We start from the raw sequence: 72,089 nt of genomic DNA on the forward strand, positions 1-72,089 counted from the left end.
TTCAATGCAATCCCCATCAAAATTTCAAATCAATTCTTCAGAGAATTGAGTAGAAAATTTCCTGAACAGAAACCCAATAGCTAATGCTATAAGATCAAGTATCGACAAATGGGACCCCATAACATTGCAAAGGTTCTTCTATAAGGCAAAGGACACTGTCAATAGGACAAAACAGTAACCAACAGATTGGAAAAAGATCTTTAGCAATTCTACATCTGATAGAGGCCTAATATCAAAAATATACAAAGAACTCAGGAAGTTAGACTTCAGAGAAATAAATAACACTACTAAAAATGCGGTATAGAGCTAAATAAAGAATTCTCAACTGAGAAACACTGAGATGCACCTGAAGAAATGTTCAACATCCTTAGTCATCAGGGAAATGCAAATCAAAACAACTCTGAGATTCCACCTCACACCAGTCAGAATGGCTAAGATCAAATATTCAGGTGCCAACAGATGCTGCAAGGATGTGGACAAAGGAACACTCCTCCATTCCTGGTGGGATTGCAAGCTGGTACAACCACTCTGGAAATCATTTTGGCAGTTTCTCAGAAAACTGGACATAGTACTGCCTGAGGACCCAGCTATAGCACTCCTGGGCATATACCCAGAAGATGGTACAACATGTAATAAGGACACATGCTGCACTATGTTTCTAGCAGCCTTATTTATAATAGCCAGAAGCTGGAAGGAACCCAGAAGTCCCTCAATAGAGGAATGAATACAGAAAATGTGGTTCATTTACACAATAGAGTACTACTCAGCTATTAAATACAATGAATTCATGAAGTTCTTAGGCAAATGCATGGAACTAAAAAATATCACCCTGAGTGAGGTAACCCAGTCACAAAAGAATACACATGGTATACACTCATTGATGAATGGATATTAGCCCAGAAGTTTGGTATACCCAAGATACAATTCACAGACCACATGAAGCTTAAGAAGAAGGAAGACCATAGAGTGGATATTTCTGTCCTTCTTAGAAGGGGGATGAACATACCCATGGGAGAAGATACAGATACAAAATGTGGAGCAGAAACTGAATAAAAGGCCATCCACTGACTATCCCTCCTGGGGATCCTTCCCATACACAGTTACCAAACCCAGACACTATGTTGGATGCCAACAAGTGCTCGCTGACAGGAGCCTAATATAGCTGTCTTCTGAGAGACTCTGTCCTTGCCTGACAAATACAGAAGTGGATGCTCACAGCCATCCATTAGACTGAGCACAAGTTTCCCAATGGAGGAGTTAGAGAAAGGACTCAATGAGCTGAAGGGATCTCAGCCCCATAGGAGGAACAACAATATGAACTAACCAATACCCCCAGAGCTCTTAGTGACTAAACCACCAACTAAAGAGTACACAATGTGGGACTCAAGGCTTCAGCTGCATATGTAGCAGAGTATAGCCTTGTCAGACATCAATGAGAGGATAGGCCCTTGGTCATGTGAAAACTTGATATCCCAATGTAGGGGAATGCCAGGACAAGGAAATGGGAGTGTGTGTATTAGTGAAGGGGGGAGTTGGATATGGGGGTTTTCGGAGGGGAAATGAGGAAAGGGGATAATATTTGAAATGTAAATTAAGAAAATACCTAATAAAAATTAAAATATAAAAAGAAGTTGATACCAGGATGCTTTTATCAATAGTTTCTGTGCCCTATGCTTAGAGACAGCTTCTCTTTTTTTCTTTTTCCAACTTTTTATTAGGTATTTTCTTTATTTACATTTGAAATGCTATCCTGAAAGTCCCCTATACTCTCCCCCTGCCCTTTTTCCCCTATCCACCCACTCCTATTTCTTGGCCCTGGTGTTCCCCTGTACTGGGGCATATAAAGTTTGCAAGACAGAGGGGCCTCTCTTCCCAATGACGGCCAACTAGGCCATCTTCTGCTACATATGCAGCTAGAGACATGAGCTCTAGGGGTACTGGTTAGTTCATATTGTTGTTCCACCTATAGCGTTGCAGACCCCTTCAGCTCTTTGGGTACTTTCTCTAACTCCTCCTTTGGGGGGCCCTGTGTTCCATCCAATAGCTGACTGTGAGCATCAACTGAGACAAAAGGATGGACCATCCAGAGACTGCCCCACCCGGGAATCCATCCTATAATCAGCCACCAAACGCAGACACTATTGCATACACCAGCAAGATTTTGCTGAAAGGACCCTGAGACAATGTCTCTTACAGAATGTCATCTCAGCTGGAGAGTCAAGTCTGTTTTCCATACATCAGTGCTGTGATATAAGGATATGCTGCCACATCTTTTTCTCAAAACATATCAAATGCAACTTATTTTATTAAGTGCAAGTCAAGAAGCAGGCAATAAATAGATTGCTCTGGTGCAGGTCCACAGATATTGCTAGCATCCTCCCCAATACATGTTAAGGTAGTTAAATTGTCATATATATCTATAAAGTGTTTTTTTTTTATTTTCTTAAACTTTTTATAGATTCTTTGTGAGTTTTATATCATGAATCCCAGTCCTGTTCATCTCCCCATCCTCTCATATCTGCCCATTCCCCTTACAATCTCCTCCCAAAATAGAAAGACAAACAAACAAACAAACAAACAACAAAGCATAAAAAACATCTCATCATGGAAGCTGTAGAAAGTCAGTGTGCCCCAGAGTACATCCCTGTGTTTACACATCATCACAAGAGAATTGCATTGAGTCACCTGTCTGGTTCAAGTTCTCTGGCTTCTGTCCCACCATAAATATTGGATTCTTACTGGAAGTCCTGCCAGTTTTCCTGTTGTTTCCCTCTGTCATAGACATCATGCAGCTTTGGAACAGCAGCACTGACCCTTCTGCACATCCCAGCCATTTGTATATGATATAGACTTTGAGGTGGGCCATCTCAGACACCAGGACCTGGGCCTCGGTGATAGCAGAGCTGGTCAGCCCACCAGCTCTACCTTATCCACACCACCAAGATGAGCTATCAAACTCTGCTTCTGTTCTTCCATAAGAGTCCCCAGGCTCCATTCACTGTTTGGCTGTGGGTATCTGTATCCCTCTGAGACAGCTGCTGGGTGGAGCCTCTGAGAAAACAGCCATGCTAGACTTCTGTCTGCAAACATAACAGAGTATCATTAATCGTGTCAGGGATTGATGTTTGCCCATGGGATGAGTTTCAGGTTGGGCAAATTATTGCTTGACCATTCCCTCAGTCTCTGATTCATCCCCTGTCTCTGTATTTCTTGTAGACAGGATACGTTTTGGCTTGAAAGTACTATGGGTAGGTTGGTGTCCCTACTGCTTCACTGTGGTCCCTGTCTGGATATAAGAGGTAGCCTCTTCAGGTTACATATCCCCAATCCTCTCAGTAACAGCTATAGTAATGACCCCTGATTCTGGGGTGCCTCCCCTATCCCAGGTCTCTGGCACATCCTCAAGATGCCCCCACCTGATCCTGAATGCCCCTGCAACCCCCTTTCCCATCTTCTTTCCTACCCAGGTCCCTCCATACATCTGCCTCATATGACTACTGTATTTCCACTTCTAAGTGAGATTCAAATACCTCACTTGGGCCTTCCTGTTTAATTTAGTTTCTTTGGATCTATCTACTAAATACATACCATAATGTACTTTTGGAGCCAGGTTACCTCACTTAGGATGATATTGCCAAGGTCCATCCCTTTTCCTGAAAATTTATGACGTCTTTGTTTTAAATAGCTGAATAGTATTCCACTGTGCAGATGTACCACAGTTCCTTTCTTTGACATTTTGAAATTTATTTTTATTTATATCTGTTTTTATTGGCTTGATTTTTATTTTTTATTGGTTATTTTATTTTATTTACATTTCAAATGTTATTCCCCTTTCTCATTTCCCCTGCAAACCTGTCTATCCCATCCCCCCTCTCCCTGCTTCTATGAGGGAGCTCCCTCACCCACCTACCCACTCCCACCTCACTGCCCTAGCATTCCCCTATGTTGGTACATCAAGTCTTCACTGGACCAAGGGCCTCCCCTCCCATTGATCTCAGATAAGGCAATCCTCTGCTACCTAAGCACCAGGAGCCATGGCTTCCTCCATGTGTACTTTTTGGTTGGTGATTTAGTCCCTAGGGGAGGGGGGGTCTGGTTGGTTGATGTTGTTGTTCCTATGGGGTTGCAAACCCCTTCAGCTCCTTCAGTCCATTCCCTAACTCCTCCATTGCTGTCCCCATGCTCAGTCTGATGGTTATCTTTGAGCATCCACATCTGTATTGTTCAGACTCTGGCTGGGCCTCTCAGGGGCCAGTCATACCAGGCTCCTGTCAGGAAGCATTTCTTGACATCAGCAATAGTGTCTGGGTTTGGTGTCTACAGATGGGATGAATCCCCAGGTGGAGCAGTCTCTGGATGGCCTTTCCTTCAGTCTCTGTTCTACTCTTTGACCCTGTATTTCCTTTAGACAGGAACAATTCTGGATTAATATTTTTGAGATAGGTGAGTGGTGCCATCCCTTAACCAGGAGCCATGCCTAACCTCTCCCTGTGGTCTCTGCAGGTTCTATCTTCCCTTTGTCAGGTATTTCAGCTAATGCCATCCCCACTGGATCATGGGAGCCTCCTGCTTTCCTGCAACCTGGGATTTTCTAGTGGCTATTCCCAGTTCCCTTTCTACTGCTACTCACCTTTTTTCAGTTTCCTGACCCTCTGTACTTCTCCCCCATCTCCTCCCACACCTGATCCTGCCCCCTTTGACCTTCCCTCTATCACCCAGGTCCCTCCCTCCCGCTCCCTCCCATGATTATTTTGTTTCCCCTTCTAAGAACTGAAGCATCCACACTATGGTTTTCCTTGTTCTTAAGTTTCATATGGTCTGTGAGTTGTATCAAGGTTATTCCAAGCTTTTTGCCTAATATCCACTTATTAGTGAGTATATACTATGTGTGTTCTTTTGTGACTGGGGTTACCTTACTCACCATGATTATTTTCTAGTTCCATTCATTTGTCTGTGAATTTCATAAAGTCATTGTTTTTATTAGCTGAGTAATACTCCATTGTGTAAATGTACCACATTTTCTGTATCCATTCCTCTGTTGAGGCACATCTGGGTTGTTTCCAGCTTATGGCTATTATAAATAGGGTTGCTATGAACATAGTGGAGCATGTTGGCTGTAAGTATTTCCATCTGTCTCAGTCAGCTACTGGAAGAGCCTTTCAGAGTACAGCCATGCTAGGCTACTGTCTGCAAGCAAAACATTGCATCAGTAGTAGTGTCAGGGTTTGGTGCCTGTCCATGGGTTAAATTCCAAATTGGGTCAGGTATTGGATGGGCTTTCCTTCAATCTTTACTCAATTTTTATCCCTATATTTCTTTTTGTCAGGAACAATTCTGGGTCAAAAATTTTGAAGGTAGGTTGGTGAGCCCATCCCTCCACTGGGGCCCTGCCTATCTACTGCAGATGGTCTGTTCAGGTTAGGGTTAGGGTTAGGGTTAGGGTTAGGGTTAGGGTTAGGGTTAGGGTTAGGGTTAGGGTTAGGGTTAGGGTTAGACTTAGGTCCTGACTGTTAGGCATTTCAGCTAAGGTCATTTGAGTCCTGGGAGCCTCTGATGGGGCAGGGGGAACCTCTGGAATGTACCCCATTTTTTATTTGGTTACTTGGGCTGTTGATGTATAACTTTTTGAGTTCTTTATAAATTTTGGATATTAGTCCTCTCTCAGATGTAGGATTGTTGAAGATACTTTCTCAATCCATAGGCTGCCATTTGTCCTATTGATGGTGTCCTTTGCCTTATAGAGGCTGTTCAGTTTCATGAGGCCCCATTTATTAATTACTGATCTTAGAGCCTGAGCCATTAGTGTTCTATTGAAGAAATTGTCTCCTGTACCGAGGAGGTCAAGGCTATTCCTCACTTTCTATTCTATTAGATTTAGTGTTTTGAGTTTTACTTTGAGGTCTTTGAACTACTTGTACTTGAGTTTTGTGCAGGGTGATAGATATGGATCTATTCACACTTTTCTACATATAGACATCCAATTAGACCAACACCATTTGTTAAAGATACTTTCTTATTTTCACTGTATGGTTTTGTCTTCTTCATGAAAACCTAAGTGTCTGCTGTCTGTGGGTTGATTTCAAGGTCTTCCATTCAATTCAATTGATCAACCTGTCTATTCCTGTGCCAAATCATGCAGTTTTTATTACTATTGCACTGTACTATAGCTTGAAGTGAGGGATGGTGATACCTCCTGATGTTCTTTTATTGTTCAGTATTGTTTTTGTTCTCCTGGGTTTTTAATTTTTCCATAGGTAATTGAGAATTTATCTGTCAAGCTCTGTAAAAATTGAGTTGGAGTTTTGATGCAAATTGCATAGAATCTGTGAATTGCTTTTGATAAAATGGCCATTTTCATTATGTTAAGACTATCAACCCATGAATATGGCAGATCTTTCCATCAAAGTCTGAGGTCTTCTTCAAATTCTTTCTTCAGGGACTAGAATTTCTCATCATATATATCTTTCACTTGCTTGGTTAGAGTTACACCAAGTGATTTTCTATTACTTGTGGCTATTGTAAATGCTGTTATCCCTAGTTTCTCTCTCAGCCCATTTATCATTTATATAAAGCAGGGAAACATCTTTCTTTGAGTTAATTTTGTATCCAGACCACTTTGCAGAAGATGTTAATCAGCTGTAGGAGTTCTCTGGTAGAATTTCTGGGATTGTTTATATATAGTATCATATTATCCACAAATAGCTATACTTTGATTTCTTCCTTTCTAATTTCTAATCTCCTTTAGTTATCTTATTTCTGGATAGAACTTCAAGTACTATCTTGAACAGATAGAGGAAGAGTGAGAAGCCTTGTCTTGCCCCTGATTTTAGTGTAAGTTTCTCTCCATTTAGATTGACATTGGCTATTAGCTTGTTGTATATTACCTTTATTATGTTTAGATATGTACCCTATATCCCTCATTACTCTAATACTTTTAACATGAAGCAGTTTTAGATTTTTTTCAAAGACCTTTTCAGTATCTAATGAAATAATATGTGATTTTTTTTTCAGTTTGTTTTTATGGTGGATTATGTTGATGGATTTTTGTATGTTGAACCATCCCTGCATTCCTAGGATGAAGCCTACTTGATCATATTCAGTGATTTTTTTTTGGTGTATTTCTTGATTCAGTTTGTGAGTATTTTATAGAATAGTTTTGCATTAATGTTTGTGGGGTGAGTAGAACTGTGTCACCAGACAAAAACTGAGATAGTTGAGCAGATTCAGAAACCCTGGTACTTATCATATCTGAGAATGGTAGAAGTTTCATCTCCTCCCTATCTGGTTCCTGTCGTGAAACATGTGACCATGATACACCACATAAAGATCATCACCACTAGTCACATATCACAGAACACAGATTTCTCCATGTTAATGAGATATCTAGATGGGCTGGCCTCAAGAATTTAGCCAATAAGATTCTCTTACTAGACATTCCTACTTGCAAAAGGTCCACCCTGAGTAAACTTGTATGTACCCATTTTTCATGATAAACAATGAATAAACAGTTTGAACAAGCAAGGACTGTCTCTTTCATCAGGAACCACTATGGAGGAAGTCTTTGTCATACAGAGATGCACCACCTAAGTCTCCTGCATTTCTGCCCTCTGGACATGGACACTCACCCCTGAGCTAAACCAGAAGCCCCCTAACTTCACCACCTCATTTTCAACTCCACACAGTTCCCAGTGGCAACTAGATACCTGGGAGTATGGAAACCCTTGCCTCATCAACCTCAGCCTGCCTTGTTTCTCACCCAGGCTTGAGCCCCTATCTCAGGCTATATTTGTAGCCTAATGCCTTCCATTTCATCTGCCCAAGCAGCATTCACACACCACAGTGTTGAGACAGAAAGAGAAACCACATATTTTTCATAACAGAAACTGGTTTGAAATTTTCTTTCTTTGTTGTGTATTTGTGTGGTTTAAGTACCAGGGTGACTGTGGCTTCATAGAATGAGTTTTATAGTGTTCTTTCTGTTCATATTTCATGGAATAGTTTAAGGAGTTTTGCTATTAGCACTTCTTTGAAAGTCTGGTAGAGGTGCTGGAGAGATGGCTCAGCGGTTAAGAGCACTGAATGCTCTTCAGAAGTTCAAATACCAGCAACCACATGATGGCTCACAACCATCTGTACAGCTATAGTGTACTCATATACATAAAATAAATACATATTTTTTTAAAATGAAAGTCTGCTAGAATTTTGCTCTAAAACCATATGGCCCTGAATGTTTTTGATTGGGAGACTTTTGATGTTTGCTTCTATTTCCTTAGGGGTTATAGGGTTATTTAAGTAGTTTACCTGATTTTAATTTATTTTTGGTGAGTATTATCTGTCTAGAAAATCATCCACTTCATCAATATTTTCCAATTTTGCAGAGGACAGACATTATAAGTAAGACTTAGTGATTTTTTAAAATTAAAAACAGTGATTCGTCACTCTCTCTTATTATGTCTCTGTTTCTGATTTAGTTAATTTGAGTACTGTCTCTCTGTCTTTTGGTTAGTTACACTTAGAGTCTGTCTATTTGTTGATTCGCTCAAAGAATGAGCTTGCGGTTTCACTGATTCTTAGTATTGTTTTCTTTGTAACTAACTGATTTATTTCAGCCATAATTTTCATTATTTCTTTCCTTCTACTCCTCTACAATGTGCTTGCTTCTCTCTTTTTTTTTCTAGAGTTTTCAAGTGTATTTTTAATTGTTGGCATAAGAACTTTCTAATTTCTTTAGGAATGCACTTAATGCTCTGAACTTTCCTATTAGCACTGCTTTCATGTGTCCCATATGTTTGGGTTTGTTGTGTCTTTATTTTCATAAAAGTCTTTAAATTCTTTCCTTTTCTCTTCCCTTTTCTATAGGTCACTGAGTACAGAGTTGTTTGGTTTCCATGAGTTTGTAGGCTTTCTGGTGTTTCTGGTATTGTTGAAGTACAGCTTTAATCTATGGTGGTCTAATAAGATACAAGGCATTATTTAAATTTCATTATTTTGTTGAGACTTGCTTTGTGATCAACTATATGGTCAATTTTGTTCTAGTTTGATTAGTGTCCTATAAAGTTCTTGTACATGCATGTTTCTTTTTTAGATTGAAAACATTTTCTTCTATGATTTTGTTGAAAATATTTTCTGGGCCTTGGAGCTGGGACTCTTCACCTTCTATTCCTATTTTAAATGTTTTTTTCTCTATTAGTCACAGAGATGGTTCGTAGTCACAATGTAAAGGGTTTTGTAGGAAGCTAACACTAACCCAAGATTGTTAGTTTATGGACCAGCAGCATTTCAACCTCTCATATTACTGTAGTTTCAGTCAATCAGCCTTTTTTACACATGGGTGCTTTCTAAGAATTCTTGTTTATATTCACAAAATTTCCTTTTGACACACACTTCTTTTGACTTTAATATTCTAATTTACATTGATCATTTTTGTGGGTTCAGATATTCCTTCTGAAGACACATTTGGGATATTCCGCTTGCCATTAATTCTTGTTTAAACAAGTTTATTTATGTTCTTGAGGATTTTAACAATCCCTCAAACCTATCTTGAAATTGAACATTACACCCTCCCTCAAACAAAGCAATAGTTCTACCCTTCTTCCATCCTTTATTATATCCCAATGGTAGAAAGCTGGCTTTATTTTCCAGTGATCAAATCATCAGGCCCTATCTGTTTTGTTTTGTCTTTGTAAACTCCGTTGTATTTTCTACTCTCTTCCCACTAATATAATCCTACTTCAAATCTTATCACATCCACAGAAAAGTATTATTCCCACAGGCTTTCAGCTGATCCCTGTTTCTAGTCTTTCAGACTAGAAATGAATTATTCTCTAATACACACTGGCTTCATGCAGCATCACTTCTTCATGTGGTATCTCTAATAACTTCACTTTAATGCTGCTACAATTCTGTTCCCACTCTTAAATAAACTGTAGAGGCCTTATTGAATTGATAAAGACCTAGTCCTAACTTTATAAGCACTCATTCATTCAACACCTCAGTTCTAGGCTCTTCTGTAGATGTTTGATATTAATCTTATGACATGTCAAATGAAGAAAAGTCAACAAAACATATGCATTGGACATGCATGCTCTATCCATACTACTCAAAACCCATTTTTAATTTTGTTATCAGATTTAGGGTGTCATAGAAATAGTGTCAGGTTTCAGTTTCCTTAGCTAACACCAGCACTTCTCCTCCAACTCTTAATATTTGAAATCCTTGGTATACTTCCTTCCTTTCCTTAATACCTTTCCTTATCACCTCCTAGATGATTTTATTAAATTGCACATGTTTAAATGACATTTCTAGTCTTATGAGCCCCACACCCTACTCTTTTGCAATGCTTTGTTAGACATATTGACTTTAATAGTAGTAAGTGGGTATCTCAAAACTTTATCATAAATTAAGCCTTTACTCTCACCCCTTCAGACTATTTTCTCCAAGCCACCTTCTCTATTTCTATTAATGAGTGAAATATCTTTGCTCAGGTCCTTGAGTCTTTTCTTTATCTCCCTGTCTTATATATCCACTCCAAACTGTTGGAACACCTGGCAATTTACACTGTCACACTGTGTTCAAACTGACTAATGCTCACTACCCTGTCTGCTAGATGCAAGCTCCAAATCAACCCTGTTAAAGCTTTAAATAAAGAATTATCATAAACCCTAATAAAGCATTAAAGCTTTATTCTTTAATGCTATTTTTTCTGTTTTTTTTTTTTAATAATCAGATTATCCATCATCCTAACATGTTGTATAACTTACTTCAAGGGATTTTAACTTCCTCTCTTCCCACAAGGAACTGAAGTTTTGTCAGAATATTTGCCTTTTACAGGTCAGTGTCAGGTGTAATGCATACTCATTCATGGGTTGAGCATTATACCAATGTCCTCCAACAGTTCCCTAAATGAGCTTTCTTTGTTTCCTAGAACTCCCACATCCTATTAACAAGTCTCCAAAGAAATATTCCTACACTGACCATCAGGGTTAGAAAGATCATTGGCCTTCCCTCTCTCCCTGAATAAAAGTCAACCTATCAGATACCTGAAAAGTCCCCCATCTTTTCATAAGCACCCTCTAATTAACATTTCTCTCATCTGTTGCTCTCCCTACCACATTGCTCCAGTGTACTGGCCTCTGTGCCCCTCATCTAACATATCAGGCATTTTTCGGCACAAGAACTTTTGTTTTGGCCATTTATTTCTGTTGAACATGATTTTCGGCAGAACTTAAAAATGAATAGCAAACTTATCTCCTTCAAGTCTGCCTTCAAAGTCTGCTTCACTGTATTCTTTAATTCACTACTCTTCATTCTCTTTCTGTGAAAAATTAGACCATACAACATATGAAATGAATGTATTATTGTAATTTAGTTGGATGAACTTTAACCAAGTATTTTTCTTAAGAAACTTAGATTTCATCAGGAATTTTGTCTTTTACACCAGTGTCGTGTACAATACAATAGATGTGCCATAAATAATTTATTAAATGGATGAGCATGAAGCCAGCATAAATAAATACATTTTGAATTATGTGTTTGTTTTTAAGGAAGACACTTACTATGCATCCTAACACTTGCTTTGTAAATTAGGCTTACTTCCCAAGTGTTTAGATTTAAGTCATGTGCTTCTCATCTGGCTTAAAATTCTATGTTTTGATCAGTGCTTTGGGGAAACATAAAGCATTGAGAAAAAACATGACTATTAGACATGCTGTAAATGAGTATTTTAGAGAATGTCCATCTTTAGAGAAGACATATAAGACAATATCAAAATATGGTTTCTAGAAATTCAAGGTGATAGAGACATAAATCTGGCAGTGGAAATCTTCATTTTTTTTCTAAAACCAGGGGAATATAGCTGGGCTAGAAAATAGCATGATGGTAAGAGACCAGCGTGAAATTCACCCAGAATAGGCAAAGCACAAGGCATTTACATCTCATTAAATGATAAAATCTTTAAAAAAATCTTAAGAATGACCAATTCAATTTTTATTTGTAAAGGTTACTCTGACTAATTCAGATAGAACAGATTATAAGGTAGTAGAAAGACAAATAAAAGACCAGTGGAGGATGTGAGTACTTTATACACAATTACTTTAAAAGACTTCATGAACTCCAAGTGAAAATTTTGTCATGTACCACATTGTGGTTTTCAAAAGACTTTTACATTATTATTTTAATTGAAGGAACAGAGCCTGTAGAACTGTTTGATTCTGACCCTTGTTCTTTATACTCTCTAAAGAGAACAATACTTTTGTCAGGGGACATGTTCAAACAATTAGATCGAAAGCAAATAGTAGCTAGGCCTTTTATCTAAACCATTCTCAACAGTACTGAGGAGGAATGTAGAACCTAAGCATAAAAGTCTTAATCTTTATCTGGTTTAAACAATGATGCTATATAGGGGGTAAGAATAATTCCTCAGAACAGAAGTGATGACAACGACATCAATTCTAAACAGGATAAAAGTACTTGCTAGCATCTGTAGACTTATAAGGTGCAATTGGAATCAATGGTATTGATAAGTTCAACTACAAAATATCTCTATTAATCTGCCTTTCTCATTTGTCACTTCCAGTAGACAGCATTGGTATTATATCACCTGTCCCTAAACAAAAGCAGTATCTGTTAGTAAGGTTAGTAAAAACTTATGCATGTAAGTGTCTACTAAAATGACTCTAAACTGAAATATTCTAAGAGGAAATGAAGGAATTTAGCACTGTGACTGACTTGGTGGCACCAGGCATTTTGAAGTGGTAGGGAATTTTCCAAAATGTCATTCAAAATGCCCATGGTATGTAGGTCTTGTGCACAATCACCCAACATACATAGGTCAGAGAGAAGTATCAAACCCCTGTCCTAGAACTTCTTATGCATTCCTCCTGACTTTCTGATACTCCATAGCATGGAGTATCAACTCTCCAAAGATGACTGTTCTGATTGCAACGGATCATCTAAGACCTTAGGGAGTGACTGACCTTTGATCCTATCTCAGTAGAATAAATGAATGCTACAAGTTAATAGAAAAGTCAAACCCACCTGCTAGAACCAGCTCCTCAACTCAATAGTCAGGTGTCTGGACTTCATAAAGAAGGAATTAGGTTAAAGGATATTTATGAATAGTTTGCCTTAGATCTCCATAGTAAAGAGTTACTCAAAATGATAAAGTAAGTCAGAAATGATTATAAATTTTAAGTGGCTTAAGACCACCAATATTACCAGATACAGAAAAAATAATTTTTCTAATTATATCTGTTCACTATGTTTGATACATCTTTGTTTATATAACCTTTGATATGTCTTTTATTTGAAAACATAACATTTGATATTTTCTACATGTGAAAAAGATAATCCACTCTCAACTCTGAAAAGGCTTTGTATAGTTCTAATAAGCAAGTTTCACTGTGTATTATAAATAAGATATATTTTAACATGTTATTCAATTTAGGAAATATATCAAGATTTTTTTATATATGAATAAATTTTTTTAAGATTTATTTATTATATGTAAGTACACTGTAGCTGTCTTCAGACACTCCAGAAGAGGGAGTCAGATCTTGTTACGGATGGTTGTGAGCCACCATGTGGTTGCTGGGATTTGAACTCTGGACCTTCGGAAGAGCAGTCGGGTGCTCTTACCCACTGAGCCATCTCACCAGCCCATGAATAAATTTTAAAGTTTCATGTCAATTCATGTGTTTAAAGTTCATGTGCATGCGTGTATGTATATGCAATACTCAAGTATATCTAATTATGTGAGTAAACCATTGTTTTTCAACATTTGCTTAAGTCAAAAGCATACTTATTCAGTAACCCAACAAAATTCTTTCAATGCTTTTGATGTGACCAGAAACAGAAAATAATTCTTTACTATTAATCTTTAGATACTTAAATACTTTTATTACTTTTACAATTTATCTGAATTTTCATTCATGAGTAAATCGAGTTAAAACTTACAAGCATATATCTTAAACCCAGGAGTCTTCCAAAGAGTCATTGACCTTTTCAGTAACAATATTCCTTTGGCAACTTTTGAGTAGTTCTGAACCATTTTTCCACCCAAGTTCCTCACTAATTCTCTGAATTTTTATTTTAAATAAACGCAACCATGTGTTTCCTCATGAAATAAGCTTTTAGTTGGTTTACTGTATCCTGATTCTTATTAAACTTAACATCTTTTTGTAAGGTCAAAATTATATATAAATAATAAAGGTCAAAATTTATGTATAAATAATAGCCATAAAAAGAATTCAAACAACTATTGAAAAGTACTCAGTAGTTCAATAGGTCTCAATAGATCATTCAAATACTTAGATAAGAGCTATGCTAAGAATGAGCTGAGTGTGTTATATACTCTAAACTTATACCTATGTCTGTGAAGAACTATTTGTAGTCCAAAATAGTGATATAATGCATAAAGTCTTTGTTGAAAAAGGAGATTTAAAATTTAAGAGTATGGTAGAGGCAGTCAAACCACTACAAGACCTTTTCAAGTGCTAGACATCATATAAGTCAAACATGACATGTGCCTATGAACCTGATCATGGTTGCATTCCTTCATAACAGCAGCACCATTATATAACTTGATATTCAACAACACACTCAAAGCTTCAAATCATATCTCAGTGAGAGGCAACTAAATACTTCAAGTCAACTTTCTCATAGGCAGATCCCTAAATCATTAGACATCCCAGTACTCTGTGAAACACAAGTGTTAGGAAGATGAAGCTGGAATAGAAAGAGCCAATTTCAGTTGAAATTTTGTTTGCAATACCTTACTTACATTTGCACATTTAGTTCAACTCATTATCATAGTCACACATTTGAAAGTTTCTATCAGAAACTTATGGAGGGATTTCTATAAATAAGGGACACTGAGACAAGGATTTATAAATTTATAATAGGTCTAAATAGGAGAAACACATGACTCTCTGCCATGTGCCAAGAGCCCACTAAACATATAGTTCCATTAAATATGAACTTTTCATCTCACAGTTTGAAGACACTGCTCTTTCCATATTGTTGCCTGAAAAGGGGGAGCAGTACACTATGTCTCTATTGTTCTTTAGGCACAAGAGAAGAAGATGAAGAGATCCTTTCACTATAGTTTATGATTTGAACTCAGGTTCCACACTAGATTTGGGAGCTTAATCTGATGATCAGTTGAATGGATAGCTTGGTGTTCTTGTTTAAATGTCTTTCAGTCTGTCATGTTTCTAATATTTCTTGGAATTAATAAACATTATGAAATCTACCTACTTACATTGTCATAGGACTTTTCAACATTCGGTATTCAATCTCAAAATTGGTGATAACAGTTGTGTTGATCATAAATAAGCATTGGTTTGCAAAGCTGGGATTCTGCAAAAAAATATCAATCACCAATTTTACCTACAATAACTCGACCATGTTTGGTATCATTGACATCACCTGACGGTTGGTTTTCTGTTTCTATGCCAAAATGTCTAAGACTGGGTGATTGATAATAAACAGAAGTTAGTCTTCATGGCACCACTATCTGATTAGAGCTTTCTTGGCAAAAGTATCACCTCTTAGAAGGCATGCTACCTTATGACACTGGGACTCCAATCTTCTAATCCTAATTACTACCCACCGGCTCTACCTCAATATACTAATAGCAAGTGGGTGTGCATTTTAAGTTTCTAAGGGATGAACTTTTGGAAAGAAATAAAACAGGATGAGTTGTGTCTTTACTACAGGTGTTCAACTGTAAAGAATCATATTCAGCTTTGTCTTTATCAAGTCATACTCTTCTGAAGAAAGCATCAAGAATAACTTGCTCACTTGGTTACTTGGATAATTAGCAATTGATTTGTTTTGGTAAATTAAACTCTTCCTGGAAGACTTTCAGTTATGTCTCAGTCTCCTAATTGTCTTGTGCAAGTATCTTTCTATATAATGCTAATTTAAATGATACTTTGATTTTCTTTCACTCAAACCAGTTCTCAATAAGAAGCCTTCCATTGAACCCCACTAGAGAAAACAGTAAATTATGACATATAATTAACTATCTGATGTATCTCATCATATTGCTGTGCTGAGCTAACTGCAATGGCTGTGTTGCTTTCCAAATTGCAAGTTTCTTTCTCTTTCTTTCATCATTACCCTTTGCTACCTTATTTGTTCTGGCCAATTTAACTCATTGTAGAGGCTACAACACAGCCAGCAATTTGGGACTTTTACAAGTTTCAAGTTACAGGGTTAATTGATTTCACTCTCAGCTTTATCTTTGAGAGTGAAAGTTACAACTTCTCACTCTGACTATGGCTACAAAGGAAGGAGCACTGAAAGAATTAATAAAGAATAAAAGAAGCACACAAAATTCATACTTTATAAATGTGCTGATGCCCTGATAAGGCTTTTTAAAGGAGTGCTTTTAGTTCTCATATTAAACCACCATTTCACCATAATGTTTTGAACATCTATAAGCAATGTTACTTGCCCAAGTTTATACTTGAATGATATTGGTGATGAAATTCAGTGCAAAGTGAGTGCCAGGTGAGCCTGGCTACAGCTGGCCTTACCAAATAAATCACAAGCCAGGGCTTTAGAAAATATTATATTATTTTACTATTAGTAGTTTCCTCCTCAAGATTATTCTACCTAAACCTGGCATATATGTGCATATATTATATTTAATCTTTTAACAATTCTTAATTTTACACTCCTTACCATAGCTTTTATTTAACACCAAAAATTCATTTGTTTTTTCCCTAATTTTTGCAAATAATCTTAAGATAGTCTATCGTAAAGCTAACAACTTTAACATGCCTACACTTTTATAGTAGAAAATAATAGTAGACAGAAATTAAAGAAACTATTAATTCTACAGATCCTTTGGAGTTCAGTATTAAATTTATCTATTCAGAAAATGCAAATGTAAGTAGTTCACAATTTGAATAACATACCTTTGCTTTTCAAAAGTTAGTATTAATTTGCACTTATGCTATCCCGCAGTATGTTTGCAATATCCCCATTATGACTTTGTCACACCATTAAACTGTAAAGTGAACACAGACTAACTCAGGCAAGTTAAAAAGAATCTGGTGCTCTTAAGTTTTAACAGGATGCCAAATACCTGATTTTTCAATAACCAGTATATCTCATAAAAGAATATATTGGCATGGTCAATAGTCACAAAAAAGAAAGTAATTTGGATCATATCTTTTTATCCCAATACCAGTTATAATACTAAACACATCCCTGTCAATGAAAGCCTTAATAGCTAAACTTCTCTAAATGGATGAAACAGACTTTGGAGAAAAGACTCACCTTTTATTTGAAATTCCAGGATCAAAAATGTTGCAAAATTTGTTTTATGTGTACTTGTGGAATTATTGTTTTTATCATCCTGGCACAGTTTTAAACACAAAGACACTATTGAATAAATCATATAAAAACATGTCACAAAGCTTACACTCTAATTGGGACTACAAAATGAAATTGTCTGCTGACATTTTAGTTTTGCATAATTAGGAAAATTATGGTTCCTGAGATTGCTTTATTCAATAATTATCCATCTAGGCATGTGTTTATTGCTCCTACTTCTATGTTTTAAATATGCATAACTAAAAAGGCATAGTTCTTCTCCTTAGAAAGTGCTCAGGCTGTTAAGAGAGCAGTCCTTACAAAAAAATGTACAAAAATGAGTGCAACAAAGTATTTCTATTGTTAATAATGAAGGTTTACAGGTACTACAGAAGAAATATGATGAAATTAAGGGAGGTTTAAGACAGGTTTGAGATAAGCCATGCAGAGTTTCCAACGAGAGATTGAAGGGGTCTTTCTCAATAAAGCAAATGTCTGATAGTGTTAAGCAGAGTCATAAGAGAACTTGATGGGCTATGACCACAAAAGTGATATAAGTCAATAGGAAAGGTACAGCCAAGCAGGCTCAAATAATGAGCTTCTATTTATAATCTGGGGTGACCCAAGGCAAATTGCTTTCCTTCTTTAAAACTCAGCTTCATCAGCTATAAAATGCAGTATTGAATTGCCTCACAGGATGACTATGATTAAATAAAATATAACAATTCCATTTCTACCCTATTAATGTGCTAAATATGGTAAATGCTCAAAGTATTTTGGGAAGGAAATCACCGAAGAAATTCTATCATAATGATATCTGACTTTAAAGTAAGAAAGTTTAGGAGAAAGCAATATTTAGGGGATAGTTTAAAGAAAATTACTATTTAATGTGGAAGTAAAGATGGAGAAGAAAGTTAAAAATACCTAAATGACAGAAGAGCAGGATGCATGGATTACTAAACTAGAAAAATAAATGTAGAGATACTGCTCAAAATTGACTGCCTACACTTTTAAATTGAAGGCACAAAGTACCTACAAGACTTAAATTGAAGTTACAAAGTACACACTGTAGGTTTATGAAACAAATATGAGATCAGTCATAGAGACATTGTTTTGAAGTACTCATAGGCCACATGTACAGCTTTAATATATATCAAAGTCCTAATAGACACTTAGATCATAATAAAAGATGTTTAAAATCATTAGGTGAAATTAAAATTCAAAGGCATGGATATTATCTTCTAGGTACAAAGAAACTCAGTGTTTCCTGTATTTCCAAATTCTCTGACCAGTGAGTTTATTAATTATACTTACAGCTAATGATGTTGCACTTACTCTGTAAACCTTGTTGGGGACATTGTAAACTGGAAGCATTTCATGAGGTGGCAATCCAGCCTGAATCTCTGCGTTTTCCCAAAACTCTTTTGAGGAAATTCTAATACACAAGGTGATTATAATAGGAAGCAATTAGATCATGCGGACAGAGTTTTTATAAAAGGAAGTTTTCTGATACTGTCTTAGTTATCTAATGACATGAGAGCTCAACAAGAAGTCAGCATCTATTAGTAAGCAAACTCTCAGCAGACACCATGTCTGCGAGTGCCTCAGTCTTCAACCCCTAGAACTATCAGACCTAAATTTCTGCCTTCTAAACAATCAGACAATTGCATTTAGTTATAGCAGCTGAAGCAAGCTGATACAGATTGGATTCTGTCTTAGTTCTGTATAGAACTCAGTTCAGTAATGAAGCTCAGTTTCCTAGTCTTACATCACTATTGGAAATACTAATGTGTCTCAGTGGGATTGAAGAACATTTCGTTATTCCATATTTTGGCAGAAAACAGAAAAGAACATTTAAGTTGGATAGCTCCCATGTCCCGAGGATGCTGGTATTACTATACCACATAGTAAGGCATAATCCCCATGGCCCCTTTTTATATCTCTTCTCCCACTCTACTCATTGACAGACAGATTGCAGAGCCCAAAGAAAAGTGTTCAGAATAAGATGGCCTAGACTGATAGCCAGACCTACTTCCTAACTCAGACCTGCCCTACCCTCATTAATTGTATCAAGATAAAAATTTCCATTTGGGCACATACTGAAATTGGGCCAAATAGGATATTTTTACTGACTTTCATCTGATACTGAAACTTAAGCCTTAGCTGCCACCAAACTCTTTCTTGGTGGTGGCACACAATAACAATAGTACCTTTTTTGAATTACTTCTTCCCTTATAGAAAAGGAAGAATTGAAAAGAGAATTGAAAGATTCCTAGGGTTATAGCCAGCAGCACCCCTTTTCCCTGGTTGAATTATGAGTTTTCTGAACATGAAAGCAGTCCAAGTGAACCATTCAGATCTTCACATGTAAAATATTAGTGGCTACTGCTTCCTCTTTATAAACATAAGAGATATATACAGAAAGGCATTATGACATCATTCTCCAGATGGAATTAGTTTAAGGGAAATCCGCAATTGCAAGTTCTATAATCAAATTGCTACTTTGGACTATGTCAATTACAGAAGCGTTTTCAGGTTCATGTCACAAATCATTATCCTCATCAAACTAGACCTGACAGAAACACAAGTCCATTTGTGTATATTCTTAGTTCTTTTAACACCAACCCTAGGATTGTAAATGGGAATATACATCAATATTCAAAATTTGAAAACACACTTTGGTCTCAATAACTAACACTTAGAGGTAATTGAGGGTGATATATGGTAAACAATTCAATGCCTACCTGTTTTCTAGAGTTAACAAAAAACCTAAAGTTACATATCAAATTACTCCATCTATATCTCAATTAGACAACAAATTCTTCATTGTTTTTAGTCAAACAAGCTTAGTCAAAGTTTACTCCTACTCTATTATCTTTTATTTAACTAATTTAATCAAATAACTGAAAAAAATCACAGGTGCCACAGTTTTACTCTAGTCATATAATGAACAAACACAATTTTCAAGTTCAGATGCAAGAAAAAAAAAGTATATCTATATGGAGATAGGTAATTAACTCAATCTTAGGATTTTGTTCTTATTTCCAATATAATAAATCAACCTATATCTAAGAGTCTGCTAGCAGGTGACAATAAGGAACAGACACATACATATATACATACATACAGACATAAAGACATACATTATATACATACAGAGAGAGACAGAGACAGAGACAGAAAAAGGATACCACTTAGTCTTACAAAGGGGAAAATTCTAACAATTGTTACACCATGGGTATAGTATAGAAGGAATTTTGATCCTGGTTTAAATTTAATTTCCCATTACCTATCACACAAAATGAGTGAAAAATAACAGTCAGAGCTAATTGTTAATATTTTTAATGCCAGCATATATTAACCAGTGGTTTGCATGCCTTAATTGAGTTATCATAACTATGGGCTATGGTTAAGACTATCTCCGTTCAACAAAGCAGAAACTTGATATATAAGGATGTTAAGAAAATACTTAAAACTAGATTATTATTATCAATTGTATATTATAAAATATCACAGAATTCATCTAGTTTTATCTTATTAAAAATTCTCATTGTTTATTTTAAGGATAATTAGTAGGACAACTTTCATAAGTTTAAATAGTGATCAAAATTTGGGAAGCAAAAATAATAGGGAATAATTTATCCTGTGGAATCTAACAATTCCAGCTGCAAAACACGTTGCAATAGCCTGCATCAAAGGCTTTTTTAACATTTTGGTCAGGATTTTTTATAACTAAAAAAAAATAAATAAATCAAGATTCTAAAATGTACTTAATCCTTTAGGTTATATTCATAGCTTAGTAACACATTCACTATTAAAATTAAAATGTTTGAGGCCAGCCTGGCCTATAGAGTTCCAGGACAGCCAGGGCTACACAAAGAAACCCTGTCTCAAAAACAACAACAACAACAAAAATACATTAAAACACAAAATACACAAGCATAAATCTCGTTAGCTGTCAGAACTATTATATGATCATGGATCATACAGCTCTGGAAAATTCCCCTGTAGACACACAAAAGAGAAAAAAGAGAAAAGGAATAACAAAATTTGAGGATTCTGATGAAGACAGCTCACAATAAATACTCTTTGAGGATGGCAGGTGGGAAAGTTATGGCTACCCCATGACCATAGAACACTTTTAACTCACAGAGGTTGGAGGAAGGTGGCAAGGGATATCCCAAAAGATTCATCAGAAGTGACCAACTAAAGTTGACCTTGTTACTTTTTAAGAATAATTTGTATTTAACCTTTCAGAATTCCACACATGAGTGCAATTAATTTTGCTTATGTCCATGATTCATCTCCTATTCCTTCCAAAATATCCCTAACTACATTTCCCTCCCAACTCCATGTCATCTAATTAAAAAATATTTTAATAATTCTTTGAGAATTTTATATAATATACTTTGATCATATTTACCATTCCACAAACTCATCCCAAGTCCATACCAACATCTATATCTCCTCCTAAATGAGTATCATTTTTTAAGTCCACAGAGAACAAATTTTGTTGCTCAAATATTTTGGGGACATGGGGCCAAACCCAAGTGGATGGTAGACATATTGTTTCAATTTCTTCTTTTTAAAATATTTATTTTTATTTTAGATGTATGAGTGGTTTACCTGAATGTAAACCATATGCATGAAGTTCCTCTTGGAGACCAGAAAAGAATGTTTGATCACCTGGAGCTGAATTTATAGGTAGTTACTAGCTGCCATGTGGGTGCTAAGAAATTAACCCAACCTTTTGCAAAAGTGAAAAGTGCTCTTGACCCCACTCTTTTTTTTTAATTAAACTAATAAAATTTATTTCAAAATATACAACTCAGAATTGACATTTTTAAGTCATCAAAATAATTTATAATGGATAAATGCCTCTTAAATATACATGATATCTTCTGAATCTAAATGTAATATGTACTCAACTAGTTTTTAAGATCTTTTTGGAACATTAAACATGATAGAAGTAGAAAAGAATCTCTTATGAATTCCTCTATGAAAGGAAATTGTGAGAAGTTCCTTATTAGACAGAAACCGTTCCATTCCAAGGGAGAATATGCAGTGTAACTGTGGCTTCATAGAGTGAATTGGGTAGTGTTCCTTCTGTTTCTATTTTGTGGAGTAGTTTGAAGAATTTTGGTATTAGGTCTTCTTTGAAGGTCTGATAGAATTCTGTACTAAATCCCTCTGGTCCTGGGCTTTTTTTTGGTTGGGAGACTTTCAATGACTGCTTCTATTCCTTTAGGAGTCATGGGAGAATTTAGACAGTTTATCTGATCCTGATTTAACTTTGGTATTTGGTATCTGTCTAGAAAATTGTCCATTTCACCCACATTTTCCAGTTTTGTTAAATATAGACTTTGTAGTAGGATGAGATGATTTTTTTAAATTTCTGTTTCTGTTGTTGTCTCCCTTTTCATTTCTGATTTTGTTAATTTGGATACTGTCTCTGTGCTCTCTGATTAATCTGGCTATCTTGTTGATTTTCTTAAAGAACCAGCTACTGTACTGGTTTTGTTGATTTGTGTGTGTGTATGTGTGTGTGTGTGTGTGTGTGTGTGTGTGTGTGTGTGTGTGGTTTTTCAAGACGGGGTCTCTCTGTATAGCCCTGGCTGTCCTGGAACTCACTTTGTAGACCAGGCTGGCCTTGAACTCAGAAATCTGCCTGCCTCTGCCTACTGAGTGCTGGGATTAAAGGCATGCGCCACCAAGCCCAGCTGATTCTTTGTATAGTTCTTTTCGTTTCTACTCGGTTGATTTCAGCCCTGAGTTTGATTTTTTCCTGCTTTCTACTCCTCTTGGGTGTATTTGCTTCTTTTTGTTCTAGAGTTTTCAGGTGTGCTGTCAAGCTACTAGTGTATGCTCTCCTTGTTTCTTTTTGGAGGCACACACAGGTATGAGTTTTCCTCTTAGCACTACTTCCATTGTGTCCCATAAGTTTGGGTATGTTGTGGCTTTGTTTTCATTAAATTCTAAAGTCTTTAGTTTCTTTTTTTATTTCTTCCTTTTTTTATTTCTTCCTTGACCAAGTTATTGAGTTGGGCATTGTTCAGCTTCCATGTGCACGTGGGCTTTCTGTTGTTTTTGTTGCTATTGAATACCAGACTTAGTCTGGGATGATCCGAAAGGATGAATGGAATCATTTCAAAATCCTTGTATCTGTTGAGGTCTGTTTTGTGGTCAACTATATGGTCAGTTTTGGACAAGGTACAATGAAGTGCTGAGAAGAAGGTATATTCTTTTGTTTTAGGATGAAATGTTCTATAGATATCTGTTGAATCCATTTGGTCAATAACTTCTGATAGTTTTCACTATGTCTCTGTTTAGTTTGTGTTTCCATGATCTGTCCATTGATGAGAGTGAGGCGTTAAAGTCTTCCACTATTATTGTGTGAGGCGCAATGTGTGCTTTGAGCTTTAGTAGAGTGTCTTGTATAAATGTGGGTACCCTTGCATTTGGAACATAGATGTTCAGAATTGAGAGTTCTTTCCCATACATCTTTCCTTTAATGAGTATGAAATGTCTCTTCTTATCCTTTTTGATAACTTTTGGTTGAAAGTTAATTTTATTCGATATTAGAATGGCTACTCCACCTTGTTCCTTTTGGACTATTTGCTTGGTAAATGGTTTTCCAGCCCTTTGCTCTGAGTTAGTGTCTGTCTTTGACACTGTGGTGCATTTCCTGTATGCAACAAAATGTTTGGTCCTGTTTACATATCCACTCTGTTATTCTAAATCTTTTTATTGGGGGATTGAGCCCATTTATTTTAAGAGATACTAAGGAATATTGATTGTTGCTTCCTGTTATTTTTGATGTTACTTTTATGTTTGTGTGGCTATCTTCTTTTGAGTTTGTTGAAAGAAGATTACCCTCTCACTTTTTCTAGGGTGTAGTTTCCCTCCTTGTGTTGGTGTTTTCCATCTATTATCCTTTGTAGAGTTGGATTTGTGGAAAGATATTGTGTAAATTTGATTTTGTCATGGAATATCTTGTTTTCTCCACCTATGGTAATTAAGAGTTTTACTGGGTATAGTAGTCTGGGCTGGTATTTGTATTCTCTTTGGGTCTGTATAACATCTGTCCAGAATCTTCTAGCTTTTCATAGTCTCTGGTGAGAAGTCTGGTGTAATTCTGATAGGGTTGCCTTTATATGTTACTTGACCCTTTTCCCTTACTGCTTTCAATATTCTTTCTTGTTTTTATTGCATTAGGTATTTTGATTATTATGTGACAGGAGGAATTTCTTTTCTGGTCCAGTCTATTTGTAGTTCTGAAGACTTCCTGTATGTTTATGAGTATCTCTTATCTCTTTATTTGGATTAGTTAAATTTTCTCTATAATTTTGATGAAGATATTTACTGGCCCTTTAAGTTGGTAATCTTCACTCTCCTCTATACCTATTTTCCTTAGGTTTGGTCTTCTCATTGTGATCTGGATTTACTGGATGTTCTGGGTTAGGAGCATTTTGCATTTTGCATTTTCTTTGACTGGTGTGTCAATGTTTTCTATGGTATCTTCTACACCTGAGATTCTCTCATCTATCTCTTGTATTCTGTTGGTGATGCATGCATCTAAGACTCCTGACCTGAATTCTTCCCTAGGTTTTCTATCTCCAGGGTTGTCTCCATTTCTGATTTCTGTACCTTTTCTCTTTCTATTTTTAGCTCTTGGATGGTTTTGTTCAATTCCTTCACCCATTTAGTTGTGTTTTCCTGTAATAATTTAAGGGATTTTTGTGCTCCTCTTTAAGACTTCAAGGTGTTTACCTCTGTTCTCCTGTATTTCTTTAAGGGAGGTATTTATGTCCTTGTTAATGTCCTCTATCATCATTATGCAGTGTGATTTTAAATCAGAGTCTTGCTTTTCTCGTTTGCTTGGGTATTCAGGGCTCACTGTGGTAGGAGAACTGAGTTCTGATGATGCCAAGTAGCCTTGGTTTCTGTTGCTTACATTTTGCCCTTGCTTCTTGCCATCTGGTTATCTCTGGTGTTAGTTTATCTCACTGTCTCTGACAGTGGCTTGTCTCTCCTGCAAGCCTGTGTGTCAGACTCCTGGGAGATCAGTTCTCTCCTGGAGGAATTTGGTTATGGGGTGCTCTGCCACAGGGTTAGCTCTGAGGGGCAGACAGAAAGTGGGAAGTGTCCTATTCTTGGCTGTTCCTTGGTTCCTGTGTCTTGATGGATCTGGGTGGGTCCCTCTTGGGCCAGGAATTTGAGCAGAAGTGTTGTTTTTACATGTGCTCACAGATTTGTCATCACTCTTGGGATACCAGCTCTCTCTTGGCAGTAATTGTGTATGGAACACTGTAGCACAGAATCAGGTCTGGGTGCTGTGACACATGATCATCTCCAGACACAAATGGAAATCAGAAGAATCCTTTCCCAGGCTGCTCCTCGGATCCTGTGTCCTGAAGGCTCTAAAGTTGACCCGACTCTTTTTTTATTTATTTATTTATTTATTTATTTATTTATTTATTTATTTATTTATTATATGTAAGTACACTGTAGCTGTCTTCAGACACTCCAGAAGAGGGCGTCAGATCTCTTTACCGATGGTTTTGAGCCACCATGTGGTTGCTGGGATTTTGAACTCAGGACCTTTGGAAGAGCAGTCAGTGTTCTTACCCGCTGAGCCATCTCACCAGCCCTTGACCCAACTCTTAATCACGCTTCTTGTTTTATATAATCAGCCTTTAAGTCCAATTAGTAGTGCTTATATGTGAATAGGTGCCACCAACATATGTTTTTAAGATACTTTTAAGATAATAATACTTGACCCTTGCAACTAGCTCAGAATTATATTTCTTATGTTCATCACAACTTTAGTGAATACATAGACTTTTGAAAGCTTATATATATATATATATATATATATATATATATATATATAGTGCTGAGAAGATAATGTATGAAAAAAATGTAGTCTCTAAGAGCCTTTTCTGCATAAACTATTGTACTTAAATCAGGAGTTGGACTGATAAGAAACTCTTCCTAAATTCCTGCCCAGTCCCACCCACTGGAGCTTCCATTGACCATATATAGATGAGAACCAGCTGTTCTGGTAGGAGAAAGTTAACAATCTCTAATCTAAAGGAGAATATAGAAACAGCATTAGGTTCAGATGCAGAAAGTCAAGGCTTAAGTTATTCAAAATATGATTAGGAAGGCAAGTCCAAGAAAAGTTTCACAGACCTACAAGAAGCTTTCTTCCCTTTCATGTCACATGTATTTTAGTACTCTCCTCCTACCTCCCCTAAGTTCTTTTCTTCCTCTTTCATAGCTCTTCACACAGGGGTATACACCGTGTACGCTTTGCACTTATTTGTGACCTGTTATTTTTTCTGTCCTTTTGGAATGGGGATCACAATTCTATACTTATCTCACCATTTTGGGGGCTAATTATATGCTGTTGTTAGTTTATTGTTGTTGTCATTATCATCATCTTCGTCATTGTATTCATTGTCATTGTTGTTGCACTGAGACAGTCTCATAGCTGAGATTGAATTTCATTCCATTTGATTCTCCTGCCTCCACCTCCTGAGTGCTGGGATTATAAGCATTCAACATCATGCCTGGCGTTGCACTCATTTTGCAATACTTTTTTAGACTAACAGCTGCTTTTTAAATTATACAGTACTTTGTTCTGGAGAGAACCGAGCATCTGATTTCATAGGTCTACAGCCATAGGAATATTTGCCTCCAAATGAATTATACTGTGAGTCTCACTCACAGAGCACTTAGATGAGACTTTGTACTTGGGCTTAGGAGTTATTGCTGGGCTATCTAAGGTTTAAAGAGCTGATGATGATTTTGATAGGTTGTGAGAATAACTTACATTTGTGAAATAGGAGAGAATGCTATAAATTGTTTCCTCCAAATTTCAGACATTTATAATTTGATCATATCAAAAGTGAAGCCTTTAGCAGTCAGATAAAGCATTAGAACAAACCTTATGTTAATATTATTGAGCCTTTATAAAAAAAGTTTCAAATCCATGTAGCTTATTGTCCTTCTCTGTTCCACCATAGGGAGGCATGACAAGAATAAATAATCTCTCCAACCCCTGTACCAGAACCTTGAACTGTACTCCCAGTAAATAAGACCCTGCTTGCTTGTTTTATTTAGTTTGGTTTTTTTAAATTACCCAGTCTTAGGTATTACATTATAGTAGTGCAAAACTTATCAAATGAGTTGGTTTTAAAATGTTAAAAGTGAATTATTGACTCAGAGGCATGCTTAGGGTCTCATCCTCAACAACAAACAGCAACAATAACAAAACAAACATAACAGCAGCCCTAATATGAACATGCCTAACCTTGACCAAACCACCTTACTGCTTAAAATAAAATCAGCAACAAACTATACTATTTCTTCAGACCCATATATATGAAGAGTATTTTAAAACATAAAGAGCGTCCTTTCTAAATTGTATTTTCCTTTCAATTCAGAGACATTCACTCAGAAAACAATGATGACTAATATTCTAGAAATATGAGAATTTTGCACCAAAAAATCTGTAGACAAAAAAGCCAACACTTCTGAATTAAATTCCTTAATTAAAATAATTTGTTTTCTATTTCAATAAGTTGTGTGTGAGTCAGGACTGCACAAAAGAAAAATTGAGTATAAGTATTTCCCAATTATGTTCCCAGCTCTGTACATATATCCATACATCTGCCTGGAACTTTCATACTACCCTATTCTTTCACAAACATTCACCTTTCAGTGATTCTTGCTTTGCAGACAAGAATTATGTGACAGCATGACCTTTATCAAGCAGGAAAGACACTTCTGTGTTAACAATCAGTGAATTCTAAATCTGTGGCACACATGTTGATTAGATGGCTGTCATTTCCAAATGCTCCATTTGACAGTTCTGTGGAGTTGGGTGACAAATAATCAGACATATGCTATAATTTTGCACTGAAGATTTTCTGGTAACTACCCAGGAAAAGTATCGCTATAAAACCCAGTGACCAAGATGGATAACTAGAGATCTGTTCCTGAGATCCACCCCGTAAAAGGAGGATAAGGATTCTCTCAAGTTGTCCTCTGACTTCTATGACATATATACACACTCATAAATATGTGATGACATAAATATTATAAGATAATTTTTAAAATAAAAATTTTAAATTCAAGATAAAACACACCTGCTCTATTGCTAGGGGGATCTCTAAATCCTTTCCTTCTCTACCTGAGCAAATAGTGTTTTCAAGTATGTAATCATTCAACCCAGAAACTGTTATTTTGGTTTACTTCATCTGCATTCTTTTTCTATCAACAGTGTATCAGTGAATCTTAACATATCACCAATTAAGTAGTTTTCAATTTCATGTACTTCCCTTTTATGTCCATTGATCCATTGATCCAACCCAAAACAAGCCACCAACATCTCTGGACTAAACAGAAGAAGAAAAGAAGGAAAGAGAAGAAGGAGGAGAGATGAAGGAAGGAGAGACAGTGCCAATATCACTTCATATCTCAAGCCTTGCCAGACCACATATCAACCACCTTAACATAGTGGCAGTATATTTTCAGACATTTCAAAAGGAACACACCAACAACAAAAGCACAAATAAAAACTCCACTGTAAATACTATGTACTTATTACCATTGGATTGTTAAACATTTTTAACAAATCTACCACTTATATTGAAAGTTCCAACAAAATAATAAAGTAAGTTTAATGCTGTTGTTTCTAATGGTCTCTTAGAAATGTTATGTTTTAGGACAAAACAGTAGCTGGCTACTTCTAGTTCATTGTGGGATAGCTACAATGACCACTCAGCAATTCTGTTGTTGTTGTTTTCACCAAAATGACTATGGAGTGTGCCTATACTCAGTGAGATTCTGCTGGTAGCCAGAGTTGTTGGTGTAACCACTTAATTTCTCTTTATCCAGTAAAACAAACAAACAAACAAACAAACAAACAAAAAACCAACCATCCAACCAACCAACCAACCAAAAAAACAAACAAAAACCCAAACTTCTTATGTGTGCTCAAGCAAGAAACCCTAATTAAACTTATAAGACCACACAAAAAAGTTAACATCAAAGTAGGAAGCACCCTGTTGAGAAAAAGGGTCTCAGCTGAAGGGAAATGGGCATGAAAGAGTGGAATGGGGAGTGAAAACAGGTAAAATTCATTATATAAATGTGTGAAGCTGGCAGAAAATTAAAAGGTCAATTTTTTAATTAACAAGGAAATAAATTCCAGCCAGTGTCAGGACAATACACCATCTTTGTATGGATTGGAGCACGTTTTGATTTTCTAACATTCACGTAAGCACTCCTGTGTACTCAGTGAACTTTTTATTCACTACCTTGAACTCAACAAAGATTGAACTCAGACCATGGTATCGCACTAAGTGATGATGCCAAACATAAAAGGCTTAGTTTCTACCCTGAAGGCACTCAGATATACCCTTTCTTCATCTATTTAAATGCAGCAATGATTTAATGCAAAAGTTCATTCATGTTTTACTAAACCTTCTTTTGACAGCTGTTTACAAACTTTATATATGTATCTCAATTACTGGAAATATGATTTAGTTCAAGAATGTCTAATAAATAATCTTTTGAGTACCTTAGTTGTGTTGGGCAGTGCAGAAAATTTACTTAACATGTGGGAAGAGAACACAAGTATCACCAACAGACATAGACATAGAAGAGAGATCTCAAGGGAAGAAGATACAATTGGAGACATGGGCATATCATTCAAAAGAAAGGGTTGAATCTAAAAAGTTGCTGACACAAAATACGCAGGAAATCTGGGACAGTACAAAGAGACCGAAGCTAAGAATAATAATAGAAAGAGAAGGTTCCCAGCTCAAAATCCCAGAATATATTTTCAACAAAATCATAGAAGAAGATTTCCCCAACCTAAAGAAAATCATGTCTATAAACATACAAAAAGCTTACAGAATACCAAGTAGACTGCATGAGAAAAAAAATTTCTCCCACCAGATAATAATCATAATACTAAACATAAAAAACAAAGAAATAATATTAAAATATACAAGGAAAAATGGCCAAGTATCATTTAAAGGGAGTGTTATCAGAATTAAAAGTGACTTCTCACTAGAGACTCTAAAAGCTAGAAAGGCCTAGGCAGATATCTTGGAATGTCTAAAAAGTACAGATGCCAACCTAGCCTACTATACACAGCAAAACTCTCAATCATGGTAGATGGAGAAAATAGATATTTCAAGACAAATCTAAATTTAAACAATATCTATCAACAAATCCAGTTCTACAAAAGATATTAGAAGGAAAACTCCAACACAAGGAGGCTAACTACACCCAAGGAAGCATGGGAAATGAATAAAACCACATTAGAAAAAAACAATAGAAGAAAAAGAGAAACACACACACACAAACACACTAATACATTAATGTCTCTCAACATCAATGGACTCAATTCTCCAATAAAAAGACACAAGGTAACAGAATGGATGTGAAAATACGATCCATTATTCTGCTGCATAGAAGAAACACACCTCAAAATCGAAGACATATATTACTTCCGAGTAAAGGGTTGGAAAAAGATTTTCCAAGCAAATGGACCAAGAAACTAGATGCAGTAGCCATTGTAATATCTAATAAAATATACTTTCAGCCAAAAAGTAATCAAAAGAGATAGGGAAGAACAATAGGGAAAATTTGGCCAGGATGAAGTCTCAATTATAAGCATCTATGCCACAAATGCAAGGCCACCAACATTTGAAAAAAAAATTACTAAAGCTTAAATGACATATCGAACCCCAAATGTTAATGTTAGGAGACTTCAACATCCCATTCTCACATCATCAACATCTTGATGATGGAAAAATTATCAATACAAAAACTAAATAGACAATTAAACAAACAGATCTTATAAATCAAATTAGCCTGAGAGATATATACAGAACATTGGACCCAAACACAAAAGAAAATATCTTCTTCTCAGCAATTCACAGTAACTTCTCTAAAATTGACCATATGTTTGATCACAAAGCAAACCTCAACAGGTAAATTGAAATATCCCCTTGTACTTTACTAGATGACCATAGATGAAAGTTGGACTACAACAAGAGAAAGAACAGAAAGCCTAAAAATCATGGAAACTGAAAAACATTGTAATCAATGATCACTGAGGGAAGAAATAAGTAAGAAAAGACTTGCTAGAATACAATAAAAATGAAGTCACAACATACCCAAACTTATGGGACACAATGAAAGCAGTCCTAAGAGAAAGTTCATAGGATTAACTGCCTTCAGATGACAGCAGATGGAGAAAGTGGAACACCCCTCCATTGTTGGTGGGATTGTAAACTGGTACAACCAATTTGGCAGTTTCTCAGAAAATTGAGAATAGTTCTACCTCAAGATCTATACCACTCCTGGGCATATTCTCAAAAGATACTTCACCATCCTACAAGGACATGTATTCAACTATGTTCATAGCAGCTTTATTCATAATATTCAGAAATTGGAAAAAAAAAAACAGTCGGGCGTGGGTGCCTTTAATCCCAGCACATGGGAGGCAGAGGCAGCGGATTTCTGAGTTCGAGGCCAGCCTGGTCTACAGAGTGAGCTCCAGGACAGCCAGGGCTATACAGAGAAACCCTGTCTTGAAAAAACAAACAAACAAACAAAAAACAAAAAACAAACAAAAAACCCTAGATGCCCCTCTACTGAATAGATAAAAAAAAAATGCGGTTACATTTACACATTTGGAATACTATTCAGATACTAAAAAGAAGGACATCATGATATTTGCAGAAAAAAATGGATGGGTGCTTGAATTTAATTCGGAAAGGAAAATAAAATAGACACAAGAAGTAGAGAGAGGGAACTGGGTGAGAGAGGAGTGGGGAGGGGAACAGAAGTGGGGATCAGGTATTGGGAGAGCAGGGGTAGGGGAAGAAAGTGCTGAGAGAGAGAAGGGAAATCAATTGTGGGAGAGCATATGTGAGATAAGCTGGAGACCTGGGACAGTTGAGGCTCCTAAGAGGATATGGGGATGACCCTAGCTGAGACTTCCAGCAGTGGAGGGGATATGGAGCCCGAAGTGCCCACTGCCTGCAGCCAGGCAGGACTTCCAGTGGAGTCCCAAACCTTTGGCCCAAAATTTGTCCTGCCTACAAGATGTGCTGGGATAAAAATGGGGAAGAGGAATTTGAGGCAATAGTCAAACAATGACTAGTCCAACTTGAGATACACCCATGGGAGAGAGTCAACCCCTGACACTATTAATGATATTCTTTTATGTTTGCCCACAGGAGACTAGCACTTCGATCTGAGAGGCTTTATTCAACAGCTGATGAAAACAGATGCAGAGACCTATATCCAAAGATTAGGCAGAGCTCAGTGGTCTTGTGGAAGAGTAGGGAGAAGGACTGAGAGAGCCAAAGAAGTCAAGGACACCACAAAAAGGCCTACAGAGTCAATTAAATTGGGCCAATGTGTGCTCACAGAGACTATACTACCAATCAAAGAGCATACATGGACCAAACCTAGGCCCCTAGAGATTTATGGCAGACGTGAAGATTTGTCTTCATGTGGGTCCCCCAACAACTGGAATGGGGACTGTCTCTTATTGGGACTTTGGACCCCTTTCTTCTAGCTGGGGAAGCTTGGTTGGCCTCAGTGGGAAAGGAAATGCTTAGTACTGAGGATACTTGATGTGTCAGGGTAGATTGGTACCCAGGGGGTGACTGTCCCTTTCTCTAAGGAGAAAGGAAGGAGGGACTGGGAGAAGAGGATTGGGAGATGGGACTGAGAGGAGAGGAGGAAAGGGGACTGAAAATAGAATGTAAAGTGAATAAACTAATAAAAAACATCTAAAAATAGGCCTAAAAAGTGAAATCCTAAGGCCTGTGCTTTACTCTGCTTCTTTCTATGGTCTTAGACGGCTTACTTCTTTCTAGGCCTCTGCTCCTAAAGAGGAGACCAATGAAACAAAAAAATCAAAGCAAAAAGTGATCCTGATTTTAATTTATTAAGTAAAAACATACTTTTGAAAAATTGCAATTTTATTTTTAAAAAACAGATGAACAATAAAATTCTCAAGAGATAAGACAAATGTATTTCCCTTGAAATTCAACTTTGAGTGAAAAATGCGAGTGTTTCGGTAACTTTAGATTTTACTGTGAATCTAGATACAGCCCACCTAAAACCTAGGCATGGTAGCATACCTACCATCCCAGCACTCCATAGGTAAAAGACTACTGATGGATCAGAAGTTCAAGGTCAGCTTGGAGTACATGAGACTCTGCCTATCTCCCTCCAAAACTAATAGCTCATCTACACATATTATAGAATAAATATCTAAGTGGATTTCATTCTTATCTAATACCATCAGCTCCCAAGGCATAGAATGAAGTAATGGGGCAAGGCCATGGCAATGACATCACACAACTATATTCTGTTTTTATTCAAATTATTGGCAATACCCTTATCACATCAAGCTTTAAAACTAAGCCGAGTGGAGATGATGGCTACTACTAAAACATAACTGGACAAAAAGCAGATGGAAAAGAGACAAAACACAGATCGTGACAGCACATTCTTTTTAAGGGCACAATTACAAAGGCATCTGTTTGGAAAGCACAGACTTTCCTTCCACATATCTTTGTCTTACCTGATGGATGTAGAGAACAGAAGCACTTTTAATATATTCCTTATATGCAGCTGCCAATGATGTCATGAACTAGGCTGATTAATAGTATCTTATCCCAGAGGGTAATTCTACGGCCAGAAAAAAGTCATCCTGCAATGACTTGCTGCTCTATCTCTAAGGTGGAAGGGCAAGTCTGAAAACATTACCATGTCCCAGGCCTCAGGAGAATGGGGAAACTGGTGCACTGAGCACTATTTTTCTTGGGCCCTGGCATCTTTCTGCTAGTGGCAGAGTGATTTTACTGGCATGAATCAGAAAGCCTGTGAGTCATCTGTATAAGAAATGAGACAACTTTATTTCATTCAGCTTCTGTTCACTTCATTTTAGAAAGGGAAAGTAAGGAAAATTTCTGTTTTCTGACAGGTTTTCCCCAAATGATCAGTCACTGATGGCACATGTCCCCAGCAGAACCGTATGAGATGAAGAAACCACAGTTTGTATTGCCAGCAACCTAGGCAGAGACACAATTGCCAAGCACACTGGCTCCTGCAATGATTTACCACTTCCAAATGTTACATCTGACAACAAATCTAAGATGTGCTGCCTTCTCAGCTAGACTTTCCCACAGTTATCTCTTCCATGGCTGCTGCCTGACTTTGGTCTCTGAAGGAAGGACTGGCTTTCAGAAGCTCTATTCACCTAGGCCGAATCTCAGGACTGGCACTTCAGGGTGCCTAAATCTTTCCTGTTCTTCTAAAAGACCCAGCCAGTCAAAGAAAAACGTCTGATTGAATGAGTCTGTTGAGTTAGCTGGCAGCTTAATTCAGCTAGGAAGATACAGACAAGAGAAAACTAGAGAAAAACAATCAGAGAAAGGGGAGAAACATTTGTTGAATGTGAATAATACTTGGGTCTTCTTGTAGAAAATAGCATGCAACACAAGGAAAATGTCTCCAGGTTAATATCTAATGCACAGGAGGAGATAGTGTGTCACATAGCCAAAACTGTAACCAAGGCACAACTTTCATACTGAGAGGTAATACAAACTGTAAACTTGAGAGTTTAGAGATATAAATATAAACTTTAGAGTTAGAAAGGAGCTTGGCATAGTCTACTCCTTTCATTTATGCTATGCAGAAATAGACAGAGCAATGGCTTCACAGCATGAAGGCAGTCTTGTTAGAATCATTTCAAACAGTAGGAAATCATTCATAAGGCAGCCCATTCTCTGCCAACCAGTTCTGGTGGTTGAAAAGGACTTTCACAGACATTTGATTCTTTGAACCTTCCATGAATGAATTATTATTTAAGGTACTTAATAAACCTAACTGAATGCTCAACTAGGACAACTGCTTCCTGGGATTCACTGCAGTCCATTTTCTTCATGCTTGTTCAATTGATCTGATTTGATTGGGTAGTATATATATCTCACAGAAATTCAGAGCCACATCTTGTTCAGTCTATTACTTAGTTTTCCTCATCAGGGTGACAAAAACACCTGACACATAATTCACACAAGGACAGACTTAGTGTGAGTCATGGTTTCAGAAGTTTCATTCCCTAGTCCTTGGCTCTTTTGATTTAGGGCCCATGGTAAGACAGAATCTCATGATAGTTTCAGGGTATGAAGAAAGAAGCTATTCACTTCATGGTGGGCAGAAACAGAGTCACAAAAAGGCCCCAGGCAAAATATAGACACAGTGACTAACACTATATGGATTATTTTTTATGGCTAGGCTCTACCTCCTAAAGTTTAAATGGCTTTCCAAACCACATCACCATCTGTGAAACAAGAGTTCAAACTATTAATATATATGGTATGTTTCATATTTAAACATAACATTTAATATGTTAGTCTTTCTCCTTGACCAACAACTCTTATTAGAGAGTGAGTCTCCAATGTTTCTTTTCTCTTCCAGTCCATATTATGCTTGAGTCCGTTATCCTGAGACTCTTGCTTCTACCAAAGAGTTGACAACTTTTAGTCTTCTCTCCAAAGTCACAATACCCATTATTGGTTACACATCCCAATTTAATTCTGTGTACCTGTACTACCTCTATCCCACTTCCTTCTGCTTATCTTTATAGAAATTCATAGGAGACAAAATAATAATAATAATAATGATAAATAAAACCTTATCTGAGTGAATTGGTGAGCTATTAATAAACAAAGACTTAAAACCCAAGTAAGGAAACAAACTGATAAAAGCCTAAACTTGGGAAAGAGAGTAGATAATGGATCCAAAAATATGAGTCGCTAGACACTGTAGAATGAAATGACTGAATGGTGTGTAGAAGAAAATGATTATAAAATTACAAGTCAAAGCTTTACCATTCACCGAGATGGATAGTACATAAGGCATCTAGTAGAAAGTAATGCTTATTTTTTTCAATATGATTGATTTGAAGTGCCCTTGAGCCTTCCAAATTGAAATATTTGTTAAGCTATTAAACCTATGGGTCTACAATTAAGTGGCATTGCTAACTAAATTTCAAAAACATCAAACTGGAAAAAATACTGTATATCAGGATTTTCTTCAATCATACGCATTGTATTTAGAGTAAAAGATGGAGTGTTTTGGAATTAAAACTCTTAACAAAGAGCAGTCTCTGAAAAGAACCTGAAGTAAGTAGCAGAAGACAAGAAAATAAAAAATATATATTATAACGATAGAAGATAGTTTCAAGAAGAAAAGACTGTGAAGTAGGCAAGATTGCTCAGAGGGTTAGAGTATACACCACTCTAAGCCTGATGACCTGAGTTCCATTCTCAAGACCCACGTGGTAGAAATAGAGAACCAACTCACTATGGTCCTTGAGTTCCATACAGACACCATAGCATACACACACACACACATACACATACACACACAAACATGAATGCACACATATGGGCATGCAGGCACATTCACACAAGCAAACAGATAACTAAATGAAAATCGTTTTTTTAAGGTAGACAAGTATTTGGCAATAACAAATGTGTATAAGAGTATTCAGTGTCATAAAAACTTAAAGGCTTAATATTTCTGGTAATATAATGGTAACATCACCGTGGTACAGTCTCTGGAAAGTATCAGATTTCTCACATTCTCACACCTTTTTGCTGAATTTGGAAACAATCTAAAATTTAATATCATTTATAATTAATAATTGCTCCATGATTAAGCTCAGCTCATGTGGGCCAAACTGGTAAGGATAGTGGATGATTAAAGGAATCCATCTCCAATACAGCTGCTGATTTTACAATCTTGAGGTCAATCAGAAAGCCAGAACTATATCACTAGGAGGAAGTAAAGTGGAAGTACTCAAGTTTTACTGAGTGCCTACTGTGTGCTAATCTCAGAAATGGTCATACAGCAGTTTCTAACTCCTTACAGGTTACTGTAGTTTGTATTCTTCACAAGAAACGACTGAACCTCAATCCAAATCTAGACCTACTGACTTACGTCTGTCTTTGTAAAAGTGTTTAAGTTCCAACTACATTCTCTTCAGAAACTCACTGTGAATCAGTCAGTGAGTAAAACTGAGCTTAGTAATTACAAGTGCCCATCAATGCACACCATGCCATAAGAAAATGAAAAGTTTGGTGCTTTTGTTGATATACTGACAAATGATCTCAATGACAGTGAGCAAACTTTTATTTCATCTTCTTTCTCAATTCATAGATATATTAAGTCAGATTTCAGGGAGAATTGGTTGTTAATATATATTTATTATTAGTCACATCCTTACTGACCAGAAATCTCCACTGTTAACACAATGTTACTATAGAGGTGAAAGAAAAGTGGCCACTGGTATAATTCTAGCTTTCTTTTTTTATTATTTGTCACTTTATTTATTTACATTTCAAATGTCATCCCCCTACTTGGTTTCCCTTCCACAAACCCCCATCACATTACCCCCTCCCCACTGTTCCTAAAAGGAAGCTCACCCACCTATCCACCCACTTCTTCCTCACCTCCCTAGCATTCCCCTACTCTAGGATATCGAGCCTGCACAGGACCAAGGACCTCCCCTCCTATCAATGCCAGATAAGGCCATCCTCTACTACATAAGCATCTGAAACCATGGGTCCCTCTATGTGTACTCTTTGGTTGGTGCATTAGTCCCTGGGTGCTCTGGGGTGGGGGTCTGGTTGGTAATTCTAGCTTTCTATAAATGACCTTCAGAAAACCATGTACAGACATGCTTTTGTATAATATGCATACTAGTGTACATGTGAGTTTTCTTTTTTAAAAAATTCCTATTTCAGTTGAAAGAGGATGGGCTCAAAATTATTTTTCAAGATCTTAGCAGGCATTGATCACTATAAGTGTGTTTCTACAAACTAAGGCAGTAGGCCATTTTACAGTAACTTTAAATGCATTTGTATGCTGAGCATAGATTGTTTTAAAAGAAAATATATGAAGGATGTTGTAAACATCAGGCTGTCCTTAAAAATTAATTTTAATGTTTTTATGTTTCTATATTTAAAAGCACCATAACATTAAAATTCCAGAACACCATGAGTGTTAATTCTCTGAGATGGGACACACAGTTTCATAGTAGATTATAGGCAATAGAGAGCTCACATAAAGATTTCTATACCTATATATGCATACTTAAGTGGATATGGGCACTGTATTCTTTACATTTCATGCTGCCAGATTGCTCTATTCTCAAATACTCTCATCCAGATTCAATAAGTGAATTTTCTTTATTCACTAAAGAAAATTCAGAGAAAAATAAGTCAATAAGTGTTCCTTTGACAAAACAAATTTGTTCCCAAATTACAGAGCTATGGTTGTATCCAAAGAGGCCTGGGATGCAGTGCTGTCCTGCAGGGCCATGGGTATGGGGGGAAGAGGGGAGAGGGAGAGAACCTGCATCCCACCAGAGTTCCTGTGCTCTGGTTGGGCAGATGCAGGAGGACTGCTGCACACTTTCCACGCAGCCCCAGGTGGGTTCTGCCTGTGTGAAGCCACTGACGTCACTCGGTGGGTGGTGGACAAGGTGCAGCCCTAGGTAACAAGTTCCCAGCTTCCTGCATCCTACACTGGATACAGCACAGAAGCTGAGAACAGAATGGCGGCCCCAGGGGAGCTCATCAGACCCCCAGGAGCCGAAGGGAGGAGAAGGCAGGGGGACAGGGGGACACTGGATGGTTCCCACGCAGGCAAGAGTCCTTGATCAGGTCTGTGGCTGGAGCACTGGATGGCCTTCTGGCTGGAGGTTAGAAGTGGCTCATTAGGAGAAAGCCCATCCCATCATTCAAGCACAGTGGGCCTTGATGATCCGAGATAGTCTATGGTTTTAGAGCTTATTGCAGAAAGACAGGGAGAACAAGAGAAGGTAAAAGAGAGAGAGAGGCCAGCCATGGCCACGTGGAGAAGGGGTAGAGAGGAAAGAGAGAAGGAGGACTAGAGAGTAAGAAAGGTGAGGGCTTAAAGAGAGCAAGGAGGGTCCAAGCAGACCCTCTTACAGTGGGCTGGGCTATCCTGCTGTTGCCAGGTAACTCTGGGGAGGAGCATACCTGGCTATAGTCAGGTAACTGTGGGGTTGGAGTCTAGCCAGAATGCCAGAAGCTTGGGACATAGTCTGCATGACTGATAGTCACAGAATTATGGACAGGCACCTGATCTCTGGGAATGTGGCTTGCCTTTCTGTCCCTTGTGGATTTCTCTATTGGGTCACCGGAGCAAGCCCTATTCAACCAAAATAGGCTGCCTATCAGAGTCCTCCACTGTCCTTTCTCAGATGCTGACTTGATTCCTATATGTTTATGGTTTGCATGGTGATCTGCAAAAGAGTGTCTCCTTGGGCCAGCTGCAACAAGTCTTACAATCCTCACATAAACCTCCCAGTTCAAGCATAAGAATAATTCTTGATATAAATCCAGCGTCCTGTCTTCCTAAGGGAAGACAAGCATAAAGCTTTCCCATTAAATTATAAAAAAAAAAACCCTGATTAATAAAAAATGCACTTTCGCTCATTGGGAATTATAGCTTGAAGTTGTCTAATGAGCTCTATTTTGAAATAATTACACAAAAGGGTGATGTGAAAGCAAACAGATACAGGATATTAAATTAAGATTCAAGATGAAACAAGTACATGCTAGTCCCCAGTTCTGGAAAATGCACTAAGAGGCAATATGAGGAAGAATATCAAAGCATATTTTCTAACATAAAGTTGTAGCCTCATTTTATCAAAATATCTCTAAGGAATGAAATGTCATATTTTAGATCCATACTGTCCTATTACCTAATCTGGACCAGTCTAGACATTAATTATTGTGCCTTTTTTTTTCTTCCTGCTCCCCTTGGAATGCAGTTGAGATCAATAGAGCCTCATCATTACCCCAGAAGCCCTTATCTGTCACATTTCTCCAAAGATGGACACTGTTTTTCATAGTTCAATTCTCCCTGTGGGTAATTGATGAACTGTAGGTAAATGATGTTAAATTCAAGACTTCAGGATCTCTTTCTGAATGTAAGTCTTATTGAGCCACTGCTGTTAATGGCCAGCAAAAGAAAGCAGCAGGTCCCACGATGAGTGCCGTGAACTCCCTGAAGCAGCATTGTACCTAGACATGACTCAGTATTTTTCATAAATTATGGGGGATGAAAGCACTGCAAACTATATTGGCTACAGAAATGAGGAAAGGACAATGCAAGGTAGAGGAAGCTTTAGGTGGAGTCTTTAAGTGGGAATAATTATTCCTTTTGGATTACTTGAGTTTAACAGTGAAAAGTTTATATATATGAAGAACTCAGTGACCCTCATAGTCAGCTGAGATGGGAGTTAAGGTTTCAGCATAAAGAGTTTCTGTTACTTTTTTCAAATATTAAATGACAGTTAACTATTAACAGTTGAATCCTCAGTCTTCAAGGTCAGGGTAGTAGTTGTTCAGTGCTAAAGGGGGGTTGGTTTGTATAACACAGTCTCCATATCAGGAGAAAAAACAGAAGAGCAGACAGTTGTTTTGTTTTTTTAATTTTTCCTTCTATCAATTTATCTTTATGGTAAAGCTAACAACTAAAATTTTACTATGTTCATATATTAACATGTGTTGTAAATTAAAATTGCCAGGCAGAGTCAGGGAGTCAGTAAGCAACAGAGAACAGAAAGGGGAGACACTCGAGCACCTCAATTGATAAAAGTTTAGACCTGTCCATTCTAGGCATCAATGATGATTTTCACTGTTGTAAAAAGAGCCACAATCAACATGGATAAATTGGTATCACTTTAGTCAACTGAATTAGACTTCTTTGGTTATATTCCCAGGAATGACATAGCAGGACCCCATACCTAGTTTTAGTTTGAGGAACTTCTACATTGACTTCTCTTGTAGTCATGGGAGCCAGTAGCCCATAAGGATCTTTTCTCCTCTCATTCTCACTAGCATGAAGTCATTGCTGTTTTGTTGATAGTCACTCTAATGAAATGGAATCTCAGTGTTGTTTTGTATTTCCAGGGTAAATTAGAATGATGAGAAGTACATCCATACTTTTAATTCTAAAGTTCATATTATATAATCTTCACATTATGTATTCCTTATTTTCTTTTTTTTTCTATTTTTATTTTTATTAGGTATTTTCCTCATTTACATTTCCAATGCTATCCCAAAAGCCCTCCATACCCACCCCACCCCACTCCCCTATCCACCCACTCCCCCTTTTTGGCCCTGGCATTCCCGGGGCATATAAAGTTTGCATATCCAATGGGCCTCTCTTTCCAGTGATGGCCGACTAGGCCATCTTTTGATACATATGCAGCTAGAGACAAGAGATTTCATATTTGTACAATTGATTATAAATCTGTGCTAAAGACTCTTTAATCTTGCTATATGAAGTAATTCAGTATTTACAACATCTGTATTCATCACAACTAGAAACTCTGCATTTTGTATTAGTTTTTCGTTCTCTCTGTTCTATCTTCAAACATACTGAACAAAATATTGCACATCATTATTTGCTAGGAATTCTTATATCTGGTACCCTTAGGAATCTAGTTCTAACCTTTCTCATTTCTACCAAGTGACACACACTTTAGATTATATGATCATTCTCTAGGGTCTTAACATGGGAATTTTGTGATTCTGGTCCAAGTGGAGATTTTTCTTCTGACATCAAAGTATCCAAAGATAATAACAGCCAGGGGTTTCTTTAAAACAAATTCTCAAACTGAGGTTCCCCATATTACCAAGAGTTAAGATTTAGATTCCAAGCCTAAGGATTGGAGGCTTGACCAAGCAATCTCTTAAAGTAGAATTTTACTGTTTTGATTTCACTAAAGCCCAGGATAAGATCCTCAGTTTCCCTTGTCTGTAGTTGCATGTCATTTTTCTATCCACTAACTTTGTAGAACCACAAAGACCCCATTTTATGAAATTTCTTAACTCATCTTCTTCTTTCTCAGAACACAGGCCCAGTTAGGGTTCCATGACAGTCCTCCAGTCAGCCCCATTATCAACCAGCACACTGGTTTTCTGTATGCCTTTCATCTTTGCCTGTAAGCATTTTCACCCTATCTTTTTTTTGGAGGTGCTTAGTCTTAAGGATATTATTTATTATGGTTCATTTGTCAAGCCAGGATTACTTTCAAATGTATAATGTGCCATATTTATAAATCAATACATTCATATAAAATTTTAACTTACAGTAGTAATTTTCTCCATATAATGGGATTCCACATGGAACATGTATGTGTGTTTCTTGACATCAGGAAGGTTTTGGTCTTAGTTAGACAAAAAAAAGAGATTGCGCCCTGAGGTATGATTTTGCATTTCTTTAATCATGGGGAAACGAGTATTTTTACACAATTTTGTTACATTTTCTTTTTAGTAAGTGATCTATTCAAATCCTTAGTTCACTTGCTTTGGGGCTGATTTTCATGGTTTTCTGAAAGGAAATAAAATTTACTTACTATTAACTACTTGATATAGGTAAAAGTATATTAATGTACCTTTCCTATTTGATTCATATAATCTACTAGATTTTAATGCACATACATCCCCCCAAAACTGTTATAATTACTAGATAAACTCTTAGTCTGTTCCTAGAACCTTGGTAGGGAAGAAAATGGTGGGTGAGATGAGAATATTATTAACAAGTGCTAGCTGATCAGAAGAGAGCATATCCTAAGGGCCTTGCACAAAAGGCTGTTATGCTGACAACTACAAACAAAATGCTTATATAGAACATTTTGAAGGAATATATTTTGTTCACAGACAGATGGGTATGAGACTATGATTAGTCCAATTATCTGACATAAAATCTCATCTTATTTGAAGGTCACATATGTTTTGGTTGTACAAATGTGAAAAAGATAACTTATTAGTAATTATTGTGACCAGTGTTCCTCCTGTACATTTCTTGGTAGAATGCCTAACTCTAGCAGTTAACTTCTTAGTTATTTAGATATGGCTTTTCTTTAAGATTTATAATGCTCAGAATAGGAAAGAAAACAAAAAGATATTCTAAATGACAGTTTGCAAATGACAAGTTGACACATTATGCAGACTCATTACCACACTCAAAATGATGAATAGGTCCATCACTCCTAATAAGTTTGATTTCTACAAATGTTTTCTCAACTTTTATTCTAAACAATTGTCTCTTTTACTTGAAAATATTTTGATATGTTAATTATTTACCTGAGGTTTTATAGTGTACATTTTTGTGCCTTGCTCCAAAATTATTTATAAATTCACTCACAGGCAAAATTAAGAGTAATGAGCAATTAAAAGTTCACCAGTGTTCATAAGGGAGGAACCAAGCAGTGACACAGGAGAAGGCATGACATTCAGTTTCTACATTGTAACTGAAGATAATTTTGAAATAGCTTCTTTTAAGCACAAATTGGTTTTTAGTGTTCTCTCTCTCTCTCTTCCTCTCCCCCCCCCTCTGTCTCTCTCTGTCTCTTTCTTTCTTCCTTCATTTCCCTTTCAAGTGCTTAAGATGAAACTCAGAACCTCACATATTGACTCAGCAAGGACACCAAGGGATATTGAGTGGTTTCCCTAGTTCTAAATTACTTTTAAATCATGAGTATTACCTACTCTGGGTAGATAAATCATACTGGTTTTAAACAGGTAGTAGATCTAATCCTATTAATCCTATTATAATCATATTCAATCCTATTTTAGCTTAAGAAATATGTTGGCAAACTTAAACTGCTTCCTATAACCAGCCAGATCTGTGAGGTTCTGTGCTAACTGCTTTTATGTCAACTTTACAAAAGCAAGAGTAATCAGAATGGGAGGAGTCTCAATTGAGAAAATGCCTCCATAAGATCCGGTTGTAGGGCATTTTCTTAATTAGTGACCAGTGATGGAGGACCTATCCCACTGTGGGTGATGCCATCCTGGGACAGTAGTCCTAGTTTCTATAAGAAAGAAGGCTGAGCAAGCCATGTGAAGCAAGCCAGAAAACATCTCTCCTCCAAGGCCTTTGCATCAGCTCCTGCCTGCAGGTTTCTGTTTTGTGTGAGTTCCTGCCCTGACTTCCCTTGGTGATAAACAGCAATGTGAAAGTGAAAGCTGAATAAACCCTTTCCCCTACAACTTGCTTTTGGTCATGGTGTTCTGTTGCAGCACTACTAAGACAGTTTTGATCCCCACTTTTTTTCCAATGGAGAAAGCAAAGTGGTCTGGTTATGTGGAGGCACATTGTGTAGGGCTAGTGAGATGCTAGAACTTAGAGAAGGGGAAGTCTCCATACACTACAGCAGGGGAGTCTACCTACTAACCTTGTGGAAAAAATGTTTTTTTTTTCTTTCTTTCTATTTAGACAAGAAAATAAGAGAGGGGTATGGAATGGGGAGAATAGCTGTTATGACCAGATAAATAATGAAATAAAATACAAAAAAAAAAAATAAGAGGACCAATTTAAGACAATACAAAAAAGAGTTTGAATTTAGAAATTTCAAGAAGAAACAATAGTGAAAACCAATAAGAATGAGATATAAAGGGGGAAAACTGTTATAGGTATATATACAAAAGGAAACAGTGTCAAGTAGAGACCCATAAGGCAAGAAGGGTGTATGGGTGTGTGTATGGGGGGGCATCTGAGAAAGAGAGAGACAGAGACAGAGACAGAGAGACAGAGACAAAGAGGAGAGAGAGGAGAGAGAGAAAAGAAAGAAGGGGGAAGCACACTGTTTCCATTATTCAAATATCAGTTCAGGCCATGCTAATGTTGTTGGGTATTTTTTAAATCTCTGCTCATAAATAAATACAAAGAAAAGTGGTAAAGTTCATAGAGCAAACACCCAGAAGCAATAACTGCCTGTAACCTTGTTACATACTCCTCATAAGGTATCTTCTTTACTCTTTGTTTTGCTTTTGTTTTTTCGAGACAGGGTTTCTCTGTGTAGTTTTGGCTGTCCTGGAACTCATACTGTAGACCAGACTGGCCTCAAACTCATAAATCTGCCTGCCTCTGCCTCCCAAGTGCTGGGATTAAAGGAGTATGCCATCACTGCCTGTCATAAGGTATCTTCTTAAATTACACCAAATAAATAGTAGTTTCTTTTGGTCATGCTTAAACATGAAAGAATAATTTTACATTAAAAAGAATCTTTTTTGCTCATTATACCATTTGAGCATCACAAAACAAGTTCTTTATTTAAAAATATTTCAAAATTTTAATATTCATTTTAAATGATTTTACTGTTTGTCAGGTTCATACAATGAATTTTATACAATTAATTATTCTCATCTTCACCCCAGTTCCCTCTCCTACCCGACGTTCTCTTGCTGTACCTCCTCTTAGAAAGACTCCTCTACTTCCAGGTCTTCCTTTGGTATATTGCCCACTGAGTTTAATTGGAGTTTCTCATCATTTGCAAGTTTTATCCAGGGTGAGATAGAAAGGATAGGAAGATTTTGTTTTGTTTTGATTTTAAAGTTATTTTAAAAGGGCTTATTTATTTTTATGTTATGGGTATATGTGTTTCACCTGCATGTGTATATGTGTATCAAGTGAGTTTCTGGTGACCAGAGAGACCAAAAGAGACCATCAAATTTCCTGCAACCCCGTCATAAATGGTTGTCATTCACCACATGCATTTATTGGAATCAAATACTGGTTCTCTGGAAGAGCAGAGAGTGCTCTTAACCACTGAGCCAGATCCAAAATTCTTTTGTTTAATTATATGAAAATAGATGTTAAAATGATTCATTGAAAATAAGAACATTTTTATTATATTTATGGTTAAAGACTTATTCTGACTCCAGCAAGCATTTTTTGTGGAAGCAGTAATAAAAAAGTGCATGTCCCTGTTGCCACAGTACTGAGTGGGTGTGCTTCCTTAACAAAGCAGGTAGCGTAGTGATGAGCAAAAACAGGATGGGAACTAAAGTCACTAAAAATAAGCCCTGCATTCTCAACCATTTCATAAGAGAAATCAGAAATACATTCTTTTCAAGGAGGGATAAGGAATCTGTCCTCAAATTTGGGGTAGCTTACAGATAGAGGATATTTTGCCTCATCACTTGCCTTATTGAGTTTTAAGCCATATGGTCCTGGGTTTGGATCACAGAATTTACAACACTGGTGAGCACAGTGTGTCCCATTCAGATTTCATCCAGCAGCTCACTTTTACATCTTAATATAGTCATCACATTAAATCATGACTTAAGGGAAGTTTTTAAAAGCCAAGCAGAAATACCACTCTGAGCTAAGATTACAGAAATGAAAAACACTCTTCGGCTCTTGTAAATTGAATTAAAATTATAGTATCAAGAATAGAATCAACATTTGTGCATTAATGTATTTTTATCTTCCCTAGAGTTTTGAATTTGAATGTTTCCTATTCTGGATTCTGGCATCCGAATTATTTCCTCTCCCACGCACATCCTCTCGCCTTCATGTACCACTTAATTAAAAGGGAGATTACATGAACACCTAATGATGTCCTTCTGTCTGCAAGGTCCGTTGCTACCAACCCCAGGAAGATGCATATGTCCTGACAGCACCTGGCTCTGAATCTCTACCATTCATCTGCTACAGTGTGGGACATGGATAGTTGAAATTACTTCCTATTTTCCACTTATTTTCTAACACTTTTAAAGAGATAAACCTACAGATAAAGTTCATCATAACAATTTTAACTTCACACTCTCCTATATGGTCTGCTTTTCAAAGCCTCAAATTCATAACTTATACATTAAGCAAAAATCCTTTCCTTATCTAAATCTTTGTCAGACTCTTGAACCTTCTAGTCCCATCTGTGCACTTCCTTATAAAATCTACTTTTTCTAGAACATGGCTAATGCTGTTTAATAGGAACTCACCTTCTCTCCAGACATATTGTCCTGTAGACAAATTTTAATCCAGCTGCTCTCCAAGGATTTGAATCTTTTAGGTCAATGTGATAGAGCTGGAATACAGACATGCCATTAGTACACACCTTTAATCCCAAACAGTATATGTAAGGTTAATTTGTAAAAGGAAGCAGCCATGTTTAAAAGTGACTTCTAATTGAGGAGTAGACAAAGTAGTTGATCATAGGAAACAACTCAGAGACAGGATATGCTCAACTCTCTAGAGAACACTTAAGAGAAAGGAGGCTACATAAGAGAGCAATACAAGGGGGTGGGGGGAAGAGGAGGTAGTATTACTGGGACAGCTTTGCAGAGACAGGTTGATGAGAGAACAAGCTTGACACAGATGAATATAGAACAAGCCAGAGAATGAGGAGTAAGATTAGGATGACTGTCACAGTTAGTTTGAAGCAAAAACAGCAATTCAGTCAGAAGCCAAGAGAAGCCAATTTGAATCAGTCAGGATGGAGAGCATTTTAAGCCAAAACAACTGAGTTGAATCAGTCAGCCAGAGTTCTAGAAATGGTGAGCTATTTCAGCAGTAAGCCTCCAAGACAACAATTACATAAGGCCAATAAAAGTTACTTTTACATTGCTAACAATAACAGATTCAATATTCATCTTCTACCATCTTCTAGTAATATGTGATCAGAAAGAATCTTATTCAATTGGTTTAGCCATAATCACAACCCCATCCCATACCTAATGTTTCTTCTTGGTCATTTTTCACACAAAAATTTCTGCTCTGTGCTTCGATATAATTTCCCAATTGTCATAATAATATTCAAAGCTGAATGTAAACCCCTTGCAGTGTTTCTGAATAAATTGTTTTTCATTATACCTTTAAAATATGGCATCAAATAATCTTAACAAGTTTAAAGTTGGTTTTATCAGCATCCGAGACAGGGTTCAAGAAATAAGGAAGCTCAGAAATTGCAGGAAAATGCCATGCAGAATCTCAACCACGCAGAGCACTAAAATGAATTATTTATTTGAAGATGCCCTGAAGACACTACTAAAAACACATGCTTCCTGCAATCTGTGTGTTTGACTGCATTTGCACATAGCACTAATGACTACTCCTTTTTACTCATTTCAAAATTCTTTTCCTCTTTGAATTTAATATCATATTCTTTGACAATATTTATTGAAGTATACAGTCCAAGCAGCTAATGTCTATGTCTACATGCAAAAACAAAAGCACTTATGGGAAAGAAAATAGTGTTTAGTTTCTAACAATATGATATAACAAATTAAATTATTCACCCTGAGTTTAAGATCCTGTTTAGAACATCCCATGTCTAAGATGACAAGAGTTCTCTTCTCCTTGCATGTATGGGTAAACCCCACTGCTTCTCCTACATTATTATTTCCATTGATATATTCTCTCATCATTTTGCCACAACACACATTCAAGAACCATTCTAAGAAATATAGAATGGAGATAAGTTGCTGAATTTTATAGTATGTAGTATTATGCAAATATTACTTACATACTTGATAAACATTCAATGAAACACTTCTTAGATTTCTAGTTTGAAACCTTTTCCTCACTTTATGGTACTTGCTTCATGTTGTCTAACCATTTGCTTTATAAGTAAATGTGAAGTGATTCGGTCCTCTCTTACTTAGGGGTGTGGGGGAAATACAGTCACTTGGGTCCTTATATGGTATAAACTCCATTCAGTAACTTAGAAGCTGCTATTAATTTATCCCATCATTTACTCATGTTGCTCTTATACTCCTGCATAACACACTGACATTCATGTTATACTGGCCATTAAACTCATGTGTATGGCTTTTGTACTTAACAGTTTCTACATATCCACTACAACCTTATTCTATCTCTTCTCCATTCGATTTCACTGATGCTGACACACTTCTCAGTGATAAGTTTTCTTACTTTGCATCCCTTTTATTTATGGCTATATTCTTATCCTAAAATATCAGCCTATCATCTCTGTTTAGTGCACAAATTAACACCTTTTCGCACCTTAGAAACCTATCACTTCTTCCTTACCCATATTGAACACCTTTGGGATTCGTTGCTACCTTTCTGGCAAATCCCTAAAGAACATTGGAACTCTCATTGAACTTCATTATTTGTTTCAACTTAGGCTCTTCTCTTCTTTAATTTATTTTTAAATATTTTGAGAATTTGATATATGAGTACCATATATGACTCTATATGGCTCCCATCTTCTCCTCCTCCAGTACGTCCTGTGTCTCCCTTATTCTTCAAACCCATGATCACTTATTATTAAATATATGTTTAAATACAATCTGTCTATTTCATCTAGTGTTGCTATATATACATTTAGGGCTAACCTCTTAAAATTGAAATTTAACAACCTGTCAGAGGGCTTGTCCCTTGAGAAAAGAGGTTTTTCCTTTCTGGGCAAGTGTCAATATTCTGTAGTTCTGTCTTGGGCTGGGACCTTATAAGATTTCTCTAATCTATGCTGACATGGCAATTGGCAGTATCATTTTTCAGGTCTTTGAGCTTGTTTCCTGGATGTGGCTTTCCTGTCATATATAGAAAATACTATATTACAGCAGACATCTTCCCTTTCTGGATCTTAACAATCTTTCTACCTTTTTTTTCTTCCATATTCCCTGAACCTAGTTGTAGAGTGGGTTGTAGATCTATCATTTGGGGCTGTACACCCCATGGTTAGTTGTTCTCTGGATTTTGACCAGTTCTGGATTTCTGTAATGCTACACTAAATTAGGCATTACTTGAGAGAATAAAAATGCACTGCCTTGTGCAGACTTTTATATCTACCACAAAACAGTCCATGGTAAAAAAGTATATTCTATCAATGCCTTTTGAAGTAAACTCAATGATATATAAATAGCAAACAAAGGCATACTGGGTTCCATATTCATGACATTTTCTAATCAGTTTCTCTAAAATTCTTTGGCTTAAATTAAACAAGATACCCCCACCTCCTTGGTATACTCCCTCCTTAATTAAAGTTATGACTACAGAAGTACCGTTGCATTTAATTCTATTATAATTATTATTTTATTGAAAATTATGGTGCTTGAGGAATTTTTGTGTCTATACAAGACAAGGATGATATTTATTAATGGCAGGAGAAATGAGCACCATTTACTTGTTGCTGTAGATTAGGTGCAGATCAGAGCATTATGTCCAGGCAGTGGTGCCTCTAATTTAATTCCTCAAATGTTATACAGCATTCCAGGTATACTGCTTTTCTGAGACAGTCAAGAGGTTATGAATCAAATCTTCTAATATAGTTCTTTGCATGTACAGGCACGTTTGTGGCTGCAGAGTGAGAATCAGCGCAAATGAATCTATTGATCCTTTTCAAAATTCGACTACAAACCAATTTAGAATCAGATTTATTAGATGTCAAGTGGAGGAATCCTGACAATATCAATGACATAACAAGGTGACTGTCAAGGATTAGGAAGATATGATGAGGCTTTTTTCTCTTTAAATTGTTCTTGAATCACAATAATTTGGTTGTCCATAAACGTACAAGTAACATTAATATTTAAGTCTCTGGATGGCCTCTAAGTTCTTTCCATATCACACAGTCTGACAGGTGTATTATAAAAGAATCCTAATGAGGCTGTTCTTCAACCTTTTTTGTTTAGAGGTGCTCCTTACATTCTCAGCTATAACATGTCCCACTAACTTCTCTACCTTTTTGAAACAAAGCCTCATGTTAACCATTTCTTCTTAGAAAATATAAGAGCAGGAAGAAACAATTTTTTTCTACATTGTTATTTGTAAATCCAATTCCTTAAGTTGTACAAAAAACAAAGTTGGTTGTTGTCTTAGTCAGGGTTTCTATTCCTGCAAAAATATCATGACCAAGAAGCAATTGGGGAGGAGGGGAGGAAAGGGATTATTCGGCTTACACTTCCATATTGCTGTTAATCACCAAGGAAGTCAGGACTGGATTTCAAGCAGGTCAGAAAACAGGAGCTGATGCAGAGGCCATCGAGGGATGCTATTTACTGGCTTGCCTCCACTGGCTTGCTCAGCCTGCTCTCTTATAGAACCCAAGACTACTAGCCCAGAGATGGTCCCACCCACAAGGGGCCCTTCCCTCTTGATCACTAATTGAGAAAATGCCCCACAGGTGGATCTTATGGAGGCACTTCCCCATCTGAAGATCCTTTCTCTGTGATAACTGCAGCCTGTGTCAAGTTGACACACAAAACCAGCCAGTACAGTTGTTTATCTGACCTAATGCTCTGAACTGGCCTTTGTTGTGGATGTCAATCCTGTGGTCTGCTTTCTATAGAGAAACAGCAAGTCTTAATTATTTGTATCTTAATCATTTCAACACCAAATGCATTGTCCTTCCTTCGAGTTTACTAGATAAAGCTCAGAACAAGAAAGCAATGATTTTTCTTACTGTTGGTTGTTCTGTTAAAGATTTCCATGAGACACACATTCAAAACAGTGTTTTCCAGACACACACAACAGGGCAGATGCTTATAGGAACTAACAGAAACTGTGGCAGCTCACACAAATCCTACATAGGTTCAGGCCAGACAGGGTCCAAGAACTGAGAGTGAAAAGTTCTCATCACTAACCAAGAAGCCATCTGCAATTGATACCCTTTGTAAAGGAAAATTTAGTATTTTATGAAAAATCTCACTGTGTACATTAATCAAACTCCAAGGCAGGCCTCACACCCAGGAATAGCTATCTAATGAAAAATAAAATCAGTGATACTTTTGTAGACCTTTTGCCTCATACTGTTTTGTTAAGGTATGTTTGTCCTATTGGTCTTTTGCTTCTATATTTTTTTTCCATTTTACTTTGTATGTGTGTGTGTGTGCGTGTGTGTACTGTTTTATTATTTTCCTTTAGTCATATTTGTATTTATTTTAAAGAGAAAGAGAGAAAGGTGTGGTGTGGAGTGGAATGGGTGGAAACATGGAAAGGATCTGGGAGAAATTTGGCAAAGGGAAAATGTGATAAAAATATATTGGTGGCGCATGCCTTTAATCCCAGCACTCGGGAGGCAGAGGCAGGCGGATTTCTGAGTTCGAGGCCAGCCTGGGCTACAGAGTGAGTTCCAGGACAGCCATGACTACACAGAGAAACCCTGTCTCGAAAAGCCAAAAAAAAAAAAAAAAAAAAAAAATTTGTGAAAAATGTAATTAAAAATAAAGACTGATAAAAATGAATAAATGCATCTAAATAGATGAAGATGAAAGTTTAAAAAATAACTATATCTAATTACTTATTGCGAGCTTTTGTGTCCCCTGGTAAGAACACGCTCAGGGCAACCGGAATCTTCTGCGGCACAAGCTTTATTGCTTACCCCTTCAGGAGCCAATGGAGAAGAGAGCGCCAGAGAGAGAGAGATAGAGAGATCCCCTGAATGGCGAAAACCCGTCCCTTTTATGGAGGACTGTCCTCCGCCTCGGACGTGTTGCTCCCTGATTGGCTGCAGCCCATCGGCCGGAGTTGTCGTCACGGGGAAGGCAGAGCACATGGGGTGGGAAACTACCCCAGTGCATGTGCAGATGGTTTGTTTACACAGGTGCCAGTGCCATCAGCGCCATCTTGTAATGGCCAATGTGAGGGCGGCTCCTTACAATTACTATTTGAACATCTTTGTTTTCATGAAAAATCAGCCCTAAATATATCAGCTGTTCTGGGTACATTAAGTATATTTCTTTTTATCAACTTAACATCTACAATAAAAATCCTTTGGGGCTTGGATGTAGTTCACTTGGAAGAGTACCTACCTTGAATTCAAGGAGCTTGTGCTGGTAACCCCAGTACCACAGAAACCTGTGTTTGTTAACATGTAGCAGAAGTCCTAGCACTAAGGAGGTGTCAGCTAAAGCATCAGATGTTCAAGGTAATGTTCCTACAGCAACCTGATGAGTTCAAGGCTACAAGAGACCCTGTTCAAAAAAAAAAAAAAAAAAGTCACTTAATAATCCTGTCTGTATACTAGGTTTCTCCTTTCCCTTTCCAACTTCCTTTTGGTAAAGAACAGCATGTGCTTACTACTGCATGTCCTTCCTTCTCTTTTATTGCTTCCTACTCTTCCTCAACATTGCTGTGATGATAACAGCCTTTTATTTTGGCAAATGCAAAGACACTGACAGGTATACCCCTATTATATAAATGTTTTGAATGTTTTTGCCTAGGCTATACTTTGATTTCTAGGCCTGAGCTCAAAGCCCCCACTATTCATCTAGTGATCACTAATATACTATAAGGAAAAAGGATTGTGTGATGGTGTCAGGAATTTTCTTAAAGGAAGATACTGTGCTTCTATGAGATGAATTATCAACATGATATCTGGAATCCCCTGAAAATTTATTATGGTACTTGATCTATAGGTTGAGGATGGGCAATGAAAAACTAAGCAATATTTTTTATAAGAATGATGCTATGATACCAACCCTATTTTAATCATCATTTATTCTTTGATTTGAAATACTGTGGAGAGGTTCTTCCTGGCCAGGGTAAGACTGCATCTCATAACTAACTAATCCCTAGAGACACAAGCAAGTTGCCTGGTAGTCTGCCTTGTGTATACAAATGAATTAACCCTAATTCCAGCCAAGCCCCATTCCATCTACTTTTTTTAACTTTCACACACGCAGAAAATAATTTTTCTACTGATAATTGATCCAAGGCCACACTGTTAGGATTTAGCAGAGTTACCGAGTTAGCAGAGTACCTTGGTGAATTGGAGCCAAGGATTCTTTAGGAGAGATCATAACAGGCAACAGATTTCACATAAAAGATTTGAGACAGAGGAGCAAAAGGCCCTCTATGAGTGGAGACATAAGAGAGAAATAGAGACAGAGAGACAGGAAGAGACCAACAGAGATTGATTGGGGTGGGTGCTCCTTTAAAGGATACTCATGTCACTTAAGGAAAATATGAATCTCATAGAGACAGTAGAAATGTGTCACATTTGGCTGCTGTAGTTCATAATGTGGTTTTTGGAGCTGAATCTCCTAGGGTAGGCTTGGGACACTCCTGATTTCTAACACACAAACATCTATAAATAACCCTTATACCTGAAGACTCCTGGATATTGTTCAAGTATGTCAGTCTATACCAGCTTTTCCTTTCTTATAGAAAGTCCAGTATAGACTGGAATCATCACACTTCTGTCTTCTGAGCAAGCCTCTTCTTCCTTGCATATCCTTGAAGGACCCTATAGGAACTATAACCTTAAACATTCATTTCAATGGCTTTAACCTCTTCCTGACATCATTGAGTCACTTCATTATGTTCAGACCAGGACTATCAACAGTCTTGGATTCTAACTCAGCTTTATTCATATAAGGATAATATAAACTCTCGCTTGTTTAAGTAATTGGTGTTTTAGACTTCTGTTATAAATACTATAATGCATACATCTGTTTGGCATAGCTCTATAAATATAACAAATACAGAATGGTTGAATAAGATTCAACAGGCTTAGCCCAAAAACCTACTCTTTCTCTTATTATTTTTCTGATAATGTTACATAATAGTTATGATGTTTAACATGGATTGTCAGCATGACAGAATCTAGAATCACCTACGTGACAAACCACTGAATATTATGTGAGAGACTTTATCAATTGAATTATTGAAGGTGGTAAGATCATTCTAAGGGGTAACTTAGCAGGACTGTGCTATGAGCTACAGCCCTGAGCTTAAGATATTCTTTTCAGGAATTTTGTCACAGAAATGGTCAAAATAATTGATAGTGTGGAGTGCTCTCCTTAAAACATGGATTAGGCACAGATCATACCCAAACACATTTTTCCAACACGAATTTATCCTTTATTAATCAAGAAAAAGATAAAAGGTGGCAGAATATGAATTGAGCAGAAAAAAACAGCAAATATCTTTGCAGATGTAATTTTAAGAAAGAGGAAAATAATGGAGGTCTGTGTTAGAATGAGCTAGAATGGGTTGGTAAGTTCTGATTGGGCCTGTTACTTAAGATAACCAATGGGGATTTTTAAGATGATTTTGATGTTTTGGTGATTGGATCTGGTGATTAGCCTCAGCAATTAACCAAGCATAAGAAAGGGAATAAACCTTAGTGTCTAGCTTTAGGAATGTGAAAGGGCTTAAATAGAGGAATCTAATGCTTTAACAAAAAAGAGAAAAGGGATAGGATAAGGTCTGCCAGTGCCAAGGTTGTCATACATGGGCCTATTAAGAGACCTAAAACTATGAAACAAACAATGTACAAGTTCTTCAAAAAATCTACCAAGGTATTGCAAATTTAGTGTCCTGGGACTCAGGTCAAAATGTACAAAACATTGACTTCCTTACCCATCAAGAGATTGTAATTTAGTACATTTTGTTTCAACACTGGGAAAATAAGTTAAATGATTTCCCCAACAACAACAAATTTTCTAGCCCACCAAGACCCCACTTTCTATTTCTTTTGTACAGAGAAATGAAATCTGTGCTAGTTTTAGCTCTGTGTGCCAAAGCAGAGCTGGGTAATAGTTTTTATGTCTTGAGCTTTATTCATTTCTTTTCATTCTTTTCTTTGTTTTTAATTTTGATTTGATAAAGATACTTCAAAAGACCTGCCTTCAGGCTCAAAAATTCTTTCTTCTGCATGAAAGAACTTATATGAGTTTCACCTTTTGAAACTCAACTGTGTTTTTAATTTTTTTTTGAGTACTTTATTTGCAAATTTTCTGTTGAATTATTTTTGGTGATTTCTATTTATCATCTAAATCATGACTCATTTTCTAATTTTCATTGAACTTTCTCATTGGCTTTTCTCAATATCATTTTTAATTTTGATCAGGTATGTTATCAATAACCTTTTCTTTCAGCCTTGTCACTAGAGAGTTACTGTGTTAACTGCAGTGATTAAGTTACTTACTTTTTCATATTTCTTGTATCCCTATGGTTCATCTTGTGGATTAGTTGACTCTACCATTTCTATAAGGAAGTTTTCATAGTATAAGACACTCTCCTAAAGAAGTGTCTTAGGATACCAGTTTCATAAGTTGCAGTGACTTTGTTTTTTGTTGATATAGCATATGCCTTAGTTAAGGTCTCTATTGCTATATATTGCTATGAAGAGTCACCATGGCCACAGAAACTCTTATAAAGGAAAACATTTCTTGGGGCTAAAATCAAATAACTTTAAAATACACACACACACACACACATATGGTGTGTGTGTATATATATATATATATATATATATATATATATATATATATATATACACCATGATTTTAAATCTGTATAACTTGTCATACAAGAGGAAGAGGAAGTAGGGATTGACTTGTTGAGTTTAGTTTTCTCATAATATATAATTGATCTATGTTGTTTTTAGATTATATAACTGCTAATCAGTGAAAGTGATACATGTTCATGTACAGAGCAATGATACAGGGATATTGCATAATGAAATAGCTTTTCTTCAGTCTCTACCAAAACTGAGGCCATCATAATCCACATAACAACCTGTGTAAAAGTATCAGACATTTATCCATAAATAATACACATTTCTCCTGTCATAAAAATATAATAGCTGAACTGAAAACAATACATGCATCTCTTATGACAATTTTTAATGGTGTTTATACACCTGAATATGTATAAAGAGTGTTGACGTGACTCAGGACTGATGCTAACATCCTCCCTCCAAAAGAAACCCATGAAGTTGCCTTAGTGCCTACACAGAAATAGTATGTCCAATATAGCACTACATACAGGTGTCATTTGTCAGCTTTATTATCCACAGAGTGTGGCATTGTCAGAAGAAAACAAATCTCTAAGGAACCAACTCACCAAAATTTGTGTTAACTAGAGCTGGGGAAATTGAAAAGGTCAATAGACAAATTATAGTTTTTCCAATAGGGTTTTAACATGCTTTACTTGAAAAGGAATTAAGGGAAGGGAAGAAAAGCAAAAGGGGGGGGGATTACTAGCTTCAGAAAAGATACTGGCAAGAAAGGGAAGATATTTAATCTTGCCATTCCTCCATTCTTACTGTCTTAGTTCTGTTTCATATCATGCTTTCTACAGATCATGGTATTACTTTCATTTCACATGTCCTTCATGTATGAAATATCAGATTTTAGAAGAGAATAGAGTGAAAGGGAGGCTTTGCATAGTCATTAATTCAGTGTCTGAGAAGAATTAAGTGAAGGATTCCCTCCAGATATCAAAGTCTACAAATACTCCAATTCCTTATATAGTGTAGTATTTGTCTGTAAACTGTACTTCACATTGTCTCCAGATGACTTATTTTACCCAATATATGATGCAAATATTGCCTAAAGTGTTATTATACTTTTTTAAAGAATACTCAAAAGTCTTCTACATATTCAATGTAGTCATGTCTTTTCTGAGTATGTATAATTTATTGTTGGTGATATCTATGGATACAGAACTCAGAGATATGGATAATTGCCTATATTTTGCATTGGTTTTAGTACTCAGATAAGATATTATAAAATAATCTGTGTCTAACCTTCCCAGATACCATTTTATTTAAATCCCTTCTGCATCATTACTATCAGCAGTAAACCTTTATTTATTTTTGTTTTGTGGAATGAGGATTGAACCTGAGACCTCATACAAGGCAGACTAGTGAGATTCGACTATATTTCCAACCTTCTACCTTTCCTTTTAGGACAAAATCTTACTGGCCAGTAACTCTATAAATGATCCTTGAACTTGCAAGCACCTTTCATTAGCCTCTTGTTTGTCAGATTACAGACTTCACTCACTTCCCAATCCCTGCAAATGGTAAATACCTACTCAAATGTCAAACATCAAATTTATCTTGGTTCCATGCCATTCCTAGGTAATGACAGGAAGAACTCTACATATTGGGCAAATAAGACCTCAAACATTGCCAAGTCCAACCATAAAGCCAAGGTTACATGATTTGAGTTCTGCACAAAACATTTAATGACTACTTGTCAGAGATAACATGCAAATAAAATGTGAACATCTGATTAGAAAATGAAAAATATATTCAGTATCACGATGTATCAAGGAGATAAAGTATCATTTCACATTCACCCACATGTCTAGAAGAAAGAGAACTGATCGCACTGGGCTGTATGAATGAGAAGAAAAGACACCAATCATAAGGATAAAAACTGGTAAAACAGTAGGAAAAATGGTTCATTTGTCTTCTGTGGAGGGGAGAGATTTTGTACTTTATTCAGACATTTCACTCTTGGATCTTTGCCCAAAGAAAAGGGAAACATGTTTAAAATTAATAATAATAATAATAATAATCCAATAAAATGTTCACCAGCATTAAATTTGAGGGGGAAGTGGTGTATTTATAAAAGGAATACTAATAATCCCAGCACCAGAAAGCTGAAGCAGGATAATTGTAAATTCAAATCTATCTTTGACTATACTGTAAGACTCTGCCTCAAAACAAAATAATACAACTAAGCAATAAAGTGCAGCCAACACTGGTACACATCGAAACATTATCTAGTGAGAGATACCACATGCAAAACAGTACATAGTAATATTCCATTTACAAGCAAGTTTAAGTGGGATGATCTAAAGTATAGTATCAGAAATACATTAGCACGTCACAAAGGTACAAGATCTGAGGGAATCCCTAGAGTATAATGAAAAATATGAGTGGATAGGTAATAGGAATATTTTTCTTGGTGGAGTTTTTAGTAAGTATATATAGTTGTCAAGATTACATCAAAACTATGTGTTTATCTTACGTAGAATCATACATCATGCTTTGAGAAATTACCATTTCTAGAACTATTATATATGTGTGTGTGTGTGTGTGTGAACTATATGAATGTTTTAGCTATTTCTTGTCATTTCTGTGCACTTACTGTAAGTAGTTCACATCCATATAACTCTAATAAGATACAGCTATATAGGGGATAATATTGCTATCTTCCCAAAGGTAAGAAAATGAGCTCAGAAAAGCTAAACAATATATTAGCCTAAAAAGACACAGCCAGCATATAACCATACTTCAATTAAACTGGGTTCCCTGAGGACCATCCTTTCACATTCTTAGGCCACAGCTTAGCCAGGAGCTACAACACTATAGTCCTTTCTTTTTTGTATTGCTGTTGTATAAGAGATGGTCTAACAGCTCTTAGATATGATTCCCTTTAAAGTCAAATAAATTAGTTCAATTTTACTCTTTGACTTTGTTTTCCCATTTCTATTATTCCTATTATTATTCTGTATATCAAATAGTTTTAACTAACAAAGTTGTGATGAAGAGTGACACTCAATTTTCTGTCAACCCAAAGAAAATTCCTTTTGATTTTGTCCCACTTTAATTACCTATGCTTTCTAAATAATATTCCTTTTCCTTAAAATAACCTTCTATGCGTTTTCTAAGTTTTCTTCTAGTCATTGAGCAATACACACTCTCAGGCTCATAATATTGAGTATGTTCTAGAAATTGTAAAAGAGGCAAAAGCAGACTCCATGAGGAAAAAAAAATACATAATAGCTCCTAATAAGATCCAGAGTGAAGAGTTTAATCAGAAACCTTTGCATATCTTAATAATCTTCCTATTCATTTAAAATTGTGAACCCAAAACCAAAAGTTTTTCCTACTAGAGGGAAATATTTGTGGTATATTAGCTACTGTCAAATAAATCAATAACTGCAAAAGAAAGCAAACCACCATGAACATATTACCGAAAATGGTTAAAGCCTATCAACCACAGCCTCAGAAGACATTATCATCATAGGTGACATCCCCTTGCAAATCACTGTCCCTGACAAACCCAGTGGGACAAGATGTAAAAGTGGGGCAAGAGATAGAAGAATATTGTCATAGTTTGAATCTTCCATATCTCCAGGTCTGTGTGCTAAGGGCTTCTTTCCTAAGGTAGAACAATAGGGAGGTCAATGTCACCAGGAGGTGAAGCCTGTAGCAGGTCCTTCATCCATCCGTGATCTGCTATTGAAGAGAATTATGGTGCCCCAGACTCAGCCCCTTCCTCTTTCCTTTTGGCTTTCTGGCCCTGAGACAAGCAGTTTGCTAGGCTATATGCTCTCGACAATATTGATAAATCATGCTCACTAAATTGCAAAGCAGTGGATTAACTGATCTTAAACTGGAACCTTGAAAACGTGAGCTGAAAACAGACCTTTTCTATCTTTATATTATCTGAAGTATTTTGGTAGTTACAGAATGATCTCATAATAGTAATCTCATGGAGACTTAAGCTAATGGATGTGTTTGTAGCTTGTTTTTTAACAACAACAACAACAAAAAAAAGCAAGTAAAAACTAAATCTGATTATTTGTAGAAATGGATCAGTGGGTTGGAGTACTTCCAAAGTGGGCAAAAAAACAAAACAAAACAAAACAAAACAAAAACCTGAGTTATAATTTCTATCATAAGTCTAAAAGGCAGGCATAGATAAATTCTTGCATCTTTCTGGAAAGTCAGTCAGGCAAAATAGCAAATTTCAGGTTCATTGAGAAATTTTGTCTTATTAAAATTGCATGGAAAGCAATAGAGGAAAATGCCTGGCAGGTACTTCTGACCTGGACATGTTTGTACATATGAGCACACACATTTTCATATATATATATATATATATATATATATATATATATAAATAAAGATATAACAGCCACAAATTCTAGATTTGAAATTCTAATAGAGAAAAATTTATATACTAAGAATATTGAGGGAAAATTATCTGTATATTTAAAAAATGTGTTTCTTTTTTAAAACTAAGTCTTACAAAGGGTCAAAAGAATGATAAGTTTATAAAGCAAAATATTAGGGAAACTATGCTTAAGTTTAATGTTTGGTGTAGCCTGTGTTGTGTTGCTGGAGTCTACAGTATCAGGCAGTCATGTGATAGGCTTGGTTGAGACTCACAGATTCATACCCACCCAGACAATTCTACAAGCTCCATGTAGTAAATGCCCACCACAAATGACTTGCATATCCCTTTTGTATTCTGTTTGACTATATATACTCTCTGTGGAGACAAATGACAAAATGTTATAATTTCCTGCCATGTTCAATGCAGTAATCATAGTCATGTTTTTCCCTCCCTCCTCTGCATGTTTCTGCTTACTATGTCCAGACTACTCCTGGGAAAAAAAAACACTTTAAAATATATATGCCTAAACAGTGTCCCTAGCAAATATGTTCATAATATTATCTGCTGATAGGTGTTGTGTGATTTTTTTTCTCTTTTGAGTATGATAAACAAAATCACTTCTGATGTAGTTGTTTAGTAATGTTCACACATGAGAAATCCATTCATATCCATGGCCTTACACCAGCAATGTCCCATGATTCTGAAGGCAGCTGATAGTAAATGTATTTGAGGATGGCTGTATCATAAGCAAGGAGTCCTAGGAGGGAGCAAGAAAGTACAAAACTGCGTAATGCAGAAAGCTACTCAGAATGAGAAAAGGCTGGATATGTGTACATGTTCTGCATGATTGATCCCAAATTTTTTCAGTATATTGAGAAAGCCTCGGGTGAATTAAATTTTAGCCTCTTTGCTATTTATATAATCTAATTATAAATATATTCAACTAGCTCTTGTGTCCTCTGCTTGTAGAACTAGTACCTTTTACACAGTCCATAATTATCCCTAAATATTGACTATTTTAAGAAGTTTAGTCATACTAATAGCTAGCTTCCAAAGTTAATGGTTTCCTCAAGCAAGGGAATCATTATAAATGAATCTATATTACTTTCTTCTAATAACTTTCCCAAGTTTAAATGAGTTTACTTACAAATGGGTATTCAAAGCAAATTTTTAGAAGTGTTTCAAGAACTAGTTTCTGACTCAGAAGTTTATACTCCATTCAGGAAGAGTAACTGTGAAGAAGAAAAACAAACTCCAGTTAGGTCCCAGTGGAGTTACAGTAACCAGAAGTATTGGCAAAGTATCTATTCAACCTCAAGTATGCTGATTAGAACACAGAGGAAGCCAACCACATTCCTCTAGCATATTATTGTTATGCTAACTTTGACATGGAAACACATAATTGTGGAGACAGTCTTAACTTGAGTAACAATTAGCAGCAAACAGAAGAGGAAAGAAACTGTAAAAGGAAATGAAGCTCATATAACCCATGTAGACTTAAAACATGGAGCCATCTTGAAAGGAAAAAGTCTGCCATGGTGAAGACAGAAATATTTAGAAAAATTACTCCAGGTTTAACTAAGATAATAAGGCAAACCAAAAAAAAAATTGATGCATAGTCATTAATTGCATTTTATTTCACTTTTTGTCAGAGATGGGGGAACAAAATTCCAAATTTCATTTCCTTAGGTTTTAAAATATATTCCAAATAAGAGCCAGCTAATTACTAAATAATCATCTGAACCTTTAGGAAAGCTCTGCAGACTCTTAAACTAATTGATTTTGATTGTCCATCCCTCCTCTGATGAGTTGAAGCTGAAATAATAAAAATTAATATCTTTTAAGAAAATGGACTCTATCAAGGTAGCTAATGAATCTTTGTGTACATAGATACCCAGCTGGCTATGCAGGGTCAACAGAGTGAGGAAGTTGCCAGATGGTAAAAGGAAATGCCAGCCACCACTTGGCAGATGCACAACTCATTGAAACTTACTAACAGTGTGGGTCCATGAGGACCATGTTAAGAACCAATAGTCTCACGTGCTGTTCAGAAAAAGTCGGAGAGCCAGTGGTGTCAGCTTGAGCAAAAGCATTTTTCTTTGCCAAACTTTCTACCTAAGTCTATGCTTAGTAGATTAGTAATGGGTACTTATAGTTCTGATTACCTAACTATAAACTTATGATGGTAATATAATTTTGCTAGCTAGCATTGCTTTTGAATGGTCAGCATTTCAAGTAATAGCTTGATAAAGCCCAGGAGCAGGAAGCAACTCTCTCTGACAATAATGCTTCTTTGTTCAATTCTTTGGATCTGTGTGTTCACTGTATATTCCAATCTTAGCCCTTGTAGCTCACTTCAATTACTCACTTGGTCTGGCCAGAACCTTGGGGTATGAAGCAGAGATATGGTGGCAGAAGTCAGTGTTCTGGATTGCTCAGGAATCATACAAGGATGTTTTCTCATATTGCCTCCAAACTTAAAGACCACAGAACATTTCAGAATTCACAGAAAATTGTTATGTAAAAATAAAATCTGCATTCAATGTTCCTTGGACATTGTCAAATCTTTTTTCCATTACTGAGAGATAATAATTGTTTCACATTATGGGCTACAGAATCCAGGTTTTGCTTTGTACACCACATACTAATCAAGTCCGGATGTTTAGATTTTTCAATCATCTCAAAGATAAATTATTAATATGTGATGATAATATTCAAAATTATCTTCTAGCTATTTTGAATTACATTATACTATATACACTATATTGTTAATTAGAATCACCCTTCTGTGTAAAACAAGACTTATTTTCCTATGCAGTTGTGACTTTGCACCCATAATTCCACCATATCTCCCTCTCTATGAGCCTATAGTGATTACTAATTTGCTCCCTGCTTTTATCAGCTCAGGATTCTTAGGTTATAAGTGTCACTAAAATATGTAATACCTGATTTTCAATTCCAGGCTTGTTTGATTTTACACTAAGATTTGCAAGTCAATCTACATTTTTACAAATGATATGGGTCCCATCATGTTTGCCATATTTCTTTATTCAGCCACTAGTGAGCACTTTCACTGATTCTATGTCTTAAATGCACTAAAACTGCTAAAATAAACATGAGAATGTGTATATCTCTTTGTGAGATTATTAATTGTGAATTAAGTGGTTTTTATTTGGGTTTTATGGGGTCTTTGGGGTGTTGTTGATTGGGTTTATTTTGCTTTGTAATGTTTTGTTTGTTGTTGTTATTTGTTTCAAGGCACCTCTGTCTTGCTTTTCATCATTGTCATACTAATTTACATTTCCACAAATGTGGCAGAAGGATGTCCTAGCTCTATGTCTTCACCAACACTTGTCATTGCTTGTTTTTTTTTTTAACTGAAATTATTCTGACTGAGATAAGATACACTTTTTGATGTATTAATGTGTCCCCTGATTAGTGACACTGAATATATTTCAAGACTCACTGACCATTGGGACTCAAAGCTGGCTGTAACTATTGTTTTTTTCTCCCAGCAACTTTGTTCACTAAAATAATGACTCTGAGACTAATTATTTATTAATAAATGCTTAGGCCAATAACTTTGAATCTGTTTCCTGACTAGCTCAAGCATCAGTAATCCAGTTTATTCTGGTCTAAGTTCTTCTACTGGATAGTTACCTTTCCTCTGGTTTATGTGACTGTCCAGGAAAATCTCCAGTGCCTGACCATTTTCACAGAGTTCCTCTCTCTACCAGCTATCTCATAAGATATCTTATCTCAGCTCATTGGCCAATCAGCCTTTTATTGATGGATAATGTTTCCATTCAGTACAAGATATTATCTCTACAGCTGGCATTAAAGGTGACACACAGACCAAAGCGACATGACTGAAAACCCATCAGTCAACCCATACACTTGGAACTAAGTGGCTTTTAATACGTAAAAAGAAGAACACACATCTGGAGAAAGAAACTCTCCTTAATAAATGGCCCTGTGAAAAGTGAGTGTCACATGTGTAAGAATTAGACTATATCCCAATCCAGTCCCACATACAAGTGTCAACTCACAATGAAAAAGCTAAACTGTATATCCTAAAACAATAAAAACTCTTAGAAGAAAATTTGAAGTAAGTACTGTGTGACATAAGACTGGGAAAAGATGTGTAACATAAGGAAAAATGCATAGATGACTTATATCAGATATTGAAATTCTTCCACATAGCTAGAAAATAATTGACAAGGTACAGACATAATATATGGAGTGGGAGAAATATTGCTAAACTCCACACCTGACAGGAATTACTTTCCAATATATGTAAGGAACTCAAAATCTTGACATCACTAAAGCAAATACTGACACACTAAAATGGGCACTTGTTCTACCTAGCATTTTATACATCCAGTTGTAATAGATTAGTTGACAAAAATATATAAAATGAAAATCTGAGGAATATCAATAGATAGCAGAAAATATCACTAGAAAATATCTATAAAACCTACAGTTACAACCTTGTGTTGGAAAGAGTTAAGAGGTATTTTTTACATTAATACACATCATTTTTGACAAAAGTAATGAAATTATAAAGCAGTTAGATTCTGGTGGTGACTAATTATGAGTTAAGGAGACTTTTGAAACTATAGGATACATTGACATTCACATCTTACTCCATCCCACAACCATATTAGAGAGCAAAGCAGCTTGGAAAGACATGAGATTCATGAGTGGTAAATCACTACTGCTCAAAAACACAAATGAACAAAACAAAACAACAACAAAAAAATAGAATAGATGACAAAGAAAGGAGAACTTAATCAACCTCTCCTCTGGTTCCCACAATATTATTGAAGAAGAAAGAAAATACATTTTCTTCACTCTACAATCCATTCAGTAATGAGCTTCTATAACTTAATGAGGTAGACAAAAGCATGAAATGATGTAATAAACAATTCTCACATCAACCAAAGCCTTTGGGAATAAACCAAAAAAACAAGATGTAGGAGAAAATGCATCCTTGACCTAGCAGCCAGCCTACCTGACATGCTACACTTCTAAATAAAAAGCATGGTACACTGTTGCAGTAAATCTCCAAACCAAATATGCCCCGGGCAATGACAACACAATTCAGTTAATATGAATACATGTGTGCACCTAGATTGGGCAGATCTACCACTATACTACTCCCATCTTATGAGATCCCTTAGAACTTGCAGTTTCTCCAGGCCATGTGCTTCTGCTGAGCTTTTCTTCTTCCTCCTCCTCTGCATCCTTTCCCTCTTCCATTTTCTCCTTCTCCTCTCCCTACCTTCCTCTCCACCTTCCCCTTTATCTGCCCGATCATCAGCTCTCCTTTATTTTACAAATAAAGTGGGAAACAGGTTTACAGGAAATCACCTGAGTGCTAACTCATTCCTTGTTCACAACTACTCACAGGAGAACGGAATTAACATCAAATATAATTAGCCCCAGGGCTATAGACAACAGTACACCATGCTCCTGAAGTCAGAATAGTAAATTCTGAAGTAATCCAGAGTTGGTCTGCAGAAAAATCCGCACTTTTTTGTCTTCTTTAATAGGTTTCTTCAGCATAGAGACCTTGGTGGTATAAGTGCTCACTCTCCTACCCAAGGTAATGTGTTAACCAATCACAATCATCAGGCTTCCACTATATAATTGCTTGTTTACACGCAATAAAGCATATGCTGTTCCCTGAAACTGTCTCCAGAAAGACTTATCTCTATGATCTTAACCGACCCACAGGCATATATGCCTGTGGGTCTATATATATATATATATATTGGATAGTCATACCAGGTGTATTATGGAGTGACAAGGGATTATGTTCTAGAGGATAGATGACAATGTAGGACAGCTTCATGGAATCTCATTTTGTTCTGGAATGGAAACCTTCCTTTTCCATAGTTACAAGGGTATAACCCCTCCAGTAAAAACCTTGTGATTTTTCTCAGAGGTCATATAGATTGTATGGCTCAGGTGAAAGAGAGAGGGTCAGAAACGCTACCAGCCAAGGCACTGTGCCTTGACCCTGCCTGACCTTCATGTTGCTGTAGTACATGCCTGTTTTCATAATAACTGACCCACACATTCAAGGTAAGCTTGCTCTGACCATGCCAAGTATGTGTGCATATACAAAACACTTGAAAATGTTTCCTATTTCAGAAATGTTCTTATTTTAGAATACTAATATACTTTCTACCCCTTATATATTTTTAATGTGAATGTCCAAATTCTTTTTTAAAAAAAAATAATATTTGGATTACATTTATTTCATTTGTTGATGACAAATCTTACAAAAATATTTTTATATATTTTTTCTGTAACCATTTTTTTAATTAGGTATTTTCTTCATTTACATTTCCAGTGCTATCCCAAAAGTCCCCCATACCCCCCCCACACACACTCACATCCCCCCTCCCCCACACTCCCACTTCTTGGCCCTGGAGTTTCCTTATACTGAGGCATATAAAGTTTTCATGACCAATGGGCCTCTCTTTCCTCTGATGGCAAATTCTGAAGTGTTGATTGTCATATAAGCTTTCCCTGAAGTTTTGAATTTTAAAGTCTTTCTTCTAGACCAAACTTTAGTCAGGTTACCCCAAGCCCTTTAATAGGCTGCATATTTGGGTCTTCTCATTTGCATAGCCCAGTTTTAACAAATCCCTACTAAACTAGGTAATAGAGACTCTTCCCTTCTTTGTTATCTAATCACCCCAATATCTTAATATCTTGCCCAATTTCTCATTCCACATAGGTAATATTACTCTGGCTTATATTCAGCAATAAACTTATTAGAAAAGTTTATCAGAAATTTCTTATTCATAGCAACTTGATGTCTACTAAATGGACCCCACACTCTAGTCTGGTCATAAACCCTTGCATTTCCGTGTTATATTCAGAACAGGTTTTGGTCTTTTTCCAACTATGACAACTTTGATGCCTATTGCAAGTCCTGAATCATGTCTTTCTTCTTTTCTTAACAATTATCAGACTAATCTCATACAGAGAAAAATAAGAACAACTACATGTTAAAGGCTTTAATGGGACCTGGAAAGTTTAATGGGAATCCTGAACAACACAAACTAACATAAACGGATCTGAAGATGGGTTGCAAATGTAAATAATTGGTTTCTCTGTTGAAGAGAGAGTTACATATCTATCAGTAGATACATATCTATCAGTAGATATGTAACTTACAAGGAACTGCAAAAGAGTTTAAAGGCAATAAACATGTCCAACAACAGTCACCAATAAAAGAAGGCATAGTCATTGCAGTTGTTCAAATGAAGCAAATGTTTCATCGGTTCTTCGGCCCCAAGTTCATGTGCATTTGGGCAACACTAACTGGAATCAGTGGCCTATGACTGTGTGGCTTGAGTCTGGGTCTGTGATGCTATTTGGTGATATCTATGTGTGTTTGTGCCCGTATCATGATACTTGTGTTATAAAATTCATAGTGTAATGGGAAATCAAGTGTTATGCTGTCTGCTGCACTGTTATGTTGTTCAGAATTCCTTTGATTAGTCTTATGTTTCCATGTAAGTTTTAGAATCTTCTTGCTGTTGTTGGTGGTGGTGGTAAGAATGTCATTGGAAGCTTAGCATAGACGAACATGCTTTTAACCCTAGTGCTTAGGAGGCAGAAGCAAGTAGATATAAGTTTGACCCAACTGTAGTCTACACAGTTATTTTGTTAGTTCTAGACCCTTTTACACCAGCTTTATCTGAGCAACCATCTAGAAGGTATTTGGAATAATCATAAGCTATATAAGGAAAGACTTAGAATAGAAAGTTCTCTGGTCCTCTTTTTAAAGATACTTATATTTTCTGTTAAATGATAATCTATAATAAACAAAACCTAGTTTCCACTGAGTTTTATTGTTATGTTTCAGCTAAGGAAAACCTGAGGACTCCTTTAAGATCAGTGAGCTAGAATCTAAAGGCAAAAAACATTCAGTATCTGATTGTCCTTATGAAACCTCATTTTTGCTGCTTGACATTCTATGCTCTCTGCTTATTGGCATTCCAATTTCTAGTTTCAGAGAACCCTTCATGTTGTATATTCTTAAGAACTAGTGAGCACATAAAAAGAACAAATGTCCAGATTCTGACAGCAGTGGGACCAGATTGTGTACATGTTGCCTTTCACTACAAGTGTCTTTGCCCAGACCTCCAAAGTCCTCTCATATGTCCCGCATACATCCCTAGTTCTGAGCTTCCAGCTTCTCTCCATTCATTGAAAATGAATCATCAACCTGTCTCATTAGAAGGGCTGAAGAGTATACTCTTCATTAGGTAACCAAGTCAGTTTCTACAGATTTAACTAAGATGAAAGCAGATGTATGTAGGAAACTTCACCCTTCAAAGAGCCCACAACAGCCATAGGATAGTTTACTCTATTTTCAAAACTGTCATCTGATTCATGTAAGCCACACTAATAAGCAGTTCTGAATCTAGCTATGTGGACAGGATTTAGATTTTCTTGAATTTATTCTGCTCTGATATCAACTATAAATTTCATTTTAAGGTGAAATTTCTTTTGCAATAAGAGAATCACAAAGGGAAGAATGTTGTATTTGATAAATAAAACATTCAGTTTACAAGAATAAAAACAAAAATGAATAACATTACCTCTATATTCTGTTTCTCAAAATACTGAAGAGTAATAAAATATTGGTACCTATAAAAGTTAAGAACTTAAATAAATTATAGATTTCTCTTAGTACTCATCTCCATGGAGACAATTCCTGCTAGAGGCAATATAAATGGTTACAACTTTAAAATATAGTTTTAGAGTAGAAGCATTGAGATATTGAAGGCCCTGCCTGGCCCTCACCAGGCAGGCATTACAATAAATAAGCAAGTATGTACTAGAGTGATGGGAAAGATAGAAGCTGAGCAGTTTGTGGGCTGTGAAGAGAGGTGGAACTGGAGACACAAGAGTGATGAAGGCCTCATATGAGAGACCTGCACAGCCACTAGAATCCATGATGATACCTAGCCCATGCTACTGCCAAGGGCCATCTCTGGGTCCTGAAGCAGCCAGTTGATATTTGTGGCCTGTACAATCTATAAAGATATCTGTGGTCTTTAAACATGTTGATATTTGAGGGGTGCACTGAACCAGCTCTGTCTCCCATTGTGGTGTCAGTGGTAACATGGGTGTGGGAGAGCTGGCCCCACCCCTCATCTGGCCACATAGAGAGGGCTTGGTGGTGTGGGCACAGGAAAGCTGGGGGGCCAACCAAATCAACTACTACCACCCAGGCCCAGATCCAGGGCTTTGAGTTGACCAACCACTCATAACATTCCCTAATTATGAGCTGCGGGAATGTGTGAAGAGGCTGTAGGATCCCCATGACTCAGGACAAGAGCAAGATACCTGAGAGTCTCTATGAGGGTCCAGTATTGATATTGTAGCAGAAGTCTCAATATTAGCTTAACAAATTGCAATGAACACTCACAAATAAAGCTGCTTGGACTATGGGTATTCTGCATGACACACCATAACTCTCAATGCCACTTCAATGAACAAGTATGTTAGGGAGAAGCATGAAAGATGGAGGAGGGAAATGGTACATGCACAGAAGGCTGCAATCGATAGAGGAGTATGTCGTTGCCCTGAAGAGTCAGTGAGATGTTTTTTGTTATTGTTGTATAAGGAAGAACTGGGAGATGAGTGTGCTTGGAGTGCATGATGTGAAATTCCCAAAGATTCAGTTAAAATAATTATGGTAAAAATGTCTTAGAAATAATTGCAGCTTAAAATTAAATCAACATTAAGTAATATATGAATAAATACCCAATAAAATAAAAATTATTTATACTTAATTTTGCTGTGATAAAGTTAATGTCCACCTACAATTGTTTAGCTACACAATTATATCTCTGGCTGATCCTAGCAGAGACAGGAGAATCCTTGGGGTTGTTGCTAGGTAGCTATTCTAGCCAAATCAATATATTATTTGGTCAGTGAGAAATCCCATCTGAAAAGCTAAGGTGAAGAATTACTGAGAAAGACTCCTGATACTGACCTCTGACCTCTAATTACTTGCACACATATATTCCCACCAGGGACTTCTTCACACCAAGGAACATATACACAGGTATGTGAACATGCAAACACTAGATACAAAGACAGACTTAGTGTTCATCAGGGAATGCCAAATTTCAGTACCTTCAAACTATTTGGCATCATTCCTCTTACAAAGAAGATGCAGCAAAGAATGTCATCATTCTTCATCAGGAGTACTTAGAAGAGAACAAAGACAGAAATCTGCTCATTCCCTAGACAGGACATATCAGATATAAAATGATGGCTTTCTAGAGTCACAAGAAATTCATCTACAAACTGTCCAATCACAGATGAAAAATTGATCTCACTATAATCTTCCTTAAGTAAACTCTAAATAATTTACCCAAGAACATGGTATAAGATGAGTCAGGTCTCTATACATTTTGATGACTCCAGCAATTGCCCATTGTCTGTAGTTTCATTTCTTGCCATGATAAAATTCTATGCATCTCTTAAACTAATGATTAGATAGGAAAATAGCAGAAGAAAAGATATATTTTAAAAATCCTATTTTTTCTATTTTTTAAAATGTGGCATCAATGATTAAAAAACAAGTGAAAATTTAGTAGCCAAAAGGAACAGTTATGTCCTTTCTCATGGGTCAATCAACCAAAATCGGGAACATGCTGACCAGGTCAGCAACCAATGCAATTAGATTGCTGATATAATCACCAGTGTGCTGTCTGACCTTTCAAGGAGAGTCAGTGCCACAATTCCTCCCAAGTTCATGAAAGGTACACAGCTGTACAGTGTAATGAGTCTGGAGAGCAAGAAAAGTGCCCTCACAGATTATGGGTTTACATCTTGTTCACTGTAGGAATATTGGATTTGGAAGACCATCCAGAGACTGCCCCACCTGGGGATTCATCTCATAAACAACCACCAAACCCAGACACTATTGTGGATGTCAACAAGAGAAAGAGGAACACTCCTCCATTGCTGGTGGGATTGAAAGCTGTTACAACCACTCTGGAAATCAGTTTGGAGGTTCCTCAGAAAATTGGACATAGTACTACTGGAGGATCCAGCAATACCACGCCTGGGCATATATCCAGAAGATGCTCCAACATGTAATAAGGACACCTGCTCCACTATGTTCATAGCAGCCTTATTTATAATAGCCAAAAGCTGGAAAGAACCCGGATGTCCCTCAACAGAGGAATGGATACAGAAAATGTGGTACATTTACACAAT

This window comes from Mus caroli, unplaced genomic scaffold (genome assembly GCF_978045245.1).
Source record: "Mus caroli unplaced genomic scaffold, Mus_caroli_1 scaffold_18, whole genome shotgun sequence".
NCBI classification, from domain to species: domain Eukaryota; kingdom Metazoa; phylum Chordata; class Mammalia; order Rodentia; family Muridae; genus Mus; species Mus caroli.